This window comes from Arvicanthis niloticus, chromosome 21 (genome assembly GCF_011762505.2).
Source record: "Arvicanthis niloticus isolate mArvNil1 chromosome 21, mArvNil1.pat.X, whole genome shotgun sequence".
NCBI lineage: Eukaryota > Metazoa > Chordata > Mammalia > Rodentia > Muridae > Arvicanthis > Arvicanthis niloticus.
In genome coordinates this window covers 18,973,388-19,044,999 of record NC_047678.1, presented here as the reverse complement: position 1 = coordinate 19,044,999, position 71,612 = coordinate 18,973,388, and the positions used below count along the sequence as shown (strand labels likewise).

General features: G+C 43.7%; 2 protein-coding genes across 2 annotated transcripts; one reads left to right on the top strand and one right to left on the bottom strand.

Annotated features, from left to right (window-relative positions):
• The first annotated feature begins 27,899 nt into the window (after positions 1-27,899).
• On the top strand, positions 27,900-42,016 carry Mrps22 (mitochondrial ribosomal protein S22). Its single transcript, XM_034483732.2, has 8 exons — positions 27,900-28,097; positions 32,029-32,192; positions 33,328-33,492; positions 35,985-36,128; positions 36,630-36,713; positions 38,050-38,195; positions 40,831-40,939; positions 41,820-42,016. Exons 1-8 carry the CDS (start codon positions 27,926-27,928, stop codon positions 41,913-41,915), a joined length of 1,080 nt encoding a protein of 359 aa, XP_034339623.1. The 5' UTR covers positions 27,900-27,925; the 3' UTR covers positions 41,916-42,016.
• A 375-nt stretch (positions 42,017-42,391) lies between these two features.
• Copb2 (coat protein complex I subunit beta 2) lies at positions 42,392-62,634 on the bottom strand. The gene is made up of 22 exons (XM_034483731.2): positions 62,505-62,634; positions 60,350-60,487; positions 58,264-58,350; positions 57,811-57,937; positions 56,868-57,016; positions 54,922-55,068; positions 54,396-54,495; positions 53,620-53,762; positions 53,154-53,353; positions 51,569-51,679; positions 50,488-50,576; positions 50,294-50,400; positions 49,377-49,520; positions 48,369-48,499; positions 47,913-48,120; positions 45,681-45,791; positions 44,628-44,842; positions 43,635-43,727; positions 43,365-43,545; positions 43,148-43,216; positions 42,926-42,994; positions 42,392-42,734 (listed from the first exon to the last, which is right to left on the bottom strand). Exons 1-22 carry the CDS (start codon positions 62,505-62,507, stop codon positions 42,639-42,641), a joined length of 2,718 nt encoding a protein of 905 aa, XP_034339622.1. The 5' UTR covers positions 62,508-62,634; the 3' UTR covers positions 42,392-42,638.
• Positions 62,635-71,612: the final 8,978 nt, after the last annotated feature.

The window sequence follows — 71,612 nt, the reverse complement described above, 5'->3', positions numbered from 1 at the left end:
CCAGGTCTACTGAAGTGGAGAAGGCAGAGGAGAAGGAAAGACCATTGTCATCTGCTGATAAGACATCAGGGTGCACTACTCATGACTTCTCGTGGAGCGTCAAACAGGGAGTCTGAAGACTGAGCCCTCAGAACTGGCGGACACATACATCTTTATAACAGCTAAGAGGGTGTCTGATGAGCTTGTGGATGCATATCTAACTAGGAAGCTATTTGTAAATGCCTCTCAACGTATATTCCAACATCAGGACCGAGCTATTCCCTTTGAACCCTCCCATTGTAAAGTCAGTCAGGAAGTTGGTGCTCCAGGATGAAGAGCAGGTACAGCCTCGAGGACTGATGGCCAGGAAATCCCCTCAGACTACCGGGGAGAAAACTAAGCCGTATTACCCAGCTTCTCCACTGTCCCTCAGGAATCCTAAGAGACCTGGTATCAGAACACACAGCTAAGCTGGAGGGTGGATCTGATCTCAGGGCTGATCATTATTTCCATGGATGCAGATGAACTTTCTCAGAGAAGTACAGCCTCCAACATGATGCCACCACAGAAGATACAGCATCAGGGCTGTGGCAAGAGCCCACAATCCCAGTGATGATCTCCTGTCCCCTCCAGGAGCCTGGAGCCATCCACAAGTTCCCACCAAGCAGTGTGAGAAATCTAACTTCTGTTGGGCTGCCTCCATGAGAGTAGAGATGCTCCCACAGACTAAGGGAGTCTGTGCAGGGCCGGTTCCTCAGTATCACGGAGGAAGGGTGGGCCAAGACAGTCCAGAGGTCCCAGAGGGCACAGAGTCAGACCCAAGTTTCTAAGCAGAAGGTAAGAGAGGAGGAAACACCCAGGCTTCTGTCTTGCCTTTCTCAAGCCTTTCCTTACACCAACAGAGACCCATCACCTTCTCGACACTCCTCAAAGCAGTTTGGGAAGAAAAGCTGAAGAGACCACAAGCGTTTCCTGGAAAGGCGCTTGCCTAACTGCTCACCTCAGCACCCTCCTTCCCACCATCATCAGATAGATGTATTCTAGGAAATAAGAGGATGCCTCATTTGGGGCTTAGTCCCACGTCTTAAAACTTAAATGCTTGACCATGCCTCAAAGGTGAATCTCAGGTTCAGCCAAGAGCCCTTGCTGAAGTCACTGTCACCTATATCAGTCTACCTGCTGTCCCTAGGGACCATCACTGTGAACACCCAAGATAGCAGGCCTTTAAAGGCATTCTGCCCCACTCCCCCCTTCAAGTGGGAGCTGCCCAAGCTGTGGGATAAAAGGGGGGAAAAGCCCACCAATCCCTGAACAGGAAGTGTAACACTGGGGCCGGAGCCAGCCTTCCCCTTCTGCAGCTGGAGCAGAGCTGTACCGCTTCTTTCTGTAGGGGAAGCCATTCCCTTCAGAGCTGCCAACACTTATGCGAGCCAGACCCTTTATCTTTTCATTCAGACCCCAAGACACCTGGCAAGGCCAGGTGTGCTTCTTCCCTAGCTGTGGGGCGAGGGTGGGAGAGAAGGTGGGTGCCTTCTTTAGCTAGCCTAGCTTAGCTGCTGTCCTCATAGGACAGGTGTGTGGAATAGTTGCCTAGGAAACAGAATGATGCATGTCAGTCAGAGCCTGGTAGACAGTCTTAAATCACCTTTGATGTTTTGGCTTTGGAGCTGCAAGTAACTAAAAGTGATTTTTGAAAACCTGGCTACGTCACGTAGCAGGAAGATGATGACCCTGAATGTGGGTGGCACCTGTGCCCTATGGTGAGATCTTGGTCTGTATAAAAGGAGAAAGAGAGCTGACATTTAGTGTGGGTCTTCCCTGCTCTGTTAAACCTTTTTAGAGACACCCTCATAAGTGCACCCAGAAACATTCGTTTCCATGGTGACTGTAAATCCCATCAAGTTCATGATTAAGAACAGCCATGATACTGGTGATGGCCGTGGTGGTGGTGATGGTAAGGGAGAAGACAGAGAAAAGGTGGAGCTACAGGTTAGGAAACACAAGCTGTACGTCACGCTCAATCCTCCTGATACCCATACAGTTTCTTTTAGGAGGGAACCCGGTGCCAGCAAGTGACAGGGTTGAGATATTTTCTGTGTAGTACTGGCTGCTGGGGAGGGCCATGGGGAGGCACACTCCGAGTGAGGTACTGTCATGCACAAGTACACAGGCACCTTCTTTCTTCTGTCACAGATTTAACCAGTATCCAGTGTCTCTCTGGCTATGCTTATCAAACTCAGCAGCATTCTAGGGGACAGTGGAGACCAGGACACACAAGGATGCTTCTCCCTTCTTATAGAAGAGATACCTACCTTCTCACAGTCTATCATGCATGCATGATAATTAACTGATTAATGAATGGAGAAAAATCAGATCATAGTAAGGGTAATGAGAAGTTAGTGCCACCAGAATGCTTGAGGACACAGCCTGGTTTATGAGTAGTCTGGGAAGGACAATGAGATGGTACTGGCTGGAGCTTTAAGGTGATACAGGCATCATGGAAGACCTGAGGGACAGGAATTCCAAGCCCAGGGATGAGCAAGGGCACGGAAGGCTGGGGAGGAACTTTTGAAAACCAAAAGAAACCACTGTGGTGAGGTAGGGGGATGGGGGCGGGGGGAGGCTGGGCAGACCAGGGACTGGAGTGGCCTGGCCTGGGGCCTGGGTTTTTGTTTCTGGTGATAGGAGATGCAGCAGGGTTGTTTGGTTTGTGCTTCCAGAAGTGTTCCCCTGGGCACAGCACTGCCCATTCACATGGTGTATGCTGATGCTCCTTGTCCCATGCTTCTGCCCTGCCTCCCCAGGACTGCAAGGTCATGGGATGAGAACTGAACGTACATGTCGCCTCCCCCTGTGCACCCACCTGAAACCATCAGCAGTGGGTCTGTAGAAGAGCTGCCGAGCAACACGAGGAAGTGTCGGAAGCCTCCATCTTTCCCAGGAGGGACCTGAGAACAATGATCCTCTGCAGAGAGTGGATGGTACCTGCTTCCCAGAAGTTCCTGGGCCTACCAAAGCAGGAATGCAGACTGGGAAACCTTTCCCCAGGTTGTAGGGTCCCTCTCAACCCAGTCTTCCGCACCAGCCAGGAGCAGCCCTGGGTCTCATTAAAAGGGGGCTGATGGCTGGGAAGCTCAGTGTCCAGCGGGTCATTCCTCCAGTGATACCTGATAGATAACAGACGTGTGTGCTTGGGGTGACCTGGCATGCTGTCATCCCTCTGCCCCTGCCTGCCAACCAAGGGGCTCCCCTGCCCCTACAAGGTGCTCTGCAGAACTCAGCTCCAAATACATGAAACATGAGGCCATCCTCATAATCAGAGCTGACTTGTGGGAAAATTAAACACAGAAGGGCACGCCAGCCCTGAGAGGCTTCCCTCTCTGCCTTCCCGGAGGCACAGTCTAGGTCTGGGCACCTTGAGGAAGAGAAGCTGACCTGCTGTCAGCCAGAGAGCTGTGACCTCGGGTGGCAGTTGCCTCTAGATGACATGTTTGTATCAGCTAAGACAGGGGGACTAATTACAAAAGGAGAATAAAGGAGTGAGATTTTTTTTTGTTTGGAATGCCCGTCTACTCTCCTAAGTTCTTGCGGTTGGCTATCATTTGTTTCCATTAAGTTTTACCAGGTGAGTCAGTTGCAAATTACGTAACTCCTCCCGAGGCCACTGGGAGGAATGCAGGGCTTGTGGAAGCCACCATGTGAGCTGCAGTGGAGAACACTGGCGTCAGCACAGAGTCGGGGCGGGCAGAGAGTCAGACAAGGGATTCAGAGGACTGAACCTGGCAAGGCTGGGGCAGAGTTGGTCCATAGCTCAACTCCACTGACAACTGTGTGGGTTAAAGGACATCCCAGGAGTCATCGGTTTTTTGGGTGCCATTGACCTTGTCCCGAGGGTCCCAGGATGACGCTGAGCTAGAAGTCCTCTATGTTTGTCCTCACTTGTCCAGAAAGCCTTTTGAAGGCTGGTGTGGGCTCCCTTTCCACTTTACAAAGACCCTTGCTCATTAGGATTTAAAGCATATGCTTGGCTGAGGCTGTCAAAATGCATCACAGAGATGGTCCCAAACTAACCGCGGAGCACCCCCCTGTCCTGATCAAAGAAGAAGACGCAGGCATCCTACACACGGAGGCTGGAGTAGCGTATGCAGGTGGGAACTTGAGGGTTACCAGCTACAGGTTAGGGGCCCTGTCCTCACATTGCTGACTGGTTATCCACCTGGATAGATCCAGTGTAGAAGGGATTGATGACCCCTCCCCTTCCAAACCCGGAGCCCAGAGAATCAAGTCGGGTACTTACTGTCAGGGTGATGGGTTGGGGCTGTAGACTAAGAGTGCAGTCCCTGCAGGCATGTGGGGGCTGTGTGCTTATGTCCAGGAGGTTTCCTTTATGGTGAAGGACCAAAGGAAAGCCGAGAAGATGAGTCAGAACCGACTATGGCAGCTCTGTTGCTGGACTGCTTACACTACTTACTCTTTTAACTAAATATTTTATTTCATATTTATGCATGGGTATAACGTGCTTGGATCTAACCCACCCTTATTCCTTCTGATTCCTCACTCTCCTGTTCCGCACCCCTTCTGAGTCCCCTTCGCCCGTGAAAGAGACACGTGAGGCAGTGTTCGGGTAGTTACTACAGCGAGGCTTTATTTTTGTATCAGCAGAAGCGGAAGACACCAAGCCCGGAAAAGGCACTGCTTATATGCATCCTAGAGTGGCGTGTTCACTTCTGATTGGCTGTTCACTCATCACCCCATATTACGCCCCGGGATGGGCAGTGACTTGGCACACTTTCGCCTCTTGCACCTGCGCAGTTTAGTTGTTTACTTGTGGGAGCACCGGATGCCCGTGCCATCTTGTAATGGCGAATGCTATCACCGCTCGCCGTGGCTCCTAACACTCTCCTAGCTTTTCCAGCTTCACGTTCTCTCCCTCCCTCCCCCCCTTCCTACTGAGTCTATTTAGTGAAGCCTGTATATGCATGGGTGTGGGACCATCTATTGGAACATGGCCACCCTCTCAGAGCCCTGAGGAAAAGTTGGCTCTCCTTCTCCCAGTAGCCATAAGCTTGACAGCTCATCTTAATTGTCAACTTGATGGGATTAGAGATTATTAAGAAAACAAATCTATGGGTGTGCCTATGAGGGATTATCCAGATTAGTCTGATTGAGTTGGGAAGACCCACCCTAAATGTGGATGGTGATGTCTCTTGATCTGGGATTCTGGAATGAAGAAGAAGGAGGAAGAGGAGGAGGAGGAGGGAAGGAGGAAGAAAAGAGGAGGAGGAGGAGGAGGAGGAGGAGGAAGAAACAGATTTAATCTCACTGTTTTCTGATTCTGAAGATGTGACCAACTGCTTCCCGCTCCCAACACCATGTCTTTCCTGCCACAAAGGTCTGTATTTCCTGGAACTGTGAGACAGACTACCTCTTTCCTTCTTTAAGTTGCTTTTGTTGATTATTGTATTATAACAATACACATGTAATTAAAACGGCTAGCTCTACTGTAGCCAGCCATCCTATCAAGCACTTGTAGCCAGATGTTCTGTTAACCTGGGTTAACAACTCACAGAGGGACTGAGAACTGTGCCCAGCTTCAGTTGCCACAAAGCAAGGATTTGAGTCCATGGATAGCCAGACCAGGGCTCAGAAAGGAGACATGATAGCCAAGTGTGCAGGACCCCCAAGGGGAGGCACTGGGGGATGCGCATGTGTGAATGACACTCAGGGCTGTACTCTTAAGACAAAGGCAGTGAGAGAACTGGAGAAAAATCAGGTGGCACCCTCCTGCTGCTGTCCCCAAAAGTTAGACCCATAGCTATTCCCTCATAGCCCCAGATCTATATTTTAGGGTCTATGGTGACCCCCTTAGTCTCCACAGTGGTGCCACCTGTCCAGATCTCTGCCCTGCCCTCTGTCCCATACTTCAGATTTCTCCGGCTCTGGCCTGACATCTGGGCCTAGCACCAGACGAGCATTTCCACCCAACCCCAGCCTCGGGTCATCTCAGCTTTTTTCTCAGCAGGGATGGAAACTCTACTGCACCAGGCACAGCACTCAGCCATCTTCAGCACACTATGATGTCCTGGGATAGTTGAAGCCACGTTTGCACCTTCCCAAGGTAAATTCCACCTGCCTTCCAGGCTGTGGAAAGAAAAATTGCCAGAAGAAACTGAAAGGCCGAAGGCAGAAGGGGCCTGCACCTTCCTGTGTGCTTTCTGTTCCTCCCTACTGTGTACCGACCAGATCCTCCCTACTGTGTACTGACCAGATCCTCCCTACTGTGTGCTGACCAGACCCTCCCTATTGTGTACTGACTAGACCCTCCCTACTGTGTACCAACCAGATTCTCCCTACTGTGCACTGACCAGACCTTGTGCCCACTACCCTTGGCAGCAAGTGTTGGTTCTACATAGTCCCAGAGCCAGCCCTGGGGATCCTTTTAGAGGCCCCTTTCCTAAGTGTCACTCACATCTTCAACCTCCTGTTCTTGCCTTTGCTGCTGCAGCCTTGGGGATTACTGCTGAGCTGAGCTGAGCTGAGCTGAGCTGAGCTGAGCTGAGCTGAGCTGAGCTGAGCATCCTTCAAGATGATGTTTAAGTGTCTGCTTAAACCATTTGCCCCTCTTTGAAAATCTGAGCTGATGTCTCACTTCAGAGCAGTAGGAATCCTTTCCCTATGCATCTCTGCTGCCATTTCCATTGTGAAGCCTCTCTGTGGTTCCTCTCATGAGATTTGCTGTCTAAAGGATATCTCATCCCCTGACAGACACACCTGCCCATGCTTCACTTTCCTTATTCATCTAATGGAGACACGGATGTCACTACACAGTGGTTATAAGGACTCAGCCAACTGACTGTAAAAGGTGGTGTAGCCCAGGCCTGCCAATGAGGGGGACCTTCAGTAAAGAGAGAGCAGCTTCAACAGGATCCTATTCAGCCTCCTTCAAGCATAAGTGGTCCCTTAGGTTGGTTTCATATCAAGGGGAGACCAAAGAGCTCATACTGTATCCCAGTTGTCTTGTCTGGAGATATCCTGTTACTTTTCCTGGAGAATCTATTCATATTCACCAAAGACAGAGAACAACAGACAGAACAAATTATTCCACCTACGTCCAGCTTGAACCAGTGATTTGACTGGGGTCACCTGAGAAGAACATGAGTGAGGGCTGATGCCTGGAACACACATCGGCGGCTGCATCACCAAAAAGCCCACCGTGGTGTGGATGCAAGCTGCATTGGGGAAGTTACCTACATCATCCACCAAACAGTGTCATCTGCCCTGGCATCTGCTTACTGCTTGCCTAGCATGGGGCAGGACTCCTGAGTCCTACCTTTCTCATCAGCTGTGTGAGCCCCCTCCCCACGCTGTGGGAGGGGACACTTCAATGAGAAGAAACAATAACACAAGAGGCACTGTTTGAAAAGAACGGAGAACTGAATGCCCTGAAGGAGAGAGAGTCCTTTTACTTGCTCAGCCTAATCACAGAAGAGCCTTAGTGAGAAACGTTAAAAGGCTCTTGTTTAAAACTTTCCTGGGTTTGTAAGAAACAACTCAACAACTTGATTATTGGCTGTTAAAGCAATTAGGCGAAAGATCTGAGCAGATAGTTCAGGAATGAAGAAGTCAAAACTACTAGCGAGCGCATGAGATAACACTCAGTGTGTTTAGTCATTGGAGAAATTCTCAGTAGAGATATTTGATGCAACCTCATCTCCACCTGCTAGACTGGCTGGAGCTAAGGGACCAGAGAGAGCAAGTGTTGGCAGACACGTGGAGCAGCCGGAACTGTAACACATTGCTGGTGGGTTGCAAAAGTAATAATATTAATGCATCTGCCTCAGAAAACGGTCAGTTTCTTATAAAGTCAGACATACTTATAATATGACCCAGCAATGTCATTCGGAGATATTTACCTGAGAGAAGTGAAAACACATGTCTCCTGAGCTTTGTATGCAAATGGCCATTGATGTTTTATTCACTGTGGCCAAAATCTAAAACAATCCACATGTCCAACCATTGTGATGTATTAGCCCAGTGGAAGACTAACTCAGCAATGAAGCCAGTGAACACGTCGATGTGGGTGGGTCTTAGAGCAACGCAAGGAGGCTGAACACAGATGCAGGAGAGAGCGTGGGCCGTTTATAGTGATCTCTGGGAAAGAATAATGGAATCCACGGTGACAAGAAGTTAACCAGTGGCTGCTCAGGCCCTCGCACAGCACCAGACTGAGGAACATACTCTATACTTTGTGTCAGTATTTGTGCAGGTGCATACACTTGCCACTAAAATATATGACTAACACATAATCTTATTATGTGTTAATTGAACCCCAATCAGATGAATTTTTTAAAAAATATTACCTCAGCATGAAGCACTCTTCACAAGTCTGACAGACAAGACAGGGACTCCTCACTGTAGAGAAGCTCCAAATGGAACCTGTTAAAATGAAGTCCCGTTATACACACCTGTACTGGGCACTGTTTGTATCTGACCTTCTCTGTGTCCAGGATCTGCCCAGAAAGGATGCCCTGGGTGGTCCTTGCCTGTTGTTAGACTGGGCTGAAGCAGGGTACCAGGTGGAGCTGAGAGGAAGATGAGACTAATGTATATTTCTCTAGCCAGCACTGGAAGGGTGCTCCATGCTTCTTCCCATGTCCCCGGACTGAACGTTCCAAATCCCTCTAGGCAGCCTATCAGAACTATTCTAGCTTGCCTAGGTCTGGCAACCCAGGCAACCTCCCATCTTTCAGAGTCTCTGCTGTCTGGGATGCTTCCTGACAGCTTGCTCACACTGCCTGACTTCTGACTAGTTTATCGGTCAAACCACCCCAAATGATCCTTATCCAGTGCCATCTCTCACCCCCAGGGACCTACCTGACACTCACATGATGTTGGTGGGAAAAAGCTGAGGCTTGACTATGGCGGGAGAACCAGGGTGCATATGGGTAGGGTGAGAACAGGACCAGGGGCCCCGTCTTTCCTGTTGATGTGTGAATTTTTACTCCACTGCCTGTGCCAGAGAGCCCCAAGGCTTCATCCTAGACCTGGACCCAAGTTCTCTCCCCTGGATCCATAGGAGTTAATCTTTTTATTATTTTTTTTATTCTGCCAATATTAATAACCATTACTGGGGACACTGATGGAGAGAACAGCAGAGTCCCAAAGCTTTATCGGTGGCATGGGGCAGGGCTGAACGTGAGTCCAGGACAGCCACTCCCACGAAACTACTTTTCCTCTCATGTGGCAGCTCCCACAGCTGTGGTGATGCCCACAGTGGACAGCACTGATTGGAAGTAGCCACTGCACTCTGGGCGTTAGGACACCCCTGCTACCACCTATTACTTCATGTTTCCTCACGCCAGCACGGATAGGTTCTCATGATACAGACAGTGGTTTTTATGCATGATGCAATTAGTACTCAAGTAACTAGGTCAAGTAGCTTGTCCAAGACCACATGCTTGTGAGAGGCAAGCCAAGACGCAGATGCCTCCGAGTGTCGATTCAGACTGCTTTCCCTATGAATTTTGAGGTACAAATGAGTCTGTTTTGGGAGGCTTCCACAAGTAGATGCCAAAGACAAAGACAAAAAACAAAAAACCTACTTCGAGCAACCTTCAGAATGACACAGTGAAACCCTAGAAACCCACGCTTGCTGGGTAGTGTGTTATGGGAGGGGTAGTTTCCACATCCCTACCTGGCTCCCTGGTCTGGCTGTCCCAGTCACAAGTCCAAGCCACATTGAAAGCAGGGTTGGGGTGGGTGCATGATGAGTAGAATTGCCTTCCCCCCACCTCCAAACTCATATGCTGAGACCCAGAGGCTGCAATATGACTAGGGATAAGATCTTTAAAGGGTGATAAAGGGTTATTGAGGCTCCAGAGTTCCCAAGATTATGTGACCTTATAAAGAGACTAAAAGAAGGGAGTATGGAGATAGCTCAGCTGGTAAAGTGTTTACCATGCAAGCAATAAGGACCCAAGTTCCATCCCCAGGATCCACGTAAAAAGCTGGCATGGTGGTATGTACCTGTAATCCCAGAATTAAGGAGATAAGAAGGCAGATCCCTGAGGCTCACTGGCCAGTTGGTCAAGCTCAATTGGTAAGCCCCACTCCCCAATGAGAAACATTGTCATGGTGGAGGTTGCCTGGGGAATGACACCTGGTGCTAACCTGTGCTTCACAGGCACACATATGAACACATATGCGCACACACATGCACACAGGCAGAAGAGGAAGCTAAGATTACTGACTGTCCGTGAGCATTCATGGAGAAAGGCCACTTGAGTATGCAGAGAGACATTCCTGTCCCTGAGGGGCAACAGACCCTCATGAGATCCAGACTGTACCCTGACTTCGGACATCGAACTTCCAGAACTGAGAGAGGAGCAGGTCTCTGTTGTTTAAGCTGCCAGGCCATAATAATTGATCATAAACACTCATGATGACTAGAAACCAGGAAGAGGCAGAGCGGAGAATAGCTTCGGCAACCTCTAAATACCTACAGGGGCTTCTGGGGACTCCTGAGGATGTGAGTGGGGGGTGTGTGAAAAGTTGGAGAGACACAGGGTACGGTGGGAAGGGCAGAGGAGCATATCAGAAAGGTAGATATCCCAGAGGAGTGGAAAGAAAGAGGGAGGGTTGGAAGTTGAGATAAAAGGCAACCCTTTAATTTGCTGTAGAGTATCTCCCGTGTTACACTCTCAAAGCACGATGCAGTTTCAAAGCTCCTCCACCCTCGTGACTGCTTATGAAATCTCTTGAAGGAATACATTTGTCAAATAAAACACAGCATGACCAGTTAAATTGGAATCCCAAATAAATGTTGAATAGTATTTTTGGTACAAGTATGTACTTAAATGTTATGTGGGATGTAACTTGTGATGAAAGTCTTATTTGAGGTTCATGTTTATCTGGACATATCAAACCTTTATTGCTTAGCCTGCCTACCCCAAGAAGGAAGCCTAGGCTAGTATCGTCTCCAGGTTACTGGAAATGCTGGATAGTTCCCCAAAGGGGAGTGTGGGGATATGGCTGGCACTGGGACCTGGGCACCCCAATTCCAATCCTGGTCCTTGCTGCACACAGCTGCCACCTCCGAGAGCTAATTGTTCAACAGAGTTGCAACCTGACATCTGGGGCATGTGTCAAACCACAACAGAGCCCTTCTCCTCTTTCATCTGGCTGGGCTGCGGGAGCTGCCAGAGCCAGGGAGGGTGGAGGGGAGCCCTCACTTCAAAGGCCTCCTCCGCAGAATCCCAGCCTCAGCCCTCAGGTTTGCTTTGGGCTCAGTGTCTTGAACTCACTTGGCTTTGAGGGCGGAGGTTTGGCTTGCGTGTAGTAAGAACACATTGCTTCTTTTTCCCTCCACTGTGGAGCGAAGCCCTTCACTAAATGGCACACTGCCCTTCCCCACTAATCCTGTGACAGCCCTAAGCTCTGCTCTGAGCCATTCTCACCCCATACTGCACATGGAAAGACATGGACTGACAAAGTGTGCTTTGGAGGTTGTCCAGGAGACCCTGAAGGGGGACAGGGGACATGGGGGGGGGGGGCAGCTTCTGACATTGTCCTGACTCGGGAGTTTTGCCAGGCTCTAACATAAGATCACACGACATGTGAAATTGCTCCTGAATCTCAGAATACACCTTTTCTGGAGCCCAAACTGCATAAGCCCAGTCTCCCTGAGCCCCAGTGTCTACCTTCATCCTGCAGGAGGGTGGAGCATGAAGCATGAACAGACTCCACCTTTCTTCCAGAAGCTTCCTGCACATGGGGCCTATAGGCCTACTCCGTTCTCCCAAGTGTCATATTCTTGTTTTTCTGTTGCTGGGGCTTAGAGTTGTATTCAAGAGAGTTGTCCAAAGCCACCCAAAGCTCCAGCCACTGTGAGTGTGAGCATCTCAGGAGATTATCAGTTGCGGGCAGATAAAGCAATTCAGATACTTCTTCACTCCCCAACTTCCCAAGACCTCCTGGCAACAGCCAAGGCCTTGGGAGGAGGCAGGGGCAGTTCCAAGGACAAGTGGTGAGGTTGTGGTACGGGGAGACACTGGGGCCAAGCTGTATGCCACAGCTTCAAAGGCTGACATGTAGGCATAGAGTCTGGTCCTATGGTTTTGTGTGACTTCCCTTTGTAGGCTCTACATTTTGTGTGTGTGTGTGTGTGTGTGTGTGTGTGTGTGCGCGCACACACACACACATGTTCATGTGTGTTGGGGCTGCCCAGGGTTGTTTAGACCATATTTCCTCTTGAGATATCTCAGACGGCCTTTGGGCTTGATTGCCTGCCTTTCTAGGGGATGGAAGATGAAACCTCAGGACTCTGCAGTGTAAGCACAGACAGGAACACACATGTGAACGGCACCGAGCTGTGTAAATGTGTGCCTGGCCAGTCCTACTCTGGAGACAGAAGCATGAGGTCATCCCGATTCTCTGCTCTTTTCAAGGGTCAAGAAGAGCTGGAGTAGGAATAGTACCTCAGGCTCATCACGAGCAGAGTGAAACACAGCGTTTTCTGGAGCCTGCAGGCTACTTCCCATCTCTGCCCTTCTCTGCGCTGCTGGGTCCTTGCACTGGCTGCCTCTTTTGTGACTGAGACTGGGGATCACTGAAGTAGTGGTGGCAATGCTGGGTTTGCATTTGGTGAAGACACCCTCAACTGGTCCCTATCATCTCTCAATCATGAAGGCCAGGTCCCACTCACTCGCGCTGTTACAGTCATGGCTTGGCTCACAGGAGTTCACTCTCAGGGCTCTATTCTAACCGTCTAGCTCAGGGTCTGTGTCCTCCCCTGACCTCCCAACACTCAGTGTCTACCCAGCCCTGGGATGCATTTCCCAAGCCTGCTGAAGCCAATTATTGTTTGTGTATGTGTGTTAACCACAGAACACAGATGCCCCCAGCATGCCAATAGGCCCAAGACTTCCATAAGACACACTCACCTGTTCACTGACATCAAGGTCTGTGGACACCTGATACCTGGACACCTGATGCCTGCCCTCTCCCCCATCCACTCTACTTTTAAAGACTCGTGACAAAGGTGTAGGCACAGTGGGGGTCCAAGTGCTAGACTGGCCCTTCCAAGTAGATGCAGCAGAAAAGGAAGTAAAAAAAATGGGGTGGTAATGGAGGAGGGCGCAGGGAACAACCATGAGGACTTATCATTAAGCTCCAAAACCAGAAAGGAGAATCTGTGGGATTTTGGTGTTTGGGACATATAAAATGTTATTGTAGATATATCACCTTCTCTCCCAGAAGAATGTTTTCCCATCACCACCCCACCTCCAAGAATATCATACCTGGCCTCTGGCTAGAAGGAGGGCAGAGTTGGTAGTCTGTCTGTCCTCCAGGCCAGTGAAAAAGACACCTGAGACTACATACAAAAGGATGCTCCCTGCCCCTAGGGAAGATGCTGAACTTGGAATATGGAATTGGCAGGCCTGCTGAGGCCTAGCCTGGAAGGACGCCCAAAGGTAAACCTCCAGGGAGGGCCGTTGGGCCAGCCTGGTTAACCACAGTGGTCCCACAGTGCCATCTAGCGCCATTCTAGGAGAACACGGCTTAGCACTGAGTAAGAAGTGAAACTCATCTGCACATGGTTGAACCAGGACATCCCCCGCCCTCCTCCAGCGTCGCTCCTTTGAGCCTTTCAGTTTCTCGCCTGGACCCATAAACACCATCCGTGCCCTTTTCCGCTATACAGTTCTTGTGGGGGAGGGTGTAAATGAAAAGGCTGTAATGAGAACAGGTAAAGCACTCTATTTTATCAGTCAGTACCAAGTGCTAGATTCTTCTCTGCATTCCAACAAACTCTTGAGGACAGTTATCACTTAAGCCCCAAGCAACACTGAAAGATGGATGTGTTCTCTCTCACTTTGTGGGAGAGAAGCCGACTTTCAGAAAAGTGAAATCATATGCAAATTCACCCTGCTAGGATTGGACAGAGCCTGGGGGTGCCTGGCTCATGAGGAAGTGTGTCTTTCTAGAGCAACTGTGGAGAAGAACGTGGGTTCTCTTACCACCCAGATGTGGTTGCTAAGCCACTCTGTCACTCAGCAACCTCTGAACCTTGGTACACAAGGACCTATCCCATAGCCTTGTCTTGGGCTCCTACCCAGAAGTGCCCTCTCCCTTGCTACAGCTCAGGACCCTCCTCCAGAAAGATCTCTCCCAGGCTCTCAAGGTCAGGGGTTTGCCATTCCCCACAGCAGCCCTCTAACCACCTGACACCTGAGTGAGGTGCTTTTCAGTAGTCCTTCCTCTTCAGGTACTCTGCCCAGTTCTGGAACATTCCTGCAACACTTTGACATGCCTCCCTCCCTAACTCACCTCTTGTAGAATCTGGGATGGTCTTGTCTATCTGCTTTTAATGAATAAGGTGCCATAGAAGCCTAGTGTGTGACTTTGTGGGCTACTTTAGAAATGGCGGCATGGCTGTAACCGGGTCTGTCTCTCCTGGGTGTTCCCTCTTGGGATGCAGGCACCGGAATGCTCAGGCTGAGAGACCACGGGAAAGTTTGCTGACCCATGCTCCCGCTGAGAGCCCGATCAACACTAACATCAAGTGGCAGGTGTAAAGAATGAGCCTTCAGCTGGCCCTAGCCAGTCTGAGTCACTCCAGCTGGTATAAGAGATAGCAAAGATGATCTGCCCAGTTTGCAGATTTGTGGGCAAAATAAATATTAGTAAGTTTGAGGGTGTAGGGGATATTGATTATTCTGATGTACTCAATGAGGGTATGTTACTAACTTAAATGGACAGTTAGGGGCAGCCACTGAGAACTGAGCAATTACTAGGGTGAAGGGGGTGTGAATATTGTGCAGGCAGATACCGGGGGCACACCTATAATTTCAACACTTCAGACTACCTTACCAGAAAGGCCAGGCAAAGAAAGAACACCACCACCACCAGTGTGTGTGTGTGTGTGTGTGTGTGTGTGTGTGAGAGAGAGAGAGAGAGAGAGAGAGAGAGAGAGAGAGCTGCAAAATTACACTCATCTCTCAGGCCACTACATGGGTATCCACTCCTGACATAGACATGTTCCCTGACCTCCAATCTCAGCTCTCTATGACAGAGAGGGCAACACCATGGCATCTGGGATCCTTTCTCAACAGAGAACACTGCTGAGCACATGACACACCATGGTTCTGTTGTTGGCTGCAAGACTTCACAGGATCGTCAAAGGAGCAGGGCCCAGGTCGCTTCCAGTCGCAGCACCCCAAATCCTGCAGCCATCTCTCTCTCCAAATGATCATTTACCCCTAGATAATTTTTAAAAGTCTGAGGCTGGGCATAGTGGTCCATACCTTTAATCCCAGCACTTGGGAAACAGAGGCAGGCTGATCTCGGAGTTTAAGGCCAGCCTGGTCTACAGACCAAATTCCAGGACAGCCAAATTTATGCAGTGAAGGAAACTGTCAAAAACAGAAAGCTGGTGAATATGTATTTGAACTGGGGGAGGGAGAGCATGTTCCAGCCCCAGCAAGCAGTAGGACTTGCCAGTATCTGCTTTGTGATTCTGGTTTAGAATCAATGATACCAGAAAGAGGTTATGGATCTTCTGTGGCTAAGGAAAGCTGCTGAGACCAGGCATCTATACGGGTTGTTTCTGCATGGAAACTCAGAGAGGACATTGTGTGAAGCTGTGAAGGTGAGGCCTGGGTTACCTTGGAGACCCCAAGGTGTTGGAAATGCCAGAGCCCTGGGATCCACCTGCCGAGAGCAAGAGAGCTGCTGACAGGGAGTGGAACCAGCCCAAGAGGGAAACCCCAGCTGGTTTTCAGTCCAGTATTTTATTTTTTGCTGTTCTCCTCCTTTGGAATGGTAATGTGTATTCTGTACCATTGTACATTGAAAGTATATGATCTGCTGTTTTTATTTTTATTTTTATAGGGGTTACAGATCACCTTGAGTCTCAACAGAGACTTTGAACTTTTGAACAGTGCTGATACTATGATAAACTATGGGGACTCTTGATGTTGGACTGAGTGCATTTCTGCATTATGATATGGCTACAAGCCTATGGGGGTAGGGAGTGGAATGTGGTGGTTTGAATAAGAATGGTCCCCATACGCACATCTATTTGAATGCTTAGGGAGTGGCATCAGGAGGTGTGGCCTTATTGGAGTAGGTGTGGCCTTGTTGAAGAAAGTGTGTTCCTGGGGGTGGGTTTGCGGTTTCAAAAGCCCAAGCCAGACTCAATGTCTCTCTTTTCTGCTGCCTTCATATCTGGATGTAGGACTCTTTTTGTCTGTCTGTGTGCCACCATGCTCCTCACCATGAGGAAGACGGACTAAGCCTCTGAAACTGTAAGCCAGCCCCAGCCATGGTGTCTCTTCCCAGCAATAAAACACTGACTAGGAGAAACAACTTTCAGGAACATGGGTAAATGTAGAGAAAAGCTTTGTTTGTAGATTAAAAGACCCACTTTTACTAAAACACAAAATCTCTCCAAACTGGTCTGTAGATTTGACATATTTTCATTAAAAAATTCTAGGAGGATTTTCGTAGACATCTGAAAACAGATTTTAAAACTTACACGGACAATACAAAGGACATAAATCAATTGCAACAGCTTTAGGGAAGGGAAAGAGACCAGAGTTAGAGGAACAGTATTACTGTTTTTTTTTTTTTTTTTCAGGAGTCACTCTAAAACCATGGCTGATAAACTGCATTATTGCCATAAAAATACAAAACTGAGACAATGGAGTGGAACAGAAACGCCACAAAGGCCCACACACAAACAGCCAACTGGTATATATATATATATATATATATATATATATATATATATATTTTGTAAAGGCACACATACAATTTAGCAAAGAAAAAAACAATTTTTTGCCAAATGATCTCGTAACAATTGGCACATAGAAGTGAATGAAACATGCACGCACACACATGAGTGCACACATAAACACACACGAACATAAACACCACACAAAAATTTAACAGTTAACTCAAAATGGAGAATGGAAATGTACTGGCAGGGATAGTAACGGAACAACCCCGTGTGCTGTTACGGGAAATGTAAAGCAGTCTAACTGCATTAAAACGGAGGACGTTAAACCTGTCACATACGTCCAAAGACCTGAACAGAAACATTCATGGAGGCAGATTATAAACAGCCACAAGTGTCCACACAAGTGAAGAGATAACAATATAAGGCACTTATCTTAGTTACGCTTTCATTGCTGTGAAGAGACACCGTGACCATGGCAACTCTTATAAAGAAAAACATTTAACTAGGCTGGCTTACAGTTTCAGAGATTTAGTCCATTATCATCATGGTGGGAAGCATGGTGGCATGTAGGCAGACTTGGTGCTGGAGAAGCTGAGAGTTCTACATCCAGATCCCCAGGCAACAAAGAGAGACTGTGTACCACGCTGTGTAAGGGGTTGGTCTGGTGCTGCTATGTGAGTGAATGCAAAATACTGCCTTCCAGGATCTGGTTGCCCACCCCGACGAGGAAATACTCATGTACGTCATCAGCTTTTGTTGTGCGAACCTTGGTCCCCAAATTAATTGGTCAATAAAAAGCTAAAGCCTGTGATTTGGCAATAGATAGAGGTAGGCAGGTTTTCCGTCACCTGGCTGGATCATCGTAGGTAAAAAGGGGAAAAGAGAAGAAAGGACACAGGACGAAGAGGAAGCAGCCATGAGAGAAGATGGATCGTAAGCATGTGGCCAGGAGAAACAGCAAGTAACAAGGCACATATGGATAGGATGAAAGAAGAGTTCCAAAACCTGCCCGATCCAGGCTTACGGCTTGTAAATAGAATACCTGGGCTGTGTGTCTTTTACACAGGCTAGCTAGAGTTTGTATTTCCTTTTACAACACTGGGTGCAGCTTGAGAATAGGAGACCTCAATGCCTGCCCCATAGTGACACACTTCCTCCAACAAGGCCACACCTACTGCAACAAGGCCACGCCTCCTAATAGTGCCACACCTTTTGGGCCAAGCATTTAAACACAAGAGTCATTCCTATTCCTATTCAAACCACCATAGCACATCCATGCAGTGGAATATTACTCAACAGTAAAAAAGGAGAACAATAGATGCATGTGACTATTGGGTAAGTCTTAAGATAACTGTGCTAGGTAAAAGAAGTCAGACCAAAAAAGAGTATAAATGACAAGTGATTCCTTTTATATAAAACTCTAGATAATGCGAAATAATCTAAGATAAAATTAAGCATTACTTATAAGAGAGGTAGGACTATATAGAAAGAGGAAGAGATCAATAAGGAGCAGGAGGAGGGCTGAAGATGGCTCAGTTAGTGAAGAGCGCCTCATGTAAGCACAAGGACCTGAGTTCAAATACCCAGCATCTACATAAAAAAAGGCAAACACACTGATGCAGGCCTGTAATCCCCAGCTGTGGGGAGGTACAGACTGAAAGGTCTCTGAGGCTTGCTGGTCAGCTACTCTTTCCAATATTGAGCTCCAGGTTCATTGAGAGACTATATCTCAAAACAAAGGCTGGCGGGTAATAGAGAAAGACTCTTGAAGCCAACCTCTGGCCACCATCCACATGCAGGCACACCCACATACACAAGAACATATATACTTTGTGACTCACAACCTCCAAATATATATAGAAACACGGGGAGGCTTTTAGGATGGTGGTTATGGTCATCACTTCAACTATATCTACAGCTGAATGGTGTATATATCTCAAAACTTAATAAATTATATGCTTTAAATGTGCAATTTATTGTATGCTAATTTATCTGAATAATCCTGGTTATAATAAAGAATACATTATATTAATATAATAATATAATTAATATTTAAAAAATCTGTCAACTGCACTGAGGAATCATGGATGGTTATGTGTTCTATTCTTTTTTTCCCCTGGGCCTATGTATGTTGATTAGAGCAAAAAATGGTTGATTTATGGCATGTGCTGGCTGATTTTGTGTCAACTTGACACAAGCAGGAGTTATCATAGAGAAAGAAGCTTCAGTTGAGGAAATGCCTTCATGAGATCCAGCTGTAAGGCATTTTCTCAATTAATGACCAAAGGGGGAGGGCCCATTGTGGGTGGTACCAGCCCTGGCTGGTAGTCTTGGGTTCTATAAGAAAGCAAGCTGAGTAAGTCAGGGGAAGCAAGCCAGTAAGTAACATCCCTCCATGGCCTCTGCATCAGCTCCTGCTTCCTGACCTGCTTGAGTTCCAGTCCTGACTTCCTTTGGTGATGAACAGCAATGTGGAAGTGTAAGTTGAATAAACCCTTTCCTCCCCAACTAGCTTCTTGGTCATGATGTTTGTGTAGGAATAGAAACCCTGACTAAGACAAATTGGTACTAGGAGTGGGGTATTCCTGTAAGAACCTGACCATGTTTTGGGAAGGATTGTAGAAGGACTTTGGAACTTTGGGCTAGAAGAGCCATCCGATGTTAAGAGCTCTGTGGGATGTTCTATAACAGTGCAAACTATGGAGGCCTGGCTTGTGAAATTTCAGAGGGAAGATTAAAGACTCTTATCAGGGCCATTGCTATTTTCATTGTGAAGATTCTGTGGTTTGGGTTAGCTGGGGCTGAAGAATCAGCTGTGATTAACAAGATACCAGAACTACTAAAACAAAACCTTTGCATCACTGGGACTATTCATGCTGGTCAGCTAGAGCTAAGAAATTAGCAGTAATTAAGAAGAGACCAGCATCACTGAGGTGAAATCTTCTGGGAAGTGTTTTCTGAGAGCACAGAGGCTGTGTTTCAGAGATAGCCAAGGTTGTACCTTGCGCTGTGGCTGGACTTGGTAATGTGTAAGAGTCACCCAGGTGGTACTGGTTTTGAAGGCATGAAGGGGTCATGAAGAGCAGCTGAGGCTCGGCACTGGGAACATTGGTGAAGGTGCAGCCTCAGTTGCAATTAATGACCCAGGACTGAAGGGGTCATGCAAAGGAGTTGAGGCACCATGAAGAGAACCTATGAGAAGCTATTGGTGAAGCCTTGTTACAGTGGAAGACAGTAGTGTTTTGGAGATGCCAGTACCATGAGATGACCACCAAGAACAGCAGCAGCAGTGGAGTACAGGCAGCTGGAGCCTAGAAGACAAGGTGTGTGCTACAAAGGGAGAAGTGAACCAAGCCTTTTGAGGAGCCCAGAAGATCATGAGTTAGATCCCAGACATTGGACGGTTGGAGTTTGATTTTGCTTTTGATTGTCACTGTGCCCTGATATTTTTCCCTCTTGAAGGAAGAAAGTATTTTAGTCGTGCCCACAGTTAAGAGACTTTTACTTGTAAAAAGACTTTGAATTATTTTAAAAGAGATAGGATATTTAAAAGGGATTAAAATTTTAATATGTAAGAATTTGCAAAGACTGTGGGACTTTTAAATGGCATCACTATGGCACACCCATGTAGAAGCAGCTCATTGGACAAAGATGTTTCCTAGGGCCATTCGATGGATGGAGAATTGGCTTACTACAGCAGCCAGAGACATGTGGGTGAGAGTCCTTATCTGGTCATTCATTTCCCTGGAGTATTATTCAGACAGATTTCTTATGAAGTGTTTGTAGTCCGGGACATTTTATAAAGCAGGTAGAATAAATACCACCCATTAAGATGAGAAGGAAAAGGGATGACAGTCACAGTGATGTTGACAACTGCTTGGTGGCACTGACACATGGGTCTGTAGTTCCGGCTCCTGAGGCAATGGTGGGAGACAGAGACAGGAGAATCCCTAGAAACTTGAAGACCAGCTTGCCTGGTGTGCACAGCAGCAAATAACAAGAGTGTATTCCTAACAGGATAGACAGTAGAAAATGACACCTGAGGTTGTCGTCCGACCTTGGCATACATACATAGCATGCATGCATCTATGGTCACACACAAGGGCATGTGTGCACACTCGTGCATGCACCCACACTCCTACATTCACTCACACATCACATACCCACCCCAAATGCCCACATACACGCACAATGTATGCTCACAAGTGTTCCTTGAACACACACATACATGTGCATATACCACACAGCCACATAAATATACATACAGGCATACCTTTGGGACACCCTGAGAATATATATTTTGTCCTGGCTACCCACAGGCAGCAATCAAGGCATACCATTTCCAACTTCCCCAAGACTTGCCCTATGGGACCTTCAGAATATGGAAGCCCTAAGTCTAAAGTGAAATTATGCACAGATCTCTGCTCTTGGAACTAGTTAGAAGTCAAAGCCATCAAGTCAGTTTCCCATGAAAGAAATTGCCAATGGTCTTCTTAACCTTTAAAAATCCCGGATCTCAGTCCAAAGGACTTCCTGGGTTCAGACAGAATTGAAAAATGGCCTTGTGACAGACCACCCGGTTCTGAGATGTCTGGAATTACTTTCAACCCAGGCCAACATGTCCCTCAGACAAAATGTTCCACATACCAAACCTGACAACAGCCAGCTCTCAGGATCAGAGGGGCCAAGCATCATCTATTACAGATTATATCCGAGATGGCTGTGACATACATGGGCAGTTGCTCTGCGTCTGACGCCTACAGCTGGGTGGTAAGAAGGGTTCAGATCCAGTGGCTTTGACATTTCTGCCCCAGTGCTATAGGACATAGAGTATTGCCTGCCATCACAGAAAGATGTAGCCTTGGCTGGCAAATGTGGAAATGTATTCCAGTGGATGCTGTCAGAATAGACAAAGTGTCTCGTGGAATATTAGAGATAAACAGATAACGCCAGCCGGGACAGGAAGTGGCTCCACCAGCCCTTCATTCTTAACAGGCACTCTTCTCTGCTTTTCTCTTCTGAGAAGAGTCTGCACTATTTCTAGATGGCTCTATGTTCTCCTTCTCTCCACGGAACACAGAAGAAACAGGGGTTTCCTGCCATAACCACCAGGCGCCTCAGATAGGGGAGTGGGAGGCTGTCTGGCAGGGCAGCGCCTTTCCTTATCTTTGCCCAGATATCTCTCTCGCTGCTTCTGAGATCGGCCCTATTTCCTTTCTCTGCAGACTGGCTTTCTCTGCTTATCACCGAGCACATGGCTGAAAAAGGCTGAAATGTCCCAAGCTCTATTTCAAGCTTCAGGTTTCTACCAACAACTATATAGTTTCCGTGTCTCTTCATCTGGATTATTGAGAGAAAATCTTCATGGTGCCTGCTCAGTTGAGTAGGCTAAAAACCATCTCTCTTACTTACCTCACCACCAAAGAGAAGTTCTTCCTAAACCCTGGAGTTTGTGACTGCTGAGTGAGAATAGGGAACTTGCAGGAGTGCTCAAGTTAAAGATCTCAAAACGGAGAAATTATTTTGGATTATCAGCATAGAATTTGAGGGCAATCTCATATATATATATATATATGTATATGTATATGTATATGTATATGTATATGTATATGTATATGTATATGTATATGTATATGTAGTGGTAAAAATTATTCAAGGAGTTTCTACCCCACATTAGGTCACTTAGTTCCTAGATAGATATTTATCTAGTATAAATTTATCTAAAGTATAAATTGGCCATGATTCACCTACCCCATGGTATCTTTTCTTTTCTCTTCAACTCCCTGCCCAAGACCATAGTTGTTTGTAACCATCCCCTAAAACAACATTTTTATAACTCATAAAATGACCAAAACCCTCTACCCCAATTTAACGGACTGGTGCTGTAGTCTTCTTATAATTGCTTCCCGATGAATTGGGATGAAGAATTTCTTTTGGGTGGCTCAAAGGAAATTGGGAAAAGGTTAAGTCAAAAGAAAGCTAGTTGACATCATTTGTTGTCCAATCTGTACGTTGAGAAGGTTCAGGCTTAAGTGACGTCCTGAGTGGATCAGTCTGTAAGCCTGGATGAACTGAGATCATCTGGGGTCAGCTTTCTGAAGCTGTTCTGGAAGCAAGTCTTTTGAGAAATGACATTGGGGTAGTTTGAGGCAGGATCAGGTATCCCAGCATCCTCGAGGGTGGGTCATGTTAGGGCTGCTACCCTGGTTGTCAATTTCTGAAAACATAATTTCTTACAAGTAATACATAGTTCTGTACCAACAATATATGGAATGTGCAAAGTACACAGCTTAGCCAAAGGTGACTTCTGCTCTCTATCTATGCAGGTGAAAGACATCTTTTTTTTATAGCTAGTTTGATTATACAACCAAACTGCAATATAACTCTTCATTTGTGCCATATGAAAGAATGGCATGCAATAATAAGTTAAGAAAACTCTGTAGCCAACAAGATTTATTGACCACACAAGCTGATGTTTTGGCTGCAGACATTTCTCAGCCAGTCTTACAGCTGTTCCCAAATACAAGATCACCATATACAAGTTACCTGTTTTTGTTTCTGATTTGTTTCTTCTTGTCTATAATCAAGATCTTCAGGGAGTCTCTCTTTGTCATGTCTGGTTTTTTTTTGTTTGTTTGTTTGTTTTTTTTGTTTTTGTTTTGTTTTTTTTTGTTTTTTTTGTTTGTTTGTTTGGGTTTTTTTGGTTTTTTTTTTTTTTTTTTATAAATTTGGAAGGAACCCATAGCTCTTCTATATTTTCTGTGGAAATATAGGCAAAGCCTCTCCCCCAGCATAACACATTTCCTTTTTGCCATTCGGAGGTTAGGACATTTAAAAATAAACAGGCTGGTTCAGTTAGTTCTGGAGGTTTTTGTTTGGTTCCATAATCTAATATCTCCCAGCAGCTGTAGGGTTTTGTTTACTAGCATTCAAAGTTTTTAGAGTTAATAAAGCACCATGTAATTTATCTCTGGGGGTCTTTGTTACCTCTCTTTGTTTGTTAAGCATTTCTTTTAAAGTACAGTTGGATCTTTCCACAGTTGCTTGTCTTATAGGATTGTGTGGTATATTCATAACACGTTTTATATCATAATATACAAAAAATCACTTATTAGAGACATATGATGGAGCACTGTCAGTCTTAATTGAAGTGGGTATCCCCATAATGGCTATAACTTCTAACAAGTGCATAATTACAGAATCAGCCTTTTCAGAAGTTAAAGCAGTTGCCCACTGAAATCCTGAATACATATCTATAGTATGGCACACATATTTCAGTTTACTAAGCTCCGTAAAATGAAACACATCCATTTGCTACCTTTCATTTCTTTGGGTACCTTTTAGGGTTACTCCCTGTAGGTAATGGAGTTTGTTTATATAAAGAACAAGTGGGACATGTCTTTACAATCCCCTTGACTTGTTGCCAGGTGATGGAAAGTTTACGTTTCAAAACTTTGCAGTTAACATGGTGTTTTTTTTATGAACTTTTGAATCCTCTAAGCACACTTCCTATTGATAACTGATCAATTTCATCATTACCTTGTGCTAGCAGGCCTAGCAGACCTGTATGGGATCTGTTTTGTGTTATATATTAGTGCTGTTTTCTATTTCTGAATCCTTGTTGTAGTTGAATAAACAGTGAAGTTAACTTGGAATCATCCTGAAGAAGTTCAGCAGTTTCTATAATGGAAAACAACTCTTTCTGCATATTGAGAGTCAGTCACTATATTAAGAGATTCTTGAAAAATCTAATAACACCATAAAAACTACATATAAGTCTGATTTTTGAACTTAATTATAAGGATTCTCAACCACCTTACTTACATTTTCTGACTTATAACCTGTCTTTCCTGACTTATTTGCATCAGTATAAATGTAGGGGCTCCAGAAATTAATGTTCTTTTTATTATACAAGAAAGATGGGACGTGAGGAATGGGATGGGAGGGGGCGCATTGTAGGGAAAGGGAGGGGAGAGAAGAAGGAAGACAGAAGAGGCTGCAGTGGGAGGAGAGGGACCTTGAACATGTGGCCAGGAAGTGACAAGCAAGTAACAAGGACCTTTATAGCTAGGGAATAAATTAGAATAGCTCAAAAATCTGCTTAATCTAGGCTTACAGCGAGTAAATGAAATACCTGGATTGTGTATCTTTTATACAAGCTAGCTAGGATTGTAATTTCATTCCACATATATCCTTAGAGAGAGGCAAAGAGAACTTTTCTATTGATACAAACTAAAGGGGGAAACTGAGGAAGCTGGAGATAGGAACAGGAGTGGTACATCCACAAGTCAAGAACACTTGTAGTCATGAGTACCTGGGAGGGATGGGGACAGGTTCTCCTGTAAGTCCCCTGGAAGGAACAGGGACCTGCCGATGCTTTGGTTATGGTCACTGGATACTGACATCGGATTTCTAATATGTAGAATTTTGAGATTTCTGCTGTTGTAATCTACCAAATGTGTACTAGTCTGTTACAGTGCCACATGCAGTTGATACAACTACCAGACTCATTTCCTCTTGCATTCACCTCTTGTCCATTCACAGAGTCCCCAGGTGTGCTGGTTTGAATGAGAATGGCCCCCATAGGCTCATATGTTTAAATGCTTGGTCCCGGTTAAGTGGAATTGTTTGAGAAGGATTAGGAGGTGTGGCCATGTTAGAGGAGGTGTGTCACTGGTGGTTGGCTTTGAGGTTTTAAAAGCCATGCCAAGTCCACACATGCTTCTTTCTTTCTGCCTGATGCCTTTGGATCAGGATGTGAAGCTCTCAGCTACTGGTCCAGCACCACATCTGTCTGTTTCCCCGCTATAATGATCAAAGACTAATAATCCTCTAAAACTGTAAGCAAGCCCCCAGTAAAAACACTTTCTTTTATAAGAGTTGCCTTGAGGTCTCTTCACAGCAATAGAATGGTATATAGGATATAGAAAAAAGAAGCTCTTTGACCTCTCCTCTTATCAGTGGCCATGGGGAGAAAGAATAGGGTTGCTTCTGAGAGAAAATACTTGAGGTGGGAGCCTGCTGCATGCATTCTGATTCAGTCCCCCACTATTGGTACTTGTTACTACATAGAGTGATGGGAATGGGGGAGATCAGGATAGTAGCTCCTACCTGAATTAAGGCCAAGCCTAGGGCTGTCTTCCTCCCCCATTCAAATAGCAATAGCAGAGTTCATAATACTGTCACCTTCGATGGCTCAGGAGTTAAGGGAACAAGCGTGAGGACCAAAGTTCAGATTCCAGAACCCATGTGACTAGGTGGACATCCCACGCATGCCTCCCAGCATGGATAGAGGAGGGTGGAGACAGGAGGGACACTGGGGCTTCCAGTCTGACCAGGAAAGCATGAGCCCCAGGTGTAGAGAGAGACCCCGATGTAAAATGAATAGCAGGAGGGTAATAGATTAGGGCACAGACATCCACATAAACTCACATATACAGGTAAGCATATAATAAATAGGTAAATATCTTTTAAAACTCAAACAGAAACACAGGCATGAATTTCCAAAAAAAGTTATTTGGGAACAAAGATTAGGATTAGAAACCGGAGCAGACATGTATAAAACTGGGATGATCCCTGATACGTTCAGTGAACAAAGAAAAAGTTGTGGGTTTTACTAAGACAATCTCAATCACTTTGAAGTGAAGGGAGGTGGAGTTTAAGGGTGCTTTATTGCTTTAGAAAGCTGGCAAGCAGCAGAAATAACTATATAAAGCCAATCTAATGGTCACAGCAACTCTGTTGCTAGTTACTGAGTAAAAGTATTCTTAAAGCCAGGGGAGCCTTTGTGAGTGGACTGGTTTTGAGAAACAGCTCTTGCAGTAAATGTGCATAGCTACAGTGTCTCTCGTGGAGAGGAGACTCCTTTACAATGGGATAAGCGAGGAGTGACTCCATTTGGTAAAATGAATTTTCACAATGGGGAATGGGGAAGAAAATAGGTGAGGTTAGGAGTAAAGGCATTCTATTCAGCATATTCAAACACATATTTGTTCAACAACTTTTTTTCCAGGCCTTGAGCAAAGTGCTTAAACTGAATAATCTATGGTAGGAAAAGACTTGTGCTCCCTAGGCACCTGGGAAAGAACATAATGAAATCATCTGCCCACTCATCCATCCATCCATCCATCCATCCATCCTTTCATCCAACAAGTGTTTGCTCTGCACATAAGCTGTACTAGGTCAGGTAATATTATAATAAAGTATGTATAGACATTGCCTTTATGTGGTGAGAAAATTAAGCAGATAATAAGCAAAATAACCAGAAATTATGGAATGGCCTATGAAGGGAAGGTATATGGTGATTGGTGGTTATGGATTCAGAATGAAGAACTAACATTGGGATACATTTGAAAAGGCTGAAAGAACTGCAAGCAGTTGGATTTAAACCCGCAAGTGGGAGAAAAAGTCTAGGCGGGCAATACAAATTCATTATTTAGAACCATAAAAACAAAAAGAAAATAAAAAGAAGCACATAGCAAAAATCTGTACACATAGCGAGAGAGAGTAAGTAGTTGGTGGGCTGTTGCACGTGTGCATGTGCTTCTGGGACTTGAATTTAGTGCCCCACACATGCTGAGCAAGTACTCTAGTGCCGAGCTATATTCCAAGCCCTTATTTTATTTTTAAATGTGTGTACTCTTACATTTCTCTGACATATGTGTGTGTGTGTGTGTGTGTGTACTATCAGTATGTCTTGTATACAAATGAGAAAGGTAAGACTATAAACAAACAAACAAACAATAAGTAAATAGGCTGCTGAGATTCCTGCTCAGGTGGTAAGGATACCTGCTACCAAGTTTGACCTGAGTTTCATCTCTAGGTCGAAAGACAGCGGCGACTCTCCCAGGCTATCCTTCCTTTGACCTCCACGCGCATGTTCATGCGCATGCACACACAAACAAAATTAATTAAACAAAATTATTTTAAAAGTTCAATCCCACATCTGTAATCAGAGGGCAGAAGGTGGATTGCAGCGGGCTTGGGGACAAGACTGCAGAGACTCTAAGAGGGGAGCAGGGCGGGGGATATAGTTCATTGCGTACAACGCTTGCCTTGCTTGCACAAAGCCTCGGATTTTATTAGTTTTAAAACGCTTCCGCAGCGTCTTGCCACCACCTAGACTACATTTCCCAGAATGCTGCACAAAACCTCGCAAGCTGAAAGTTAATCTAGCGATTCCGGCGCAAAGGGCATCGGGTAATCATGGCTGCCGTGAGAACTCCGTTGTCACTGTGGAGGTTCCAGTTGGCCTCTCGGCGAGCACGGCGGGTCTGTACTCGGACCGCAGCCCAGCGCCATCCCGATGCTCTGCTTGCGACTCGACCCCAGCCCTTCGAGGTGGGGCAGCCCCGCCGCCCGCTCAGCTCCGAGGCCGGTGAGTGACCGCCAGAACTCTGCTGAGCGGCTGGCAAACTTAGAGCAATCTAACTAGTGAAAACTGCATGGCAGGTTGTCAGACTGTGTCAGCTTCCGTCTGTCCTTGCAGAGCTTATCTAAGCCCGCCCTCATTCATTCATTCATTCACTCAGCCACTAGTGGTTGCGTTCCGCTTCTTGGAAAGCACTGCACTACACTAGCTTGGGGCATGCTGTAAGGTTGACCTGGGCTCTGTCCCCCAGTGGTGATTGACAGAGCACGGTGATCCGGGCTGCCTTTTGGGGTTGTGGCGGGAGTAGGGGCGGGGGGCGCACCTAGGAGCTTTTCAAACTGGGTTGGACGCGCACAGGGATGAGTTCCAGAGAAAATACAGTCAACGCTGCCACCAGGCTAGCTATGCTATGGTGAAAATACGCATTGTGAACAAGAGGACACCATAATAAGCAGAAGTATAGAGAAAAAACTGAACGTTGATATTTTGAGAGAACCTATTTTGGAGTTCGGATTGATAATGTGTAAGTAAGTTTCCAGGTTTAGATGGTAAGCAGTTGGAGACAAGTGCCAAGCTAGAGAATATTAGCGGTAGAAACAGAGTTGTTTCTGTGTTTGATTTTTGACTTTGGATTGATGACTAGGTAAAGTGGAAATTAAAAATGGGAAAGGAGGCGGAACTATGCTTGTTTTGTATTGAAGTTGAGATGTCTTTGTTACTCCAGGTTCAATATACAGTTAGATACAAATTGAAGAGCATCAGAATAAAAGTGATAGCTCGAGTTGGCCAGGTGGGTGAGATTGTCTGAAGAGAGTGTAGTGCTGAACACTGTTGCTGGAGATCGTGGGTGACCATGAGAATGAAAACAGGATTTTGCTCTTCAGAGAATGTTCTGGCTAGTTTTGTGTCACCTTGACACATGCCAGAGTTATCTGAATGGAAAGAAACACCTCCATAAGGTTAGCGTTTGATGTGGGAGGGCCTAGTCCATTGTGAGTGGTGCTATGCCTGGGCTGCTGGTGGTCCTGGGTTCTGTAAGAAAGTAGGGGGAGCAAACCAGTAAGCATCACCCCTCCATGGCCTCTGTATCAGCTTCTGCCTCCAGGCAATTTGTGTCCCAACTTCCTTCAATCATAGACTACAGTGTGGAAGTGTATGCCAAATAAACCCTTTGCTCTGCAACTCACTTTTGGCCATGGTGATTCAATGCAGTAATAGAAACCTAACTAGGACAGAGACTGAATCTCCTAGTGGGGGACACAGTCGGACCATGTGAGTTTTAAATGTGAGAGTCATCTTGATTGAGGGTTTTTTGTTGTTGTTGCTGTTGTTGTTTTTTTGTTGGGAGCCGACTTTTATCAGAAAGCGGCAATCAGCTCTGCAGCCATCTTGAGCCATATACCCTGACATGAGACTTGGATTACAATAGCCTACAACAGCTGAGCACACTCTGATAACAACTTGCTTTAGATACCCAGGACTTTCCTTGGGTGTGTGAGATTAAAGGTGTGTGAGATTAAAGGTGTATGACTTAGAAGTGTGACAAAAAAAAAAAGTGTGACTTAGAGATCAGATTTAGAGACAAGACCTAAGGGCATGATTAAAGGTGTGACTTAGAGGCATGGCTTAGAAGTGAAACATAAAAAATGAGAGAATCAGACACTTTAGAGAGAACAACTGAGAGAACAATTTGGAGTAACAGAGATTCAGACACTAGGAGTAGGAGTAGACATTAGACACTCGGAAGAGAACAAAGAAGTACAACTAGGAACTAGGATGAGTACAACTAGGAACTAGGAACTCAAGACTTGGGACTTGGACTAGGAAGAGAGACTGAAGAATAAACGGGATTGAATCACAGTCTGTCTGGTCTCCATTCTTCGAGTCTGTCCTCAGTCTCCCTCTTGCTGAACCCTGACCCACGGACTGGAGCGGCAGCTTGGACCAGGATACAGTGGCGGAGTGGATAGGGCCTCAACATGTTTGGCGCCCGAACGTGGGACTAGTGCGGTTCTCAACAGTTTTTAGCAGATGACACTCAAGGAATCTCTTTGTAGGAATGGTTTGTAGTGAGGTTAGAAGAGTCAGGGAAGCCAAGGGAAGGAGTAAGAATGGCCTTGACCAGAGTAATGGCAGTGGGGAATAGATCTAAAGGGAGACTATTAACTAGTACTCTTTCCTGTAGAAGTGGATGATTGTAATATTACCTTACAGGGTTGCCCGAGCGCTGAATATTCTGAGCATGGTATATAGTTAACTTAGTAAGCACTGCACAGTAAATCTCTCCTATGTGTGTGTGTTAATAATGATCATTCCTGTCATTTTAACAACAACAACTTCTTCCTCTTCTTCCTCTTCTTTCTTCTTCCTCTTCCTCTTCTTCTTCTTCTTCTTCTTCTTCTTTTTTATGGCTGGGTGTAGTGGGTATGGAAGAAGACAGGAATAATTTTAAGATTCTGGACTGAATGACCGGATGGACAGTGATGTGATAGAGAATAGTAGGGACCGCAGTTCTGAGACAAGAGAAGGTTGTGGGGGATGCTATGGTCTGGTAGTATTGGAGTACAGGTGAAATGTCCATTGGGAAGTGGATGGAGATGATTTTTGGGTAGAGATTGGGATTTTAGAGCCTCTGGCAGATGGATGTAATTAAAGCCATAGAAAGCTCGAACGTACCAAGTGAGACTATGAATAGGGAGAGAAGGCACTAGGTCAGGATCCTGCAAGACACTAGTAATTGTAGGACTAATGGCTAAGAGGATCCCAGGAACAGATGGCCTTTTACTTTTCCAGTGGACGTGTTAATGAATTATCTTTAATATAAATATTAGCAGTAAATTAATCTAGTGGCTGTATTTCTTTACCTTATGCTAGTCCCCAATAACCACACAGAGAACCCAAAATTTATTTAAAACTGCACCTCAATAGCAGAGCAGTTAAATGCTCTACTATAACTTTCTATGCTACTCTGGCTACCTCCCATCCCATCCCATAATACTTGCATATTATTATTGATCTGGCTCTTTGAGCTTCATGTGTGTTTTTATGGTCTCTCTCTGGACCCCTTCCTCATGGCGCCAATTCCTCCATCCTCCTGGCTGATCTGAATCTTGCATCTTGCTTTCTCCTTCTCTCCTTCCTTTGGCTGGCAGAAACCCCACATCCCACCCTACCCTGTCTTCTGCCCAGCCATTAGGTGATCAACATTTATTGACAAGGCACAGAATAAATGCTAAGAACTACTTATACACGCCTGAGGCAGGAGATTCTTGGTATAAGCATTACAGTGCTAGTCCAGATTGAAACTAGGTATGAGGGCAGAGAAATCAGCATGTGAATAACACAGGGTAAACTTTACACAGTAGACAAAAAACATTATGCCTACAGGAAAGAGAACCAGAAGTGAGTGAGAGGAAGAGGGAAATTGTGTGAGCCAGAGCTGGGCTCAGCTGGGAAGTGATTGAGGTGCTAGACCCAGGTGAACCTTGGTAAGCCCTCTGTCTTAATAGCTAGTTTTCTTTGGGTTAGCATTGGCACCCCTGTTCGTAAAATTGGAAGGTTTGGACCAATCGGAAGTATTGTGGGTGTGCTCAGGGTTGAGGTGTAGCTTACTGGTAGAGTGCTGCATGCCAGGTCTTCAGTTCTGTTTCCACCACCTGCAAAATAACAACCAAAAAGAGGAGACAAGTCAGTGATTGTCATCTTTAGTTTTCATGGTGCTCACTGTAGCAGACCGTCTTCTTGGCAGGCAGTGAGTATCATGGTGAATGTTCAAGACATTTTAAGTGCTGAATGAATGAGAGGGTCTCATAGATATTAGCATCATGTAGTTTTGAAGCATATTCTCTGCAGATAGTTTTTATTGTTCACTTTCCACTTAGAGGCATCTTGGCTTGCCATTGTGGGCAGCTTCTTACTACTGAAATTCATTTTACAGAATCTGGTAGCTCAGAAGTCAGGAAACCTACTTTTATGGATGAGGAGGTCCAGAGTATCCTCACCAAGATGACAGGCCTGGACTTGCAGAAGACTTTCAGGCCTGCTATACAACCACTGAAGCCACCGACCTACAAGTTAATGACCCAGGCACAGTTGGAAGAGGTATGTCAACTTGAGTATTGATAGAATACCTTTCTCTCAGGGTTAAATAAGACAGAGTCCACTGTAGAGCTCAGTGCTGTTCCCCCTTAGGCATGGGTGAAGGAGGCATAGAGCTGAAGAGAGACGTGTGAGTAGGCAGGCGGAGGGAGCAGAGGTGTGGCCATGGTTGAGCACACTTGGGTCAAGTCTAAGTGTTCCTTGCCCCAAACCAGCCTGCTCATGTTTCATCTTACCTGCGCCAGTTCCCTTCCTGGAAAAACATCTGCCTTGTAGCTGAAGGGTTGGTGAAGTGAGAGCAGCACCCTCTTCCAGGTAGCAGAGTTTCTAGTCCTCTGTGGAGTACACTCTGCTGTGTGACTATGTGACACATCAATGTGCTTCTTTCTGACTCAGTATCCAGCAGCATCAGAAAAGTAAAACTTCCCTTCCCTCCTCTTAGCGCTCATCACTGTAAATACTGTGGCACAAAGCAGAGCCGTCCCTGCCTGGGAGTGGAGGAGCTCAGTCCTGACCAGTGCAACTCCTAGTACTGTCCCTTCTGTGTAACTCTTGCTTCCCTCAGATAGAGATGATGATGATAGCACCTGGCTCGTGTACGTTTGGGCCACTGAGTAAACCAGCACATTTGGTTTCTTTTGTTTTATGTGTGTGGGTATTTTCCCTGCATGCCTGGTACCCTTGGAAGTCAGAAGAGGGCACGGGACCCCTGGAACTGGAGTTACACATGGTTGTGAGCCACCTTGTAAATGTTGGGAAACAAACGCAGGTCCCTTGCATGAGCAGCCAGCGCTCTTCACAGCTGAGCCATCACTTCAGGGCCTGTTTGGTGTATTTGATGTCTGGCACTTAGTGAACACTGAATAAATGCAGGCTTTGCTGCAAGAATCTCTTGCAGCATGGCTCTGTCTGCAACATTCCTTTGCTGCCTGGATAGCGGCTAAGTGGGTAGCTGATGGTGTTTGTCACACCACAGGAAAGGCCAGGGCCTCAAGCCCAGGGCTGGCTTTTCACTCACAGATTCATGGCTGCAGCTTCTTTTCTTTGTAGTTATCAGCATTTTTGATGCGTGTCTTCTTTTATCAAATGTTTCTTTTGGAAATTATGACTTTTCTTAAGAGGTATTTTATTTCTTTAGGCTACGAGACTGGCAGTTGAGGCAGCTAAAGTACGATTAAAGATGCCGCCAGTTCTGGAAGAACGAAAGCCAATAAATGACGTATTAGCTGAGGATAAGATCTTGGAAGGAACAGAAACAAACAAATATGTGTTTACTGATATATCTTATAACATACCACATCGGGTGAGTATATGTCAGATTGCAGAATAATCTTTGAAATACCACATGGAGATGGGTCTGAGGGATGTCTGAAACCCCTCTCTCTCTGAAGCTTCAAAAGCAGAGTGCCTCTGAAGAAGCAAGAAATGCTGGCAGGTCCACGTCATGTTGTTACATACTATGGACTTAGTGTATCTCAGATTGATACCAGAAGCATGTTGTTCTGGCTGGTTTTATTGTTAACTTGACAAAGCTAGAGTCATTTTGGAAGAGGGAGCCTAAATTGAGAAAATGTTCCCAGCAGATTGGCCTGTGGGCAAATCTGTGCTGCCTTTTTCTGATTGATGATTGATGTGAAAAGATCCGGCTCACTGAGGGTGGTGCCATCCCTGGGCAGGTGTTTCGGTGTGTTATAAGAAAGCAGACTGAGAAAGCCATGAGGAGCAAACCCATAAGCACTCCCTGGTGGCCTCTGTTTCAGTTTCTGCTTCCAGGCTCCCACCCTGATGTCTTAGTGATGGATTATGTGCGACTTGAGAGTTGTGGGATGAAATACACTGTTTCCTCCCCAGGTTATATTGGTCATGGTGTTTTTATCACAGCAGTAGAAACCCTAAGACACTTGTGCTGAGACAAGGCAGATGGAACAGACAGCGATGGTCAGAAAGAAGACAACATTCAGTTTACCTGGGCTGGACTGGTTTCCTTAGCTGACACTTCTAGAGAAGATCAGAAGATCAAGGGTTTTCTTGTGTGTATGTGGGTGGGGGTGAGGGCAAGGCATCTTATCCTTTTTCTTTAATTTTAAGACTGTTCTTAGTAGTCATACATTTACATTAAGGCGTTTTAGTTGTTGTCAGTCTCTAGTCTCCTCTCTTATCCCCGTGTGTCTTGGAATCCTTCTCCACCCTGAGAAGCCCCCCTACTGTTTTCTTGTGTTTGTAGTTCATTGGGGTTCTTACATGAGCATGAGTGGGGGTACTTACTGAAGTCTGGGCAACTTTATCAGTGTCCTCAACACTAAAGAAAGTGACACCTCTTCCCATACTGCTTGTAGATGCTAGTTTTCATGTCAACTTGTCACAAGCAAAAGTCATCTGAGAGGAGGGACGTCAGCGGAGAAAATGCCTCTGTAAGGTCAAGTCGCAGGCAGGTCTGTAGGGCGTTTTCTTAGTTAGTAGTCGATGAGGGAAGGCCTAGCCCATTGTGGGTGGTGCCATCCCTGAGGTGGTCCTGGGTTCTATAGAAAAGCAGGCTGAACAAGCCATTGGTGACCAAGGCAGTAAGCAGCGCCCCTCCATCGCCTCTATATCAGCTTCTGCCTCCAGGTTCCTGTCTTGTAAGAGTTCTGTCCTTACTTCCTTTGATGATGAACTGTGATGTGGAAGTGGAAGCAAAACAAATACTTCTCCCCAACTTGCTTTTGGTCATGGTGTTTCATCACCATATTAGTAACTCTAACTAAGAATGGTGCTCAGGGAGGGGTGGAGCCTTTTATGCCCCTCCCTGGCCCATGATGAAGTGTTCACTGGCCTGGTCTTGACATCTGTGTAGGTCTAATGCAGGTAACCAGAGTTGTAAGGAGTTCCTGAGTGCAGCAGCCATGCTGTGTCCTTAGGGCAGTGTTTCACAGCAGACCTCTCATCTGCTCTTACACGCCTTCCTTCTGCCTTCTTCAGCCTGCTCCCCAAGCCCTGTCCCCTGGAGGGCTGTGATATAGATGTCCCGTTCAGACTTGAGCAAGGTGGAGTGGTTTATCTTTGTCTGTCTTTCCTTCTTTATTTTTTTATTTTGTTTGTTTGTTTGTTTGTTTTTCCTGATAGAGTGTCTATACTATATAGCCCTGGTTGTCCTAGAATTCTCTCTGTAGACCAGGCTATCCTTGAACTCAGGGATCTGTCTGCCTCTGTTTCCCAAGTGCTAGAATCAATAATGCAAGAAGCTCAAACTTCCCAATGGATTTTTTTACTTTTTAGTAAAATCATTGGAAGTTTCACAGATAGTTTTCAGATATTACTGTCTCCACGGTAGTTTCCTTGATTACCAGTTTAAAAGAGCAGTGTGTCATCTAAACACTGCAGCTTTTAATTTGAACCTTGTAAGTGAAGGGTCGGAGTACAGAGTTGGGCCCTCAGCATGCATGCATTAATGTGCTGCTGACTGCTGAGGTTAGAGAAGTGGCCCCTCCTCCATCTGGTCTTACACAGTTGTGGATACAAGTCAGGATTTTAGCATTTTAACTCTCTTTATCTGTGGTCCAACTCGTGGTCACATTGCATGCAGTCAGGAAGCAGAGGGGTGAATGGTGGGGCCTGCTCACCTTTCCCTTCATATACAGTCTAGGACTCAGCTCATGGAATGGTGCCGCCCACATTAGGGTGGGGCTGCCTGTCTCACGTACACACAAATCGTCTCCAAAGTGATTCTGGATCCTGCCACATTAATAGTATTCGCTATCACAAGACCTAAACTGAAGTCTTCACAACTTACCCACCTCTGGTTGCTTTCTGTTTCAGGAACGTTTTATTGTTGTTAGAGAACCAAGTGGCACACTACGCAAAGCTTCATGGGAAGAACGGGACAGAGTGATACAAATTTATTTCCCGAAAGAAGGTCGTAGAGTTTTGCCACCAGTAATTTTCACAGATGAAAACCTTAAGGTACAGTGAATTAGATTCCATTTCCATGATGGTCATCTGCTGAAGCAGCCAGCTCTGGCGCTGCTGCGATCTTACAAGGGTGAAGACAGGCACTAATGCAGCAGTAACTTGATGAGAGTTCTCATACAGATAGTTTAGTTGGGGTTTGAATCCAAGTGTGGCATTTGCAAAGCCTGTGCTGTTTCTGATTGTTTTTTTAAAATTTATTTATTTTGTTTTTTCTGTTTTGTTGTCTTGTTTTATTTTGTTTGAGTTGGGGTCTGTGTAGATTTCACTGTCCTGGAACTATGTAGATGAGACTGGCATTGAACTCACAAAAATCTGCCTGCTTCTGCCTCCGACCAAATGCTGGGATTAAAGACCAGCACCACCATATCCAGCTCCCTGTGTGCTCTTGATAGGCACAGAGGTGGCTTGTACATTGGCAGGACTGCCGGGGTGTCAGGACAGATAGAAACTTTCATGTTCTCAGCTGACTCCCATTTTACTATGTGGTTTTAGACCATGTACAGCCAAGACCGGCATGCTGATGTCCTCAATCTCTGTGTTGCCCAGTTTGAGCCAGATTCCACTGAGTATATCAAGGTGAGTGTATTTAATAGTTCCCAAAATGTGATTTAAATATGATTATGGAAAAGGTTCTTAATGTAACACTTGAATTCCACTATAGGCTTTGATGCAGGTTAGGAAAGGGAATTACCTTGAAATTTATTGAGGGTAGATACATGTTTTATTGTTCAGACACCTCTAAGAATGAGGGAAGCTGGGCTTGTAGAGTGAACTGGCTGGCTCTTGGTTGCACTGCTGTTAAAGTGATTGGTTTAGGACTCAGATGATGAGAAAGCTGCTTCTCCTTCCCATTCACCTTATAGGAACAGTTATCCATTAGAATTTGTCCAGGCACAGTGTATGTCTTGTCGCTTAGTAAGGATGTGTTCAGAGAGCCTAGTTTTGTTGGCAGAATTACTGTGGGTAGCATAGCTGATGCCAGGAACCAGGATTGAGTGGGCGTCAAGGCCTGCGCTCCAGCAGTGATGTACAGCAATAAGACAATATGCAGACACTTGTCACCTCTCGCCTAAAATGTTAGATGTTGCTTCCTAGGTGTCTTGAAAGGGGGTCTGGAAGGGCAGGGAACAGCGTGAGAGAGGAGACTGGTGAGTAGAGGTGTTTCAGAGGACAGACAATAACCAAGTATGCTTGAGATGTGTGTTTGTACATACGGTGCATGTGCAAGGGGATGGCTCAAGATGGATGGGCTGTATCAAGTGTGACCTCAGTGCTAGGTGAGGAATACTCTCTTCATCTTTTAAACTTCATCAGTTTTTAAAGCCTTTTGGACAGGGCTGGGAAGAGAGCTCAGTAGGTCAAGGCTTGCTGTGCAAGCATGAAGACCTGAGTTCAGATTCCCAGCACCCATGTGAAAGCCAGGTCAGTTGGCACATATCTGTGACTGCAGTATTGGAGGGGGCAAGGATTAGGGGATCCTGGTGACCTTGTTGGGCTATATACTCACAGGGAGGTGTACACACACAAGGGTGATACTGCAGTGGGGAAGGCACAGATTTGCTGTTGTAGACAAATGCTCTTCCTATGTATGGGTCAGAGGACAAGCTTGGGTTCTTTGGGCCTAGAATGTTGCTCAGTTGGCTAGGCTAGATGGCCAGTGAACTTCCAGGGATCCATCTTGCCATCACTGGGAATACAAGCGTGCCCGCCACACATGGCTTTTATGTGGGTTCTGGGGATCCTCCTCAGATCTTGTGCTTATGAGGCAAGTGCTTTACTGAGTTGAGCAAGGCTAGGGAGGCAGCTCGCAGGTAGACCTGGTTATACTCTGACCCGTGGCAGCATTCCTGCTAGTTGATAGGAACTGTGTGATGCCATCCACTTTTCATTTTTCTGTGCATTTTGTCAATAGGTTCATCATCAGACCTATGAAGATATAGACAGACATGGAAAATATGAGCTTTTACGTTCAACAAGACACTTTGGTGGAATGGCTTGGTATTTTGTAAATAAAAAAAAGATTGATGGTTTGCTCATCGATCAGATCCAGAGAGATTTGTAAGTATGATCTGAATAATTAATCATCTATTGCCCAACAGTAAGTCAGTATTTTTGCAATGGCAGTGTATTATACAGTAATAGGAAGTTTTCACCTATTTCCATTTGGATTCGTTTTTCTAACAGTTCTTCTGGTCTTTGCTTTTGTGTTACATATCAGAGCTAGATTGTTAGAAAAGATAAATGACTTTGGGTCTTAATGGTAGACTGAGATTTTTTTTTCACCCTTACTTTCCAGCGGTCCTGGGTATTGGTAGGTTTTCTAGGCACTCAAGGATGTCACATGGGAATTGGGCACTTATTTTCTAGAACTACTCTACCCATAGGACTTCCTGTTAACATGTTTAACTTATGAAAATAACGTTTTTTTTTTTGTTTGTTTGTTTGTTTTTTTTGTTTTTTTTTTTTTTTTTTTTTTTTTTTTTTTTTTTTTTTTTTTTGATGGCCCTTGTTTTCGAAAAGCTTCTAAGGTTTCAGTCAAGTTATTTTCAGAGTGGTGTGAAAGAATGTATTTTTGGTGTCAAGTTGATATGCTCCCAAGTTGCTAGCTGAAAATAACATAATTCATCATACTGTGCTGTGAAGGTTTTACATCTTTACAAATTAAAGTCTGCCTGGGTATGGTGGTGGATGGGGGCTGAAATGAGAGGATCTTTTGAGTTTGAGGCCAGCCTGGTCTACTTAGTCAAACCCTCTCTAAAAACAAAAAGAAACGGATGGTTGGTATCCTTAGTTAAGGAAGTTTGTTGATGCTACTGTTTATTAAAATTGCCATTTTATAAAAATGACTTAAAATATAGTTAATAGACTACTATATAGTATAAAATAACTACACTAGTAAACTTAAAGGCTCATGACTTGTTTATTGCTGTGGTTGGGAACAAAACTCAGTATTTCTGAATTATGCATGTAGTTTGAGATAAAACTGGAAAGAAAATAGCGTTTTACATTTAGGTGAAAAAAGCCAAAATCGCAGGGGAAGGAACCATCATTGCTGTTTTGAGAGTTAACTTTACCCATAGCCCTTGCTGGACTATTAAGATTAAATAAGAGGTATCAGTAGTCATTCCATCCTCAGACTGTAGAAGTATCTTGCAATTTGAATGTCACACTCCAAGGTTGCACTCATGACCTAAGATGCAGCATTGCTTTTCATCGGGACAGCTTGCCTAGTGATAATTCCTGGGTAGCTTGCTTCATCAGCACGTGCAGTGTGATTCAGTTTAGAAGGTGGCAGAATTCCCTCATCATCAGGTGGCCTGGTTGGCAATGATCAGAAGGCCTGTGCCTTTCTGTATTATGTGACCTATGAACTGTCTCCTCAAGCTCCCCAAATGCAGACAATCCTGCACTTAGTGTAAGGATAGACTAGCTCTAGATACTGAAGCTATGGGATGTGGTAATACGTGGTACTGTGTTACTCCTTATGTAGAAGTTAACCTCTGAAGTGGTTCGTGCCTGCCAGAAAGAGCTTAAACGTGATTCTGAAGTATAGAAACCCATAGTGCCATTATAACCAAGTTTTAAAGGGAATTATTTCCATCTTTGTATTGGGAAGAGACATTTTGTTACTGCCTTTTTGAACTAAAGTAAGCATGACAGACAAGTAATGGCCATTTCACCTTTTTGCCTCAGAAAAGCTTGTACAGTTTGAGCAGGTGGTTCCTTTTCCTGGAGCATTTCACTAGGTCACCATGGCTTCAGGAATTACGTGCTTACTCCCTACCATCTCCTAGCCCCGCCATTTAGAAAGTGGGGATAGTCAGAGAGAGACAACTTTAGCACAGCACTGAACCCTCACCCCTATCTCCCCAACTGGAAGCCAGGAGCTAAATGTATACAACAAAGCCTCAAAATGTGAACAACTCTCAGCTTTGAGGGACAAGTAGTTAGAAGGTGTGGACTATGTGGGAAGATTGGTTTAGGGATAGCTAAGAGTTTTCATGTTGATAGAAATTGTTTAGAAATAATCTCAGAACTATAAAGAATTTGTGTCCTGAGTTGGATCAACCTACTTCATGTTGACCAAGTTGCCTGGTCCAGAAATGCTTGCCACTAGGAATTGGTTTTTTTAAATGATTTATTTATGTATGTGAGTACACTGTAGCTGTCTTCAGACACACACACCAGAAGAGGGCATCAGATCCCATTCATTACAGATGGTTGTGAGCCACCGTGTGGTTGTTGGGAAATTGAACTCAGGACCTCTGGGAGAGCAGTCAGTGCTCTTAACTGCTGAGCCATCTCTCCAGACCTAGGAATTGTTTCTATGGAAAGGGTTATTCCATCTCCCAAAGAACACAGCCATATTTTCATAGAGTGGGCACTTCCTGTATGGCCTCTTGCCTTACCTGCCTCATAAGTCAGGACAAGAGGGCAGCTCTGTATACTTGGTTCTCTCCTTCCTCTTTCATGTGGGTTCCAGGATGGAACTCAGGTCATCAGTACAACAAGTGCGTCTTACTCACTAAGCCATCCCTCTGGCCCCTCCAAATGCTTTGGAATTACAGAACTACTTTTCTCCCTCACCAGAGTTAAGTCTGAAATGTAATTTAGCTTAGGAGTGGCAAACACTTTTACAGGGTTGTGAAACTAATGAAAACCCCTTGGTAATGCTAGGCTTTTTCACTCTCAGGGTTGATGATGCCACAAGCCTGGTCCAGCTGTACCATATGCTTCATCCAGACGGCCAGTCAGCTCAAGAGGCCAAAGAGCAGGCTGCCGAGGGAGTCAATTTAATTAAGGTAGAGTTCTTTTGTCAGTTTTGTGGTGATGATTGAGTTAGGAAAAATCCAGATGTGGGTCATATTTAATGATACATTATTGTGAATATGGAACATTGAAAACATTAATGTGAATGAAAACTCCATTTTTCCTGTTTGGCAGCACGTGGGGAATCGTGTAGCACTCTAGATAGTGTAGTAGGCAAGCTGGCAGCTGTAGATGAGAGGCTCGGACAGTGGGAAGGAGGTGATCAAGTCCCCACAGGTGCTGAACAGCCTCCCACCCTTAGTGTGGGCACATTCATCAGGGACCTTGGTTGTATGACACACCTCTCAAGCCATGGGCTCCCCAGACGCATCCTCAGTGCTAGGTTAAGGTAGTATCTTCACTGAAATTTTCTGTATTGGTTCCTAAGGACAAAAGTGAGTGATGTCCCTAAGAGGAGCACAAACTGGTACTCACCATGACTCTCTGTGCTAAGCCAGGGAGAGCAGTATACTTTTGAAGATTTTTCTTTTTAAGACAAGAACTCACAAAGTGCAACAATTTTTTTTAATGAAAAAGCTTGCTAGCTTTCATTCTCTCTAGTTTCTCTATAATGGTTTTCATTTTGATCTAGGAAGAGGTACAATGTCAGGGTCTTAATCTTTACTGATAGTTTATTAGTTAAGAGACGAAAGCCATTCTAAGGTTCAGCATCACTATTGCTGCAGCGTGGGATAAGGCACTTCTGTCCATACACACTCATTTCATCTGCTCAGGGAGATACTGTGATGCTGAAGACCTTATTAGAAATTGTGCAAAAATGGTAATGACATCTTAAAATGTCTTTATACACTTAGAGAACACTTAGTAGCCTGTTGCTCTAGATTCTAGAACTTGTTTTTTCTATTTTCATAGGTCTTTGCAAAAACAGAAGCACAGAAAGGAGCATATATAGAATTGGCACTTCAAACTTATCAAGAAATAGCCGTCAGCCATTCTGCAGCATCCTGAGAACAATTACAGATGCATTTCATGTTAATGCCCTTCCATTTTGGTAATACTGAGCTGAACATTTAAAAATCTCAGGATTAAAAGGTATTTACTGACTTAAAGTTTTCTGTAATTTGTTTTCTGCTTGTTAAATTCTCAAGTATTTGTTATCCTACTCAATTTCTAGGTGACATGGGGATGACTGACATTTATATGTGAGTGCCTGGTTATGAATTTCTCGTTTTACATTACGTTAATGCAGATAAAAAACAAAACCCACTTCTACAATACCACAGAGGCTGACAGGTAATGCTGAAAGCCCAGCTGGACAAGTCAGGACGGATGCTCAGCAGCTAAGCTGTGACACAAGGTCAGAACAAGGTTTTGAAAAACGCCCTTAGTTATTCAAGGAGAGGGTGAAGCTGATCCCGAGTGAAGTGTTTTGACTCAGCCATCTAAAACTCAATGTCCATTTTCATTAGGAAGGAAACTCAGAGTTTTTCATTAATTCAAAAGATTTTATGAGGAGTGGTCTAATGACAATATGAAAACAGAAAGTGAATGTTTCAGTTAACAAGGAGAACATAGTAACTTATAAACACTGCCCATCAACTCCTCTGAAGATGAAGTGGCTATGTTCCCCCTTGTTTACATATGCAAATCAAGAGTTTCCACAGTTCTGGTCAGGATGGTGATTGATTTGTATATGCCATAATAATCTCTTACTGGAGTAAATGGCAAACTTTAGTCATCCAGAATGTCTTCATCCAGATTAATGTCTGTTGTATCAATATCCTCTAATTCCAAGTTATCCAAATCCACTTCTAGTTCTAGTAAACTCTGCAGGGAAGGAAGAGGGAGAGAGTACGTGTTACACAGTACTGTTACCTGGTTCACATCCAAAGCCAGAACCAAATTTCCTCACTACTGAAAGAGCAGCAGCATCCTGCTTTGAACTAGGATGCCAAAGGCATCTAAACCTCAGAGACCTGCTCCTGACATGGACGTGGGGTAGAGAATGGCTGACCCACCTTTTCTTCTTTGTGGGTCGTTTGGGAGGCCATGATAACTGGGCTAGAAGCAGGTTTCCCATCAGGTCCCTAAACAATAAGAGGTAAATATGAAGCCAAAGGAATTGGCCCAGCGATGTAAATATTTCCCATGCAGAGGAAGCAGAGGATAGGGAAGTAGCAGGTAGTGCTTTAATCAACAATGTCTGTCAGTCATGTGGTCACATGTAGTTCTCTACAGACCTGCTGAGCTGCGGGTCTTGAGGGCTGAAAGCCTTTCGCCTCTTCCATAACATTTCTCTCTTCATTTGGCTATCAGAATAAAACAACAATAAAATGAAATATTCTGAAATCAAAATTATGCCCAAATCCCAGACATTAATTAGCTCTTAATAATGTATGCAGCACATATTAAACCTGGATTTGTGAGTGTGTGTCAGCCTGGCACTCTGCCACTCACCGTGACAAGAGGGTACTGCTTGGCTGGCCACAAATCCGCATGTGTCTCCTTCACCCATTCTTCAACAACAAAGGCTTCTTTTAATCCAGGGAATAGGTTTTCATACTCTGTGGGGTCAGCAAGGGATTCTGCTGCTTTCTGGTTGACTTTTGAAAGATTCTCCCTCCACAGCTTCACTACCCTAATAAGTAGAGACATCACAGAACCAAACAGATGAAGAATGTGGGCCCTGTTTTAGTTGAAACGTTTCTCTCTAAACTAAGTTCATACCTTGAGACCTGACTGGGTAAGTAAGTTCGGGCTAGGAAGGCAGCTTCTGGGAGTCTTCCTGTTCTGATCAAGAGCTCCAGGCAAGCATCAAGCCTACAGAGTAAAGTAGAGATACTGTTAGATAAATAAACAGTAATAGCAGATAAAGCTCAAAGTGTGAACCTGTTGCAGAGGCAAAATCCTCCAGTGCCCCTGCCCCTTGCACATTCACTTCTGCTGCTAAGCCTTCTGTCTTAATATTGAACAAAACCAGTGGACTTCATGGGTGCGAGGCACAACAGTGTTCCTGACTGCTTTCAGCTTATTTGAATAACTCTGAGTTCTATGACAAGTCTGGAAGTGTAGCTCAGTAATGAACACTTGTCTAGTGTGCACAAATCCCTGGAGTTTGGTTCTTTAGCATTATCTCAATAAAAACGTTTGATGGTGAGGTCTAGGATTTGGCATGTAGAGCAAGACTGCTGATCTTTTTGTTTATTTCCAAAAGGCAAACTGATGTCCATGGGACTTAGCTCATAGCAACTCTGCTGGACTTCAAAATTCATGATGTTTTCAGAGTTGAGCTCAAATAGTAAATAGCATTTTCATCCTCCTATCGTTGCATGTAACAGGTCAGACCTGCCTGGTGTAGACGATCCTCTGCCTGCCATTAGGTACCAATTGGGGAGAACAACAGCCTCCTATCATTCAGTAAAATGGTCTAGGAGTAAGTAACTGGTGGGTTCTGACTCTGAACCACACATTTAATAAACAGCTCAAGCATAAAGATACAGATCAAAAGTTACCAGAGCATTCCTTGCTGAAGGCTAGTGCCACCAAGGCAGGTAGCACTGTTCTCTGGCTGCCCCCACTATTCCACAGCAGTCAGCCATCACTAACTGTCCCCAGGATTTGTGTACTACATTCCTCTCAAGCACCATCCTCACAGTCAGTCAGTGGAGAAATACTGCTTACAACTCCTTAAAGTTTTGTAGGCTCTGAGATAATACTTACTTGCCCTGTAAAAAATAGCTCATGAATGCCACGTTATTTTTGCCGTCTCTCTCCGCACCTTCTGCCAGCTTGTTCACCATACTAGCATTTCCAGAGGCAGTGGCCAAGAGCAGCAGACCACCGTAATCCTGGGCGTGGTGCAGACACTCCTGGGCTAGGCTGAACTGACATTTACTAATGGCCAGTTCAGCAAGTTGTTTCCACTTCTGTTCCGACTGTAAGAATTTAACATAAAACATCTTTAGAAATAGCATTTCAACATCAACATTATCCTGTTACTTTGAATATCATTGTGATGACAATTAGAAGATATTTATATTAAGACATAAATGTAATTTTTGAGTTGTGCTTGGTAAATTGGCTGTCAGTCAAAGACATGATAAAAATGTGTAATGAGGAAATGAAAATCACATGAACAAAAGTAATTCAAATGATACTTGAATAATTAACTCATTTTCATTTTTTACTTACACAGTGAAACTGAATCTAAAACCATGTAAATGGAATTAAAGTGTCATTAGACTACAATTATTTTAACAAGTAAATTAGTAACACTTTTTTAGGAAGAGTAGAAAATTACATCCTTAAATATTTAATGAATATGGTCATTTGTAGCTTCTCAGAAATCAAATAAAATGCACATTTAAATGATCTTGACAGCTAATTTTTTTGTACAGTCTGAAATTAATTTATGTATGAATGCTGTACTTAACCCATAATTTCCAGTACGTATATATACAAAGATCTACAAAATGCCAGAACTCTTGTTTAAAATCAGTGTCTCTCACTAATAGGGAAATTGTTGCCACCTCTACACTCTTGAGACCCAGACCAGACAGGAAGACTTCTTAAACAGAGTACAGAACTGAGAGTACCCTGAATTTAACCCAGTAAATTTATCCAAAGATTAACACAGTGCACCTTTAAAAAGACCAAAGATGCAAGAGCTTCACTAGTGAGTCACTGGTAATAATGCCTCAGCAAAAGCAACACCCAAGTAAGTACCTACTAACCCTTCCCTGGGTTATGGAAAAGTCTTGGATTAGAATATACCTCTGCTTCCACTGCTAACTGGTAAGCAATTTTCAACTCTCCAAGTTGAAGAGCAAGCTCAAAACGATGTTCAGGATCTGTGGATACTGTAAGTGCTTGCTGCTTGAAGCCCTATACATTTAAAAAGAAAGAAAATATGTGACTTAGACATTCAGAAGAATGTGCATCTACAGTATGCATATAACAAATTATTTATCTCAAAAGACCATACAGTCAGGAAGACCCCACAGCCATCTGCTTCAGTGGAGCAAATGGAACCTAACACGCAAGTAACCAGGTCCCCATTAGCATCCATGAATATGCTAGCAACGATGAAAAATGGGAGCCATTTTTAGCAAATCAAGTTTGCATTCCCATTTCTTCTTCATAATGTCTACTTTGCACACTTTTATACTTAGGACTTTAAGATCATCCTGTAACAAAATATGCTACAGGAATAAATACGTAAATTTAAAAGACTTCTGGGAGAGCTGGGGTGTGGGTCAGAACTAAAGAACTGACGTACTTCATACAGTTTAGGTCCTAATTAAATACAAAATAAAATTTTATTGCATGAGGAAGAGCATATGGCACAGGTAAATTCAGCTGCTGGAAGTGGGCCTTAGGTGTCATCTAGTCCAAAGCTCATCTTATAGAAATTAATGACAGAAATGAGAAGAGAATGGGAAGCCAAAGGTAAACCTTCCAACGTTGTCTCATCTGTAGGTCAGTTAGCCTGTAGCTGGGCTCCAGGCACTGAGGGGCTGCCATTAGTTAGCTTTTATTTGGTCTTAGATCCAGCCTATCGAGTATCCCTTCCTTCTGGTGCTCTATTAGGGCATAGAGCCATAGCACAGGCTTTTAAATCAACTACTGTAGTCACAAAGTTCACTTCTGTAAGACAAAGCCATTGATGGGCAAGTTTTCCAATTCTGGGAATGTGGCAGTCAGAGGAAACTCTGGTGGCTTACTTCTCAGCACACTGAAGGAAAACGCGTAGTGTAGAGTGGTCAGGACAGAGAAGCCAGACAACTTTCAGAGTTCAGTCTAACTATCTTCATGTTGCTGGAAGTGTGCCACTCTGCTTCCCCCATCTACCCACTGCTGCAGTGCAAACACTGGTTCTAAATAATCCAAGTTACTGCTTTTCTTCACTAGCACTGACACAGCAGAAAACCCCAGAGCACACAGCAGATGTTCGGAACTGGTCAGGTAGGGACAGAGCAGAACAGAGGAAGAGGGTGACATGGCCTTGCTTTTGCTGTATTTCCAATCTCTACTAAGATGACACTAAAGGTAATTTTTGTTTTGGGGAGGCATATACTCCTAAGGACATACTACAAAAGGAGAAGAAATATGACTAAACAAAGTTTAAAGAGAACTTTGTTTTAAGATTTATGTTTGTGTACGAAAGCTTGGCATACATGTATGTAAGCACACTGTGTATGTGTCTGATGCCTACAGAAGCCACAAGAGGAAACTAAATTCCTCTGGAACTGGAGTTTCGGACAGTGTAAGCTGGTAAACAGTTCACTGGAACCAAACCTAGGTCCTCTGTAGAAGCTGTGCCCTTCCTGTGATGTCCACACACAGAGTCCCTACTCAGCTTCACCTCACAGGAAATGCCTAAAGCTGAAAAATGCAGAATTCGTGTATTGCTACATCCTTAGGCATGAAAACAGAGTAAATGCTCCTGGAAAATAGGAAAGGGTCAGGAAAGAACCCTGATTTACATTGTAGAACCTACTTTATATGCTATGAATATGTAACTGGAACTAAAAAAAATTACATAAGGCAAAGGCACATTGATAATGATACATTTTATTAAGGGTACTTTACCACATTTTTTTTTTTAAAAAAAGTTAAAATAAGACATAATAGGGGAAAAAAAAGTCCAGCTTAGGGTTTTTTGTTTTTAGAGACATGGTCTTTGTAGCCCTGGCTGGCCTGGAACTCTGGAACTACCTCTGCCTCCCTAGTACTGGAATTAAAGGTGTGCACCACCACACCTAGCTAGAAATACAAGTATCAGTAACTTTAAAGGGGAATGTAAGGAGAAGAGTGGTAAAATCAGCTCCAACACTGACAGAAGACTGAGGCTCTAAGCCTAAAGCAGTAACAGTCCAAGCCGTGTGCTGCCACAGAGACCTGACTTGGTAAGACCGTCAATGTAAGAAGTAAGAGATAACATTCTACAACCTAGATCAACAGTCTGTCAAATACTACTTTTCAAAAGAAAGGGAAATTTCTTACCTGTTTTTCCAAAAAGTGTGCAACTCTGGTCCTCTGTTCTTTGGGGATGGTAGGGAGGACCTTATCCGCCATGCTGAAATCCCTCCGCATGACAGCAGTCTGGTATTCCAGGACTGAAACCAACAGGGAGTAGCTAACAATGTTCAATTCCTTATCCCCCAGATAAAGCCGATTGTCTTTTGGAATATAGCCCAGAAGGTACATTGTCCTGCAAGAGAAAAGAAACCAATGTAGAAGCCTAAATCTACAGTTACACCACACACACACACACACACACACACACACCTCTCTTACTCAAATCCTTACACATTTAACGAATGTGATTTTGGTTACCATCAGAAAATCTACTAAAACTAATGTGGGCCATCACTGTCACACAAATCAACATGACATCTGGTTCATAAAGCACTTTCAAATTTAGGCTGCTTAAGACAAAAGCAAAATGATATTCAGTACCTGTCCAAGTGAGCAATGGTGACTATCTCTCCTCCCACGTAATAGTTTAATCTGTTCACAGAACTTGTGTAAATGAAGCAGTCACCTACCCACAACCCAGTTTTCACAATTTCCTGAATTTCACCAAGAACCTATAAAAAGAAAACAGACTATTGCCATCTTAGTCAACAGCAGAAACCTGTGAACAAGCAGCTAGAAATGAGAGTGTGGTAAGGAACCAAAGCAAAATCCAACTGGGAACATTTTTCCTAAGAATTTCTATTTCTTTATTTAAAAATAGTCTCCGACAAATATTTACAGCGTGAAATCTCACTGTTGAGTCAAAACATAACTAAAAAGTATCAATCTAAACTGCCCAACACGTGAAACTGGAATGCTAAGTGTCTCCAAGTCCTTAAGACATCTCAACAGTAGATGGTTTGTTTTCCCCATTTCAGAGCTCATTTGAATCATTCTAGCTCAACAGTCCTAGAACCAAACACCTTCACGCTTCCTTGGTGAAAGAATGCAAAGCAAGCCTGCAGATTTCCTAAAAGGCAGGGCACATAGTTATTTTAAACATACAGTGGTTGTTTGAACAGGTATGGCCCCCATAAACTCAGTGTTGGCCCACGGGAGTGGCACTATGAGGTATGCCTTGTTAGAGAAAGTGTGTCACTGGAGGTGGGGCTTGGATCAAGATGTAGATCTCTCGGCTCCTCCAAGTGCCATGTCTGCCTGTAAGATGCAATGCTTCCCATCATGTAATGGACAGAACCTCTGAAACTGTAAGCCAGCCCCAATAAATGTTCTTTGTAAGAGTGGCCTTGGTCATGGTCTCTTCACTGCAATGAAACTCTAACTAAGATACATTCTTTCAAATTCTGTTTTTGCCAAAATTTTACGTTATCAGAACTTAAGAGTCACCCTACCAAAACCTAATTTACACAGAAATGTTAAAATCAATTTAGTCTGTTTTATGAATATAAAACACTAAAAACAAAGCCTAAGCCGGACTCAGATACTTACCTCAAAGGCGTCTTCAATGCCATCTTCAGTAACTCCCTCGTGTGTTTCCTGTGCAGCCAACACTTTTTCTGACAGATATTTAAGGATAAAAAATGACTCCTCAGTGGCGATACAGACCAGCTCTCCAGAGTCAGACCAGAAGATCTGCAACATAACAGACAGGTAATTGACCGCCTTTCTGAGCAGCCACCCGAAACTGAATTTACTTTGTTCACTACAGGATCAGTCTTACAGCAAGGTAGTCACTGTGCACTTAGTATTTGGTGCACTGTACTACATGCATTTGGGAAAGCGGACAGCATAGCAGTGTTGTGGAGCACCAACGGGAAACAGGGTGCTTGCTGTCTTTCAGGAGGGGTGGGCTACTCTCTAAAACAGTGTTTCTTACTCCTTATTTCCTTTCTCCACACACATATGTGCACTTACACATAAAGAAAAATAGTAATACCACAAGCCAGTACCTTTGGTGGGTCATGGCCTCAGTCTCTCTAGTCTCTCAGGACCATAACGAGGTGAGATGCTTTCTAATGGAAACATCCCAACAGTGAAAGCTATCAAACCAACCAGCAGCTCTAAGTTTGCTACTACAGTTCTCCTGACCATCATCACATGAATTATGAAAAGGCTTTTCCACATCAATAATTTCCCAATTTCTGTCTTCAATGTGTTTACTTTATTAAAGACATTTAAAATATGAGTTTTGGAATTTATATTTGTATTCTATACTTGTACAAATAGTCAACGATTACTGTCTGATTCTGATGCATAAAGGATATCTTGAGCACCTCTGAGGTACACAGCACGGTGTCCAGCACAATGGGCCCAGTATAGCAGTGTGCAAAGAGCTATTCCTGACATGAGGGACTCAGACATTTCAAAGATAAACCCCCCAAAGCAACCATAGAGGAGAAACTCACGTGCTTGGGCTGAATTTCAATTCTGCGGATGAGTTCAGTATTCTCCCAGTCATAGAAGGCTAAGCCATTTACAGACCTGACTCCCAGCAAGAAGCCCCCATAGATACCTTAAAAGGGACACAGGATGAGTCCACTTGAATGTTCTGAGACATTATAAAAATTCTCAAAATGTATCATAAATAAACAGCACTTACTTTCAGCTCCAAAATCGGGTTTAAATGATTTTTTTTCCTTAAAGTTCTTAAATATCTTTACAACACTGTTGCTTTCTCTTATTGCATACCTGAGGAACAGAGGAAACAGCATATTAAACAGTAAGCCATAATTCCAATAAATGTTAGAAATATCTTCAAATACTCTGATAAAATATTAATTATTAAAAAATAAAAATACATCTACATTTAAAATTCACTTAATTTTGTCCCAAGATAAAGTGAAAACATTGCAATTAGGCAAATAATGAATGGGTTTCATGCTATATGTTATGCAAATTATGAAAGCTTAGAAATCATTGTAGAAACTAGAAATGGCACTGATATCCCAAAGGTGAATGCTTAAATGGTGGTACATCTGTTCAGTGGAATACTACTCTGCACACAAAACAACTCCTTATTGATACAGGTAAGAACACATGATCTCAGAAGCCAGATCCAAGAATGCATGCTTGTAGTATTCCATTCATGTAAAACTACCAAGAAGTCTGAAGAAAGTCTGACCTATAGAGTAACAAAAAGATCAGTATTTGCCTGGGCCCGGGAGTGAGCTGATTCGGGTAGGGATAATCTGACTGTGTTGGTGGCTATGAACTGTAGACATGTAAAGAATGAATGTGACTTCTGCTTTTAATGAGAGCATTTTATGAATATTCTGAATGCAGACTCAAATAGGTCAGGAATGAGCAGTAGAGGACATGCAGAAACTGAGTTTCTAAAAAGATGCATTAAAATTCTTATCAAAGTGACCCGGCATAAACAGCACCTCCCAAGTAGTTTATAAAGGGCAACAGCCCCTCAGAGGCCACGTCTGGGAGGGCTTCCTAAGGCCCCAAACCCAAGCATCAAGTCATGTCACAGTCTCCATCAAGGATATCGGTCTTGAATCCCCCGTTGAATGGATTTATTACATCCACCTGAGCAAGGCAGCATGGTCACTCAGACAAAGGCGGTTTATACTGGCAGTTATGGTGAACTTTTCTTTTACCATGGAAAAGCATCAGCCGCATTGGCATGAACACCCTATTTGCAATCAGGACAAACTGGACATCATGCATCTTACTCTGAAGAATCGTGGGCCCATGCAAACTCCTGGGCAGACCCAAAGCTCTTGTTCCTCAGCGCCATAGCTGTGTAGATGATATACTCTCCATCACCACACACCACAACAAACCTAGAAACGAGGAAAGTCAGGGACAATGAAATAGGTGTCAGCAAATAGTAATCCAGATTTATGATAAAATAATTCACTAACAAATGCTATGTTAGTCAATTATTATAATTTAAAATGTTAGTGCTCTACACTTCTTTGAATATGCTATAAATAAATATTCCAAGAAACAAAACCAATTATCAGTATGGGGTTACTGACAAAAACATTATTGCAGTGGCCTTCTCTCCTGTCTCAGAGCCTGGGGAAGAGGAGCAAGCACAGCTGGAGATGCAGGCGACTCCAACCATGCAGTAATGCTTGCTGAGCACCGAGATGCTCACACTAGGCTCACAGCATCAGACCACAAGAAGGCACTGCCTTGCAGCACACTTGCCTGTGAACCAATGCTCATCATTAAATGAAGAAAAAAAAAAAAAAAACAAACTCTATTCAACTGATAGTTATTAAAATGAACAGGATCTTAATATTTAAGTAATGAATGAAAATAGAATGTTATATAGCCAAAAACTTTTCCCGGGTAGACAAAATACCTCTCTTCAAATTCCATTTAGAACATGATAATGTCTGTTATTGGAGGACACTCACAGGTAAAATTAAAACCTTACAGAAAAGATATCTGAAGGTATTACATACACACATACACACACACACACACACACACACACACACACACACACTGCCTTAAACTTCCATAAGATACTTAAAAATGATTACAAATATCAAGATTGAGTCTTAATACCATCCTTTGTCATTTATGACAGTGACTATAACTTAGGACATCCAAATTCACTGTAAAATGATTTTTAAAGCTCTAGAGCAGTGGCTCTTAACCTGTAGATGACAACCTCTTTAGGGGATGGAATGACCCTTTCACAGGGGGTATATATAAGATATCCTGTATATCAGATATTTATATTATGACTCATAACAGTCACAAACTTACAGTTGTGAAGCAGCAATGAAATAATGTTGTGGTTGGGGTCAGTACAACATGAGGGACTGTATTAAGGTGTCCCAGCCTTTAGGAAGATTGAGAACCACTGCTCTAGAGGTTTGAGCATCAACTTACTGTTTAGAGAAGTAAATACTTCTCTCACATGATTATTATTTTATAAATCTTAAGGGAAAACAGAGCTGACCATCCAAATTATGAATAAGAAATAGAAAAGTCAGAATCCCAAAGGTTTTCAGAAGACACACTGGAGTTAAGTCTTCCGTAAGAGCAGTAAGCAGTACATAGCACCTCCTTTTAGGAGAGCACCAGGTTCTAGACCTCCAAGAACACAAATCCAGGGTATCTTAAGAACAAGGAAACAATACTGCGTAACTGTGCCACCTGCATGCTAACTCCCTTAACTGAGCTGGCAGCAACTGTGAACTGCCGGCCAGGGGGCACCACCTCCAGGAGGCAGATTGGGGACACGCTGTGCATATGCAAAGTTGCTCTCAGAGAGAGATGTCACTGACAGCTTACCGTCCATTAGGATTGTGCTGAATGGTCTGTGGATATATTTCACAACTGCCCATATCCTTTACTGCCAGTGGCAATCTTTCTCCATCTTTAATTTCAGTGTCGCCCATTGCTTTCAGGTTGGCCTGCTGAACTTCTGAATGCTTGGCCCAGATTATCTTTCCATTGGCATCCATGGACATGGCAGGTTCTTCCCGACCAAGCTGGAACAATGACAAATAGCTCTTAGTGACTAAAAGGAAAACAAAAACCAGAGAACAGACCAACTTTCTTCTGAGTCTCCCTCCCTCCCTCCCTCCCTCCCTCCCTCCCTCCCTCCCTCCCTCCCTCCCTCCCTTCCTTCCCTCCTTCCTTCCACATTAAACTGTCATTGCTTTATCTCTTCTAACAACAGAAGCACTAGTTAAACGAACCTGGTTATTTGAAATGGCTTTGCTGATCTCCATCCATTTAAAGAAAGTACAGTTACCTTAACAATGATGCTGCCTTCATCATAGCCCAGAGCGACATTGTTGGACCCTCTCAGACTGGCCACACACCACACCCTCTCCATTCCGTAATTCAGTGTGCTCTCAAGCCGGTAGGTGCTAGAATGCCAGATGCGCACCGTTCCTAAAAATCAACAATGTGAACATTCCCTTTGGATATGAACATCCAAAATAAACTATTAGGTGAATGAACTACTAGAAGTCTTTCCATTTCAATACAAGTATTTTCTAGCAATTTTATGACATTTAGATCTCTAAATCTTTAGCTGATTTTATAAAGCAACATAAGCATGAAATAAAAAACCTGTAACTAGAAAACTAGAAGCAGGCAATTAATCCTAATTGTAAAATCACAGCAGGGTTTCCTGGGTAGAGTGCTTAGCATGTAGTACATGTGCTCTGTGTGGTTCTTCTTCCCTCTTGCTGTAATTCTATGAGTAGACCAGCATGTTCTTATCTCTTAGTCTACCCAAACCACACATATGCAAAGTGACAGAGCCAGGTCTGTCAAACTCCAATGCACAGGCTTTTTCAGTTCTTCCCTCGAATATCTGCTGTCCTTTTCATTAAATGATAGAGTCAAAGACACTAGAATGGTGATGATGATAAAGCCATTTATTCTTCTGTATTCTAAGTCTAGAATCCTAATCAAGATATGGAAGCTGCTAGAAACCTCCCACTCAGTGCAGGGCCACCACTTGGTTTAAATATCCAGTGAGTCATGTCAAGCACATACATGACACAGATTCTAACTTACCATCTTCTGACCCTGTGATGATGATGGGCAGCTCAGGATGGAAGCTTGCACATGACACATTCTGGGCATGCCCCTCCAGGGTCTGCACACAAGTTTTATTCTGAAATCGAGACATAGAAAGCCAAGTTCCAATGTTGGGAAACTTATGTTAGAAGCAAAGGGGGAGGGGTGTAAGAAAACCTTAGAGACACAAAACATGGCAGTGAAGGCAATAATTCACTGTTATGCCTGTTTCACTCAGATGCAGAAGTCTGGTAACAAGGACACTCAGAGATGTGTGGTTTAATATGACAATGTTAAAATACTTTTAAACAAACAATAAGCATGCTGGCATTTTACTTTTAAAATCTTAAAATGCATTTGCATTCTTTTTTATAAAGGAGAAAATTCTAGGACCACAATTTGGTGCAAATACTGGGGCCTTAACCTATGACTCTGTGAAGAGTTCCATCTAAGCCTTGAGGTGCTATAGGAAGCAGTAAAGACCAAGTCTAGCATACAGCAAGGAAGGTTATAGAAACTGTACCTGATAATCCCATATTTTAACGAGCCTGTCATCTGCACCTGAAATGAGGTATGGCTTGTCACCACCACTGTAGTAATCAATGCAATTCACGCCTTTTTCATGTCCCTCCAGAGTGAAGTTTGGTGATGAAGAGCCCAGTTGCCACACCTTCAGAGAACAGCAGCATTTGCCAGTCAGCACTTTCAGAGGCAGTTCCACCCACTTTTAACCTAAGACATCAAATACCACAGCCCAAGACACAGTGTGTTCAAGGATATTTGCTGCTGGTCTCATGTAAATCTTCAGGAAGCAGAATCACTGCTCTCTGAAGATGCCAATTCCTAGGCTTTTCCATGGAGATTATATATAGTTCAGTTGGTGACCTGGTTATATTTTTCTCAACTTGACATAAGTAGTTATCTGGGAAGAGGGGATTCAGTTGAGAAAATGCTTCCATCAGACTGGCCTGTAGGCGACTCTTTGGAGGCATGATGGTACCACCCCTGGGCAGGTGAACCCGGATGGTATAAGAAAGCAGGCTGAGCAACTCAGGAAGAGCAAGCCAATACATGGTGTTCTTTCATAGCGCTGCTTCCATTTTGCCTCCAGGTTCCTGCCATGAGTTCCTACCCTGACTTCCTTGGATGATGGACTACTATAAGCTGTAAGATGAAATAAAACCCTTTCTTTGCCAAATTGCTTTTGGTCAGTGTTTTATCACAGCAACAGAAATCAAACTAAGAAAACCAGTATATGGATGAAGTGCAGGAATCAACAAATTAACACTTTGAAAAACTTGTAAAGTAAGTACTGATTTGATGGGAGGCCAGGGAGAAAGGTACAAGCCCATGTTCCCAATATCTGGGAAACTGAGAAAATTGAGAACGTGAGGCCAGCGTAGGATACACAGTGAATTCTAGGCCACCTTAGCATACACTGTAGACCGTTACTCAAAAAACAGATAAACTTAATTTAGTGAAGAAGTTAAAACTTCTTAGTTCCCATCTATGTCAAAAGCAAGGGCAATTCAACAAAAAATATCAAAGTCAGGTTAAAAACCTGAAGATCTTTAAACACAAATAGCTTATATGAGTTAAATTAGTATTACATATTATATACATGTAAGCAAATGTGTAAGCAAAATGTGATTTGAAATTTATTTTAAGTCAATGTACTGAAAGGATGAAGAAAATATGACTGTACTCAGGGCAACATGCACTCGGGATCCAGTGCCAAAGCACTGTGCTACTCTCCCAGAACATCTTGGGGCTGTACAAGGGGAGACACAACTCCTACCCCAAATATCCAGTATATCATGGAATCATATAAAATGATTTCAAATTACATGAATTATGACTCAATGTGAAGACTGTTAATAGAAACAAAAGCTAAAGTGAATGATATAACATCTGTTTAAAGCCATTAAGCACTAGACTGGAGTTTCTCAGGACTATCTGTGCTAACCCTCAGAGAGCTATGTAGATGCTCAGAGAAAAATAAATCCAAATCAGAGAATGAAAAGCCCTGCAGTCAGAGGGAAGAGCTGATGAAGGCAATGCTCTGTGAAGGCTCACAGCAAGCTAGAGGACAGCGAGTCGGTCAGGTGTACTGGTGTCTGTGACATCAGCCCAGTCTAGCCCTAACTATCCTGTATTCCACTCTTAGACATCTGTAGTTTATTCTCCAAGAGGAAAATAACAAAACAGATTCTGAAGAAAGGCAGTCCACAGACAGGAAAACAGAGGCAGAAAGGAGGAACGGGAGCATAAAGAACACACACACACACACACACACACACACACACACACACACACACACACACACACGGACCTAGAAATCATGGCAATGCTTCTTATTGCAGATCCTAGAGTGGAACCCAATGTTATACCATGTTGCTCTGCCCGGCAGAGGAGCACAGGAGTAGCTTTCGGGGCAGCCAAAGTGAAGCACCAACAGTGGACACCTACCTTGATGGTCCTGTCAAGAGACGCACTGGCAAACTGATTGTTATCTTTGGGGTTTATCACAATCTGCATAACGTAATGGGTGTGTCCTTCAAACACTTGTGAACAAGACCATTTCTTATCCCAGTCCCAGAGCTTAATAAGCATGTCATCTATACCAAAAGAAAGCTGAGTCAGTTGTGGTTTGTTTTCATTTCTGTAGTAAGACAGCCTTGCTGTCCTTTAAGGCAACAAATGTAGCACAGCTCACACATTCCATTATCTGTGCCGTACAACAATACTAGGAAAGACTTCCAAGTCCTGAGTTGCCCTGAGCATTCCTAACTAGAACAGTGGGGACCAAGTGCATATGGACTGCTATTAAAGACATACAAAAACCATGGGAAAACTTTTTACATTTAATTTTAAAAGAACTGTGGTTACCGTCTAAGTCTGGCTGAAAATGCTCACTGTGGAAAGAGGCAGCATTTGCCTGATGAGATAAACTGCTTTTACAAAAGTTCTCACTTGTTAAATTTAAAAATATTTCAAAGACCACTACCAACACAGGGATAGCAGGTAATCACCCTCCTGCAGATGACTGCTCTACACTATTTCCAGGGAGCTAGCTAGCTAGCTAGTCTGAATTTGCAGATAAACCAATGGGGCCTATGTCAATCTTCCAACAGCTTCCTCATCCGCATACTAATGAGCTTTCTGCTCCCCAGATATTGATGCATCTAGACCTTCCAATTTTCCAGCAGGAATCGGAGCAATTGCAATATAATCCTATTAAAATACTAAAATGCACAGGTGGGCAGCATCAGCACACAGAAGAGTAATGGATTTAAGTCCTTTAAAGGTTGCTTGGAGTGAGAGCTCCTTGTAGCAGCAGTTAAAGTACAACACGTCTCATGGAAAGCAAATCCTCACTCAGTGCACACGACTGAAGCAGGCTGTCTCTTACCACTGCTTGTGAGAATGAACGGCTGGGTGGGATGAACGGCAATACAACGAATGTAATCCGAGTGTGCTTCAAACATATGCACCCTCTCCAGGGTGTTGTAATTGAACACTCTGATCTGCATATCATCCTAGAAATAGAGATTTTAAAACATCACTATTATGAGAGAAACTATATAAACAACTGTATTATAGGCTCAAGGCATAACCTCCACCCTTCAAAACACTACATTTAATTAACTTAATGATCCAATCTAAAAAAAATCTCTATCAAGGCTGAAAAAAAAGGTTCTGAATTGCAGACAAAATATTAAATATAGACTCATTTGGTAAATAAATATGAATAATTAATTTGAAAAAAAAATAACTTAATGAACCAGTTATTACAACTCTGAAACTGGTATTTATAACCAATGGCCAATCAGAAGGCAGGGTCTGATACTCAGCAGCTACTTACTGCTCCTGTCACCACCCAGTTCTTCCTTGCAACAAACTTTGCAGCTCGAACAGGAAGATCACATACTTCAAACGTCTTCACCAGTGTCTTGAAATATTAACAAGAATAAACACATTAAGTTATGAGGAAGTAACTGAAGTCTTATTCAGCTGTGATTAAAACATCAGACTGTAAACTAGTTTTAGTTAAAAATGTTAAACAAATGTATGGCAGCTCAGCATTAAAGTGTGTGGGGAGGAGGGGAGAACAACCAACTTTTCTTTAGTCGATTTGAAAATCAGAAACTTACAAGGCAAAGCAGATGTCACAGAACGGATGGCACTCTAGACCCTTTGTCCTGGCCTGCCTCTCCTTTTCAGCATGGCCTTTCGTTCCTGTCTGGAAACCTACCCAGGGAAGCTTTACTCCCTTCTTGCACCACTGCCAAGCACTAAGCAGGACTCCATGCTCAGTCTTCCCCACACCGCCCTCCAAGAGCAGGACTCCCCACCACTGTACAGCCCACACCTACAACAGTTTGTGATTCAGCTGCTGTGTACTTCACTCCACTAGCTGTGAGTGAATTATTTCTTAACTTAGTTTCCTTCTGAAAAGAAAACTGAGTCCATAAACCAGGCGTAGTGACTGGCACATGCCTGTAATTCCAGCACCTAGAGGCAGAGGCAGACAGATCACTGTGAGTTCAAGGCCAGTCCGATCTACATAGTGAGTTTTATGATAGCTAGGGCTGTATAGTGAGACTCTGTCTCAAACAAAACAAAAAAACAAAAAACAAAGAAAAAAAAAAACCCATAGATATGACTCAAACAACAATTTTTTTGTACTTCTTAGCAATACATTTTCAGAAAAACTGCTGAGAGTTTGTGTTTGGTTGTTGTAGTAAGCATAAAAACTAAGAGGTTAAGATGTTCCTTGGATGCACAGAGTGGATCATCTTCATGAATTAAAGGCAGAGACCTAGGAAAACCAGAGATGAATAGATCTCTTTGCTGTTCCTTTTTAAATGTCTGTTCTTTAAAATTCTGAAAATTAAGCTATCATTTTTAATGTCCCTTTTTGTAACAAGAAAGCAATAATGTAGTACCTCAGGAATTGAACACAATCTTACTGGCTCATTGGAAAACCAACAGACTAGCTTACAGGAACTGCTGAGGCCACCTGGCTTCCCCGGTTAAGACAAAGCTGAGTGCCACACAGATACACGGCTGCTACCAGGTGACTGTGGCATGGACAGAGCAAGCTGAGCATACAGTCTCTAAGACGGCAGGAAAATGTACAAAGTCTTTTGAGTCATCAACAAATCCAAGGCTATGTGCAGCAGTAAAAGAGGCCAGCTGCAGAACCTCCATGACTGAGTACCACGTCAGGTGCTTGGCGGGACAAATGGCAAGAAAAGACAACTCACACTCCACGAACTAAACAAAGGAGCAGAAAAGCTGCATTCTCAGTCCACAGAAGGGCTACATCTGAGGTAAGAAAGCAACAGCTAACTCTGAGATGGTTCTTTGTGAGTGAGAAACAACTGCCTAACATTTGATTCCACGCTCTTTCTTCTTGCAAAGGTTACAACAGTTATCATCCATTCAGAGTAATAAATCAAGGCTCAGTGTGGTTAAGACTTGCCAGTAAATTAGCAGCAGGGGAGCTTTAAATAATAAAACACTATTACTGTTTTAAAACATTGACCTGCTACCTCCAGGAGAGTCCAATACTTCCTTATCTGAAATGTAAGAACATCTGATTTACCCACTGCAGAGCAGCCATGTGAGAGTGCTGTTCCACTTTCGGTACACATGAATGGCAGTAACTCTCTGCCATTGGTGACAGAGGGGGGAAACAGGCAGAACAGAAGCCGGTGCTAATACTACCTACATGGATGTTGCTGTATTTAAATATCACATATAAAATGCCCAGAACTTCTTCCACAGGCAACACCCATACAAACCTAGCTCCTGAAAATAAAACACTTCTTCCTACTTTGAGAAGCAGCACACTTACAGCTGCTTGGACTCTGGTGGTTCTTTTCATTATTATTGCTGGTATTTTATAGCTTTTATTGCTAATGAAGTCCTTTTAAAAATCTTACCTGAGTTTCATGATTCCAAACACACACACTGCCATTGTAAAGACTAGCCAACATCCATGGCTCTGTCGGATGCAAATCCACACTCTTCACTCGATCAGACCTAGCAGTTAGCTTTCTCTTGATATCAAGTCGAAGAGGCTAAGGGAAAAGACAAGTGATGACTAAAATTAAATTCTTAAGCCAAATAAAATATGCTTGAAACAGTGTGTTAAGAGGCTTATGAAAAAAATTCTGTTTTAACTTTCCTAAATTGTGAATAGTTTCAAGTCTAAAGCACCTATGTTAATCACGTTAACAAAAATGGGGTATGTTTTTATGTTTGTATTTACAGATGTGGTTTTTCAATTTTACTTATCCCAACCTCTTTCTTTACACCACTAAAATTCATGAGGGTTTCAAGTGATAATGTTTTATATTTATGTCAATTTTTTCAATTTGATGTTTTAGAAGACTATTATATCTGGCTTTGTCTGCAGTATGTTGTGGTCTACCGTTTTGGTTGAGATGGAACAAAGCCACCATCATCTGGCCTCAAACACATACAGTTAGAATACAGAGTATATAGGCCATTTTTGGAGACTGGGTTGCTCTGCTTTGACGCTGCCTGAGAAATGGGGCTCTTTAGAGCTCCTGGAGTCACACTTACCATCTTAGTCATTATTTTTAAAGATATCCTACCAGGTCTTAGATGATTAAACTACTCACACTGCACCCTCAACTCCAGACTCCATTTAAATGTCACTGCCACCATTACGACCTCTCCGATTGGCCTAGCCAGAGGAGTCTTCCCCGTTTACGGTACATCCACCTACACAGCTCTTCCCGCTTGTGGAGTGGATTATTTCTGAAGGGCAGGTCCAGTGCTTATCCAGGTCCTTCTCTCCACACCACATTTACCCGGGAACGGGAGGAACAGGTACCTCCCCAGTCTTACCACATTCAAGCCTCAGTTGCAGCACTCAAGTCAGACACCTGGTAGTAAGTTTAACTAATCCCCCCAAGTTTGACTTGTATAAACAGGGATAATAATAATAATATCTCTCTTAGCATTCCGAGATTTAAAGTCAAAATTCAGTAAGAGCAGAGCAAGGCTTATAGTAACCACTCATAATTACTCATAATTATCTACAGGCTGCTGTGATAATCAGCTGGTAAATGTTTAGCAAAATGCAGGACAGTGAATACTCCTATGGTGAGCAAATAAATTCATGTTTTGTACTTTTTTTACTGGAAACTTAAAATACAGTAATCCTTTGGTGTCTGCACATGGTTCCTGTACCTTCCACCAAACCAAAACCCTCAAGTTCAGTTACGTAAGTGCTGATAATCTACCCACGACTCCTGGTCATCTCTAGATAGAACACCAATACGGGGTCAAAGTTGTAAAGACTTGTTGTATACTATCACAAGAAAAAAAAATGTCAGCACATATTCACACAATAGTTTTCCCCAAATGTCTTCCACCGAAAGCTGGTTCAATCTGTGGGTATGGAGCTCACAAACATTGAGGAATGAAAGCAAGATTTCACTATTAAAAATATGTCTCAAAATGAAATTAGGCAGATCTAAGGGCCTTTCTCAAAAATGTCATCCTCTGTGAGCACAGAGGCCCAATTAACAACAGCTAGAAAACGATGAACTGGGCTGCCAATGCATTTGAAATTCCACCTCCATTTCCAAATGAAATTCCATATACATTTAACTTTGTTTCCCGCCCCCCACCCCCGGCTTAAGTCTGCAATTTGATGTCTGCACACTGCCAAACACCGTGCGCAACCTGGATGCTGGATTAGCAATCACCACCTCAATGACAGAATGAAGTGACTTTGTCAAAGTTGCCTTTGGCATCCGATTCCTGCCTCTAGCATTTACTTGCACTACTGGACCCAGTGCAGACTGCAAGTGCACTGACAGGCGCCCTGACTACCAGGAGAGTCGGGGGCAACTCACTGCGGGCACCCAATTACACTACAGCGTAACCACGGCAGCCTCCCGGTCTGGCCTTCTTCCTCCCGGGACTCCAACAGGACAGGAGGACCCCGCCAGGCCGCAGCAGCAGCGCAGACCGCTTCTAACTACAGCTCCTAGCCCGGAAGCCCCGGGAACCCGCCGCAGTCGGTGAGCTATGCTCTCTGTCCCATGAGGCCCGACCTACCATGGCTCCGACTGTCCGAGCCCCAGCCTCTCACAGGCTCCGGGCGACACTAATACTCAGGAACCCACCGACCCGTGGACCAGCCGACCCACTGACGTGGAACTTCCGGGAAACGGCTCTCGCGATACTCGGAACCGGGCTCTGCGCCTGCGCAAGCCCTTCATAAGGCGATCTGGGCGTGGTCCCTTCCCAGTTTCCTAGGTAACGCGATCTTCCGCGTCTACTGCTGCTGAGCTGGCTGGTGAGCGTGTATTGCTGTAGTTAGGGTAGGGCGGTGACTAGTGGCTGTAAGGACTGCTCACCTGCGGTTAGTTTCAGAAAGCCAAGATGGAGCGCAGTGCTGGGTTCCTGCAGAACGCTGGCAGCAGCGGACAGGCCCGGAAGCTCTATCCGAAGAGCGTGAGCCTCTGGCGGAGAAAAGAAGGCTCTAAAACAGAGTACTCCAGCGGGCTCCGGAACGGGGCCCAGAGAGGTGTCTGGGTCTCGGATGGTACCGACCGAGGCGGAAAAGATGTGGGCGCCGCTCCCAAGGTCCAAGGAGCCCTGAGACCTTGGTTCTAGGGTATCCTGGAGTCAGTTGAGTGATTGCCCTTCAAAGAGCACCCGCCTGGTCGTTTATGTGGTTATGTACCTTCAGCTGACTACTTCCACATTCACACAGGAGTCGTTTCCATTTTATTGATTAGGAGAGTAAGGCTCAAGGAACTTGGGTATACTGTGGCCAAGATGGCATAGTAAGTAGTGTTGTTCGGATCTGGGCTCAGGGGTGGATATGCCCGCCCTGGGAGCCCAGTGCTCTTATCTGCTACACCAAAGTAGCTTTTTAATAAGTTAGTTGAATTTAAGAAAATGCCATGCCTTAGGGATTGCCAGGAAAAGTGCAAATGCATTGTGTACCGATTTCACACGCACACACCCATTAAAAAGATAACGTTAGAAAACAAACAGAACTCGCCCTTGGCTGCTTATAAACCTCTAGTGGGAGAAAAGCCTAGGTTTCCAGAAAGGTAGTGTATAGCCTGAGAGAGGTAAGGATGAATTTTCATCAGGTAGTTCCTGACTCTTGGGAGATTTATGGGCCTCAATTTTCCACGTACAAAAAGTCGGATAGTTTCCAAAGATCTATTTTTACTATTTTGTCTCAGTAAAAAAACAAAATTTCTCTCAGTAATGAGATTTTACATAATTGAGACGAATAATCACATAATTGCATACTGTACAGCAACCAATTGCAAAAATTAGTTGAAACTTTTTAAAATGTGAACTATATGTAGTGTGGGAGAATAGCTGGGCTTTTATTTTTGATTCCTTAATTCTTTTGCATTCTTGATTTGACACAGTATCACTACATATAAAATAAAATACTATCTCCATTCCACAGAACCTGTTGATAATACTTAAATCTATATAACACCTGGCCTCAAAGATTTATATAGTTTGCCTGTTGGAGAGTTAAGCCCCCAAGTGTTGTGTTCATCTTGTATCTCTGTCTTTTTCAGCTGCAGTTGGCCAACATCAAGTTCTGTAATCATGACTGTGATCAACTCTTAGCCAGTCCATGGTGTACCCATGTGACCACAGACCTTCAAAACCTGGTAGTTCAATACCAGTTTCTGCAGGACTCTCTTGTTCTTTTAAAACTTATGTACTGAATTTACACTATATGAAAAGTTATGCTAGGTACTGCCTTAAGAGAATGCCTCTCTAAAAATCTGGACTTGGGTTTTAATTGAAAGAAATTTCAAGAAAATAATCAAATACATAAACACACACACACACACACACACACACACACACATCCCTTAAGTGCTCAATTGTGACCTTAAAACAAAATCTCTTGTTTACTCTGGATTAAAGGAGACTGGAAGGTTAGGAAAATAGCTCTGGGGGGGAAAAAGAACTATGGTCAAGCTTAGGAAAAAGGTAGAAGGTTTCCCCAGGGGTTGATTGCAGTTGATAACAGAGCTTAAAGTCTTACCTGGTCAGTCTCTAAGATGGCTACTTCATCCCAAGTGGGCATCCCTTCCACTGGGGCTTTAGCAGTACTGGGTACACCCAGCCCCACCCCCATCTGTTGTAGTCTGACTTCTGTGGCTGTGATAAAACACTGACTAAAAACAGCCTGGGCGGAAAGGCTTTCTTTTACCCTACAAGATGCAGTCAATCACTGAGGAAAGCTAAGGCAGGAGCTCAAGACAGGTCCAGAGTTGAACCTGGAAGGGAAGAACAGAAGCAGAGTCCACAGAGAATGCTGCTTACTGGCTTGTTCTCCATAATTTGCTGGGCTCTTTTGTATAACCCAGGACCATTTTCCCAGGGTGAAAACACCTCCAGACCTGCCTCCAGGCCAGTCTGATAGAGGCGTTGTCTCCACTGAGATTCCCAGATGACTTGAGCTTGTGACAAGTTAACGAGAAGCTAACTAGCCCACCATCATATTTCCACTTCCTTTTAAGAGGTCAGGACAATGAAAACTCTTCAAGGAAACGTTATTATTGTTGAATACATATGTATCAACTTAGCACAGAAATAGCATGAAGAAGCAGCTAGCAGCTCCCTTGAAGGGTTACAGTCTATAAGCAAGAAGGATCAGTTATGCATAAAACATTGCATACTGGGCAGAATATGACTGGGCTGAGGGAAAAGCAAGAACAAAAGAAAATGTCCTGCTAAGAGGATAACAAGCCCCATTACACACAGACTTTGAGGCAAATCTCAAGTTGTAAAGAGTATATGGTATGTTTTACAGATCATAATATTTCACGTTTGCTTGGAAAATGTATTCATTTGGAAGCAGTGAGAGAGAAGGAAGAAGAAGGGCCTGGAATTGGAACCTGAACCTTTATAAAGAGGGAGGATTGGGGCATTGATACAGTAAACTATTGGAAACCACTGAGCCAGACAACAAACTTGTTCACGTATATGCGCCTTTGCTGAGGTATATGACAAAATCAAAGAAATGAATTGGGAGAAATAGACTATAAAATATGGGGCCGATGGGTGTGGAAATAACAGTAATAAAGGTTTTATTGAGTGCCCACAATTACCATTGGGATTCATATGGTAAATCTAAAAGGCTTGTTTTGGTTTGTCTGATTTATAGGGGAGAAACTGACACCCAAATGGGATGTATGTGGTATGCTCTACACCACATTTCTCAAGATGAAAGGCAGACTTGATATTTGTAGCTCAGTCATACTGAAGTCATCTCTAGGTATCCCAATGCCTTTGTCCTCTCTCATCCGTCTTCCACTCAGTCCAAGAAGCTAGAATAAACTAGGTCCACAAAGACGGAGTTGGTAGAGCTGACAGAGAAGGAAGCATTTTAATGCTGTTTTGAATCCAATAAACCCTACATTTTTAACTAGAGGAATATGGGGAGTCTCTGAGTGACAGTGGTCAAGTGAAAAACCAATTGGAGAAAGACTAGGCCAGAGGAGAGAGTGAGAGAGAGCGTGGGGCACACTGAGGGATGGCAGCTCAGGAGAAGACTGGATATATAGAAGGAATAGAACTTGGGAGGGAAGGAGGGAGGCTGCAGTCTTGGCTAAGAATCTAAGAATTTATTTGCAAAATCTATTGTGATGCTGAGGATCTCAAAATAGGATGCTTATCTTAAGGGGTTTTAGTCTAAAAACAGCAAACATAATATTTGGTTGAGCAGTGCTAAAAGAAGCAAGTTTGTAAAGGCTCTAAGTGATGACATGGCAGTAAAGGGAGTGGTGGGTTCTGCTTACTCAGAGATTAGTGATAAAAAGACATGCCAGTTTGAAAAGTAACACAGAATATGGGTTGAATCTTTCAGCATGGAGGGTGTAGTTTATATAAATTATAACACTCCAAATGGATATTTGTGAACTAATGGCCCTTTGCTGTCAGAGTGGAAGGTGGCCAGGTACACACCAGGAGACTGCAGAAAGGTTGATTCTCCCATAGATTTAAGAATAGATTAGCATACGTGGCCTGGAGTAGGGGAGAGGAATTGTGAAATGGTGCTAGAAAGACAGATGAGGCTCAGCCTCTGACGATGTGTGATTGTCAGTTTAAGGAGTCTGGACTTTATCCTGCAGGCTGGGAAGCTGGAAGAATGTACATAGAGTAGTCTTCATGCTGCACTTCGGCTGCTTCCCCCATTAAAGGAAGTGTGAAACATTATTACCTGGGTTTCTGCATAGAGTGACTACAAGTGGAAGTTTTGACCACAAGGTCACATCACTATCCATCATCAGACTAAAGTGAATTGGAGAACCACTGAGCTGTCTCCTAAGAAGAATGGAGATATGGCTGCTTAACACAGAGTCTTGACTACAAAAGTTTTTGGGTTTTATTGAGACATGGTATGTAGCCCAGGCTGGTTTATGAACCTGGTATGTACCCGAAGGTAAGCTTTGAACTACTGAGCTTACTCCAGCCTCCTAAGTACTGTTATTTCAGGCAAGCCCAACTGATTGTAGATATTAAAAATAGGTTTATTCTCTGGGCATGGTGGTGCATACCTTTAATCCCAGTACTCAGGAAGCAGAGGCAGGTAAATCTCTGTGAGTTTGAGGCCAAACTAGTCTGTAAAGTGAGTTTAGCTAGGATAGCTAGGGCTGTTACATGGAGAAACCCTGTCTCAAAAAAAAAAAAACGTGTGTGTGTGTGTGTGTGTGTGTGTGTGTGTTTAATTTTTTGAGACAGGGCTAAAACTCACCATGTAACCTAACCCTGCCTCAATCTCCCAAGTGCTTTGATTATTAAGCATGTGCTACCACACCTGACCAATTACAGAAGTTTTGGTTAATCATAATGTGACCCTTCATATGGCTTTCTAAGAACTTAAAAATAATAACAGGGCACACTGAGGGCTGTCAGTATAAGAAGAACCAGGAAAATTCTGGTTGTACAGAAGGAAGAAAACTTGGAAAGGAAGTAGGGAGACTGCAGCCTTGGTGTCTTTAGAGAGTCTACGGAGAATTAGTCTACACAAAATCTATTGTGATGGTGAGGATCTCAAAATAGGATGTCAATCTAAACAAAACATGATGTTCAAACAAATTTACTCTATATGAGTTTGATATAGAATTTGTGAAGGGCAGAAATACTTTTTTTTTAAACTGAAAACTAAAACTAGATTGACCATACTTTTGAAGTTTCTTTTAAAGATTTATTTTTAATTCTCTCCCTTGTGTGGGTATGGGTGTGGGTATGGGTGTGGGTGTCAGTGTTTTGGTATTCACAGGGGCCAGAAGCAGCCTCCTGGAGATTGGGAGTTGCAGATGGTTGAAAGCCACCAAACATGGATGCTCGGAAGCCAATTCTTGTCATCTTCAGAGCAGCACGTGCTCTTGACCTGTGAGTCATCCCTTCAGCCTCTCATGATCACATCTTTGACTTACATATAATTTTACCTTTAATTTTTTTCCACCAGCTTCATATCTTTTAACCAGTGTTTAAAAAAAGTCAGAGTTAAAGTGGGTTTTGGGTAGAAATCAGGAGGTAACTTCCTAGACAGGGGCTGCTTCCACTGTCAGTACAACTGTAGACTTTGGGAGTCTTGGGGAGTCCCTCCCATAGAGGACAACCTTCCCAAGTGTTCTGTGCCTTGCTCCACACACTGGGTGTAGGAGCACCCTAGGGTAGGTCATGAGCAGACAACTCTGGGAGCTTTTCTATCTCAGGGTTGTCTTCCTGAGTGACCTCTATGACTATCAATGTCATGGCCTACATGATAAAGCTTGGGTTCTAATGTCCCTTCCCACTCCAAGCTTTTTGGACTCTCGAGTCTGTGGTTCTGTGTCCTTGTCAGCTCGTGTGACGATGTGACGAGAGTAGCTACAGGATCTAGGAACGGATGTGTGCTTTTCTATCACTTGATGTGTAGCTCAGCTCACAGGGTTCTGAGCTTGTCTTCTCTGTCTCCAGAAGCCACACCCTGTTGCGGCCCGTGCTCTGCCTCAACGCTTTGGCCTCAACACTTTGGGGCTCTTGGGGCAAGAAAGAGAGAGTGTGGGGCAAGCAACTCGAAGAATGGAGACAAGACAGGGTGTGATCAAGTCTCTTACCAAGTCTCTTATTAAGTCTCTTTCATTGAGTCTCTTCTCTTTTCTCAAGTCTCTCTCTTTTATCAAGTCTCCCCTCAAGTCTCTTCTATTGAAGGGAATTCTGAGGTATTTATATACACAAGCAGGAGAACACAGGTGAAAACACTTTACCACGTGCACCATACAGCTGAGGTCACTAAACAGCAAAACAAGCTATGTGGGATAAACAATATATTTATCAGAGTGTGCTTCAGCTGTTATAGGCTTTTGACAACCAAGTCTTTCATCAGGGTATATGGTTCCAGATGGCTGCAAAGTTGATCTAGCCGCTTTCTACTAAAGTCGGCTCCCAACAACACCCCACCAGTGAGTTTTGTTGTTGACTCTGTCATGCTTGGAACAGTGTTCTATAGGGTTGATGGTCCTGGGACCCAGGGTAAAAAGCCCATTAGACAAGAGAGGATCAGAAAGGCCCAACAGTGCACACTGGTCCCCAGTCCCCAGTCCCCAGTCCCCAGTGAGCTCTCTCCTAAACTCCTTAGCTTTCTTTCAGGGAAAAGATTTCACAAAGTTTTTGTATAACCAAGTTGATAAGTTTGAAGCAATTATGTTTCCTTAAGAATTATGTCCTTGTAAGTGACAGTCCTGCATAAAAATAAATGAATAATAATGACAAATGGCCTGGCTATCTGGCATATGGCAGTTACCTTTAAATTAATTGGAAAAAAATTGAATGTAAAAGTGAAATATCTGGAGTGACAAGCCCCTGCACAGCATAATTCCCATCAAATTGCTTTATTCCACTTTCTTCTAAGGAATTTGTCAGCTGAAGTTGATCTAAAGACATTACTGAATTTGAATTCAAATGTAGTGCTGGCCCTAAGATTTACAAATGAAGTCCTTGGGCTGAGCTCATGATGTGCTTTGTATATGAATATAATCCAAACCATGTCCAGTGGTCCCCTTTCCAGTCAATGTCAAAGCACTTCAGTGATAGGCCATAGTGGGCTCATTAAAACCAAAGTGATGCTTTAGAAAGGATAAATTGTTTCTTTTGCTAAATCTGGCTGTGTTTTGTTTGCAGATGTAAGTTCATCTTGAAAAGATTTATTTATAAAGTGAATGCTATGTTTTACATTATATATCTTCATACAGACAGACTGGTAAGGCATAGTCAGTAGTAGGGTGTCCGAAGGGGTTATATAGGTGATTTTATTTGTACTTTCAAATTTTTGTATTATATAAATTATGTAAAAAGAAAAAGTTACCCAAAACTAATATAAAATGTTTGTAAGGAGCTTGCCGTGTTTGTTTTCTTCCTTCCTTCCTTCCTTCCTTCTTTTCTTTTCTTTTTTTCTTTTTCTTTTTTTTTTTCTTTTTTTTTTTTTTGAGACAGACTCTCATATAGCCAGGGCTAGCCTCAAACTTGCTAAATAGCTAAGGATGACCTTGAACTCCTGATCCTACTGCCTCAGCTTGAGTGTGAGAGTACAGGCACACACCGAATTCAGAGTTTGCCATTCTGAAGGAAGGCTAATTTGAATCTGAACAGCAAAGGCTTCTTATTTTTGCTTTATAAAACCTACTTTTGGTGTGCCAGGATAATATTGTCACATCCAAAACGAATAGTTTGCAAGAAAGAAACTAAATATACAGCCCCCTTCTAATTGTCTCAAGGGAACTGAGAGCCAGGTTCTGAGAAAGGAATGGATTTATATTAAGGAATATTCCCAATAGAACCACGCAAGGAAGCCAGTCTATTGTAAGGCTTAAAATTGCAAGGAGACAAGTGAGGTGGGGGATAGACAGAGCAGAGGAAGATAGTTGAGACTCGTGGGAGGAGGACGATAAGCAGGGCCCCTATTCAGTTGGTATGTACTGGTTATGTCAAGATATATAGCATTAAAATACCAAAACCCTAAGTGACAAATAGCCTTTGTCTTGAATGTCTTCATCATCCTAGCTGGTCGGATTCCTTTCCAGGATCACCCACATCCCAGCTCTCACGGATAAAAAGCTCATTCTAGAGGGCTTTATCAGGAGCCTGGTCCTGTGCAACAGCAGCATCAGGCTGATTATGTGTGCCAGCATCGAGTAGTGCTGAGTGTCCTTGCCCTACTGCCGGGATGGGTTGATTACATTTCCATCAGCAAAGGGAGTCAGGACAGGAACGCAAACATGGCAGGGGCTGATGCAGAAGCTGTGGAGGGATGATGCCTACTAGCTTGCTGGTCATGGCTTGCTCAGCCTGCTTTCTTATAGAGCCCAGGGATGGCACCACCCACAATGGGCTGGGCCTCCCCTATTGATCACTGATTAAGAAAATGCTTTACAGCCACATCTTTTTCCCTTAAATTTGAATAATTGTGATGAACCAGGTCTGTTTATTTTAAAAGATTTATTTATTTTATTTATATGTGTATTTCAGACACACCCGAAGAGGGCATCAGATCCCATTACAGATGGTTGTGAGTCACCATGTAGTTGCTGGGAATTGAACTCAGGACTTCTAGGAAGAACAGTCAGTTCTCTTAACCACTGAGCCATCTCTCCAGCCCCAGATCTTTTTTTTTTTTTTTTTTTTTTTTTTTTTTTTTTTTTTTTTTTTTTTAAGCTTAGCAATTTTGGCTTTTTGTCACCACCATCATCACCACCACCACCATCATCACTTTCCATCCCACTCATTGCCCTCCTCCCAGTCACCCCTCCCACAGTTCTTCCCCCATCCCCCATCTCCCACCCCCTTCTCCTCTGAGTGGGTGGGGGCCTCCTGGCACATCAAGTATCTGTGAGGCTAGGTGCATCCTCTCCCACTGAGGCCAGACATGGCAGGCCAGCTAGAAGAACATCTCCCACCTTCTTATGGAGGCATTTTTCAGTTAAGGATCCCTCCTTTCAGATAACTCTAGTTTGTGTCAAGATGACACACAAGGGGTACTGCTGACCCCTTGTTAATGCAACACACAAACATCACTGTTAAGCCACAACCTTTTTTCCTTATTCATCTCCATGATTTGACATTAAAAACATGACTTGAAAAGTCCTGCAGCCTTTACAAATTCAAACACATTAAAATTTTAGTCTC

Bases quoted from the DNA above. Each gene is read 5' to 3' on its own strand.
- Mrps22 (XM_034483732.2), top strand. From the start codon at position 27,926: ATGGCTGCCGTGAGAACTCCGTTGTCACTGTGGAGGTTCCAGTTGGCC. The intron at 36,714-38,049 runs GTGAGTGTATTT...TTTTGTCAATAG, and splicing joins ATTCCACTGAGTATATCAAG to GTTCATCATCAGACCTATGA. The intron at 40,940-41,819 runs GTAGAGTTCTTT...CTATTTTCATAG, and splicing joins AGGGAGTCAATTTAATTAAG to GTCTTTGCAAAAACAGAAGC.
- Copb2 (XM_034483731.2), bottom strand. The intron at 50,577-51,568 runs GTAAGATGCATG...TCTGTTCCTCAG, and splicing joins TGGGCCCACGATTCTTCAGA to GTATGCAATAAGAGAAAGCA. The intron at 43,546-43,634 runs GTATGAACTTAG...TCTACTTATTAG, and splicing joins TTACCCAGTCAGGTCTCAAG to GGTAGTGAAGCTGTGGAGGG.